Source organism: Carcharhinus amblyrhynchos, chromosome 10 (genome assembly GCF_965287045.1).
Source record: "Carcharhinus amblyrhynchos chromosome 10, sCarAmb.v2.hapA, whole genome shotgun sequence".
NCBI classification, from domain to species: Eukaryota; Metazoa; Chordata; class Chondrichthyes; order Carcharhiniformes; family Carcharhinidae; genus Carcharhinus; species Carcharhinus amblyrhynchos.
The window spans coordinates 14,358,714-14,430,802 of NC_137333.1; positions in this window are offsets into that span (position 1 = coordinate 14,358,714).

Genomic DNA, 72,089 nt, shown 5'->3' on the forward strand with positions numbered 1-72,089 from the left:
ATTGCAGGGCTTCAGAGTATGGTTTTGTGCCCATGACAACAGAGTTTCACTGTTCAAATTCTGGGAGAAGCAACGACAAAAGCGTGCAAATAATGGTGTTAATGTGGTCACTACGGAAATTTACAAGATGCATTGAATGAAGAAAGGTTAATAGAATGTTCGCCTTCAGCCTCTCACATTCAATTCTCTGTCAGGAATGTACACAGATGAGACATGTCCCCTCCATTCTCTAAAAATGAACAGCAACAGTGCATGATAAAGAGATAAAAGTCTGTTTTTGTGCCAGAGATCATTGTTAAGGCTGCCCGCAAAGTCATTTTCTCCGTGGTGTCAAGGAGCAGGAACTGATGGAAGGTTGGATTTTCCAGCCGTGCCGGTCTCAAGACCGGAAAATCACGCCCCAACGTTAATTTTGCACAGTCCTGTCTCCACGACAATGGTTCCCATGGCAGACAGAAGGGGATAATTTCGCCCTGTATTGAGGTTTTACCATGAGATTTAAAATGTCATAAACATTGACTGAAAAAAGGACTCTAGCTTTAGGTAAGAACAGGCGGTCATACAAACTCAAAATGAGACAGCAGAAGACTATGGGGAGAAGGGTCCATAATGGCTTTTTATTGAATACAGTAAGTTGTGGCACATAGGTTGACCCATCATATAAGACTACTCCATTTTTCTATCTCCAATAATCATGTTTTGGTACATGTATGGCATATACATTGACCTCCCCCATCCCCAACACTCTTTTCAATCAAGACCTGTTATACCATCATTAATAATCTGCCTAATTTTTCTTCTGGTAATTGTATGTTTAATTTACTGGTGCCTTCTAACTGGGCACAACAGATCAAGCAGATAATATGCGATGTGTTGCGAAGGCATATGGGACTTTAAGACTCATCCATTTTACATCAGAAGCAGATGATATTTTAAAATCATGACCATTCCCACTTACATTTCATATTTATACTTGGCATGCATAGTGGCTTGTTTGGCTTGGCTGGGTACTATATTGTGGCTCAAACTTTGAGCCATGGCTGCTGGGGGAATCTGAAGGCTGCCCATAATTTCCATACAATTGTTGCTCTCCGTAAGTATTATGAGAACTGCCACTTGAAGGCAGTTTTCAAGGTTTCAGAAATCAACTTATATGCCAGCATCTATTGCAAATTGTTAGTTGATAATCTAGTGTTACATTAAAAAGTTTGAATAGCTGTTCTGATAGAATTTGTTATTTTTTAAGGATGTGACAACTACACTGTCTAGAAGAAGCGGAACGGTGGCACAGTGATTAGCACTGCTGCCTTACAACTCCAAGCCACAGAGTTCAATTCCGGCCTTGAGTGACTGTCTGTGTAGAATCTGCATGTTCTCCCCGAATCTGTGTGGGTTTCCTCCGGGTACTCCAGTTTTCTCCCACAGTTCGAAAGCCATGCTGGTTCAGTGCATTGGCCATGCTAAATTCTCCCTCAGTGTACCTGAACAGGAGCTGGAGTGTGGTGACTAGGGGATTTTCACAGTAGCTTCATTGCAGTGTTAATGTAAGCTTAATGTTAGACATTAATATTAAACTTAGAATGTACAGTACCGATACAGATCATTTGGTCTTCGTGAGTCATGCCCGTGTTTCTGTTCCACAGGAGTCTAATTAGTTAGAGTGTGGAGTCTTCATTGTCCAAGTCAACTATTTAAATTAGCCATGCATGTGAAGGATGTGTGTTGGTACATGTGCCCAAGTAACTGAAATGTTTCCAGTCTGGCACACATAGATAATAGACCTACAGGGATTTGCAAATGTTAGAACAGAAGGAAAAGCATTTGGGAAGCTTTGTAGCTGAAATTGCCATTGATTTTACCGAGAAGTGAAACTACCGGTAAAATCCACAGAGCAAGTGTGATTTCTCTTTCTTGAATCAAACTCACAGAAGGAGAATACCAAGCATAAAGTCAGATACCATGATGGCAATAACTTACAAGACTGGTTCAATGTCACAAAATCATCACTGCCTTGTAAATTACATTGTTAAGATTTGGTGGCAATTACGTTGTTAAACAGATGATGGATATTTATTCACCAATGAATGGGGATAGTTGGGACACTGGTGTGGGGGTGGGGGACCGGAGTAGTGTTGATTGAACTAAGTCAATAAACTCTCTCCAGCAAAGAATATGCTTTAATTTTAACTTCATCGACCGGTATGGGTCTGTTTATCTAGAAAGTGCACTTCAAGACCAGATATCATGTTCTTAGTTTGACACATTAGTAGATTGGCTACTCCCTCAGTTACTAACTGTTATATATGATCCTATGGACTAAGGGCATAAAGAATCACAAGGTAGTTTTGAATACATCAATACTGGGAACTGCTTATTGAAGGTGTGCACTCATTTAGTCAGGTCGAAGGCTGCCCAACAGGATCCCACACTGAGTGGAACTAACAGTAAGAAGTCTCACGACACCAAGTTAAAGTCCAACGGTTTTATTTGGTAGCAAACACCACTAGCTTTCAGAGCGCTGCTTCTTCGTCAGTTGAGTGGAGAGTTCTGACCACAGACAGGGCCTACAAAGGCATACACTCAATTTACAGAATACGGAATAGAATGTGAGTCTTTACAGCTAATCAAGTCTTAAAGGTGCAGTCAATGTGAGTGAAGATTTCATTAAGCATAGGTTAAACATATTAACCATATAAAGAATTTACAGAATACTAATTAGAATGCGAGTCTTTACAGCTATTCAAGCCTTAAAGATGCAGACATTGACTGCACCTTTAAGACTTGATTAGCTGTAAAGACTCACATTCTAATCAGTATTCTGTAAACTGAGTGTGTGCTTTTATATGCCCTGTCTGTGATCAGAACTCCCCACTCACCTGACGAACAAGCAACACTCCAAAAGCTAGTGATGTTTGCTACTAAATAAGCCTGTTGGACTTTAACCTGGTGTTGTGAGACTTCTTACTGTATTTACCCCACTCCAACGCCTACATCTCCTCATCTGGAGCTAACAGTCCAGGAATCACCTGACCCATACTCTGCACTCCAAATCCCAACATAATTTTTTAATTCAGTCATGGGATATGTGCATCAGTGGGCTGGCCAGCATTTATTGCCCATCCCTAGTTGCCCAAGGGGACTTTAGAATCAACCAGATTGCTGTGGTTCTGGAGTCATGTGTCAGCCAGACCAGGTAACGGCAGCAGATTTCCTTCCCTAAAGGACATTAGAGAACCAGATGGGTTTTTCCGACAATCGACAGGAGTTTTATGGTCCGTCAGTAGATTCTTAATTCAAGGTACTTTTCACTGAATCCAAATTCCACCATCGATCATGTCAGGACTCAACCCCATGAACATTAGTTGAGTTCCTGAGTTTTTGGACCACGCAAACCAATAATGAATAGCAGTGCAAAGAATCCATTTCATGAAAGTGTAAGAAAGAAAAACATGCTTGAAGGGCGCAACTTTTGCGTCTTTGCTGGATTGGTGGAAGCAAACTGTGAAAGCCAAGGGAGGGAAAAAAACAAGATAATATAAATACACTTCAGGAACAGACTAGAAAAACCGATAGATTGTGTAACTGTGAGCTGATAACAAGAGCCAGTGTCACTCCCAATGAGAACAGAGAAGATGAAACTATGCCTTTCAAAGAAACATAGAACTAATCATAGTATTAGAGGGAAGAATTGCATAAGCTCTATTGTGACAACACAAACAAGACCTGATGAAGGACTTTGCTGCAGCTATGCTCAAAAAAGATAGCCATTTGTGACAAGGTTTATACATAAAGCAGAAAGCTAAATGGGAAAACATGTATACGGCTAGAAATTGAACACATTTTTCATCACAACCTGGAGTTTCCACTCAGTTTTTTTTGTGTCCAATTCACCTCAAACTAGACAGAACTAGTGCAAAAGATTGCAGAATATTAATCACTAATTATATTTAGCACAACTAGAGTCTTTGCGATCTTTTGCACTAATTTAAAGGCATCATACTGGGAGCAGACTCCCAACCATAAATCTGGACCAACACCCCCTCCTCCAGGTTGAAATAATCACCTCTGATTAATTTCTGCAAATCACAATCATCTTCATGTCTTTGAGGATGTTGCCCCAGTGCAGCTCCTCAATTGATGTCTGTCGAACAATTTGGCCCCCTCTGTAAGTGAATCAGCCCATGGGCTAGATTCCTGGAGGGAAGTGAACCAGGAAATGAATCCAGGCCCACAGTAATTTTTGTGGGACAGTCCATCTACAGTGGCTCCAGAGACACCTAGGTATAGGAAAGGCACTTTGCTTTTAGTGCCCGGTCTCCAGCAGTCCATGTGAGGCGTGATGTAACCATCAGCCGTCTACTGATGACTCAGCAAAGCTGAGTAAAACTTGTGCTGCATATGTTCCGTCCAATTGAAGACAAATTTTCAGCAAGGCAATAAAACAGCTGAATGGGCTGCTAGTTGTAATCTGCTTCTTGTCAGTCTTATGCAATAAGGCCCAAGGCCCCATTGTCAAGGAAACCTTGAGTCAATGTTTTCATGTGGACATTCCAAAGCTTTTGCTTTGGGAGCAAGTGGCAATTCTAACACAGATCTCACGCAAATCACGTCCATCATGGTTGAGTTTCCAGGCAAATTCATTTGCATATCACCAAATATAAAATTTGCCATGAACAAAGATAATTAGGGGCAGTATATGAAAATAATTCTTCCAAAACAAAAATTGAATTACACAAAATTGCATTGACACATTTAAGAGTGTTTTTATTTTACTTAGTGTCACAAGTAGGCTTACATTAATACTGCAATGAAGTTAGTGTGAAAATTCCTTAGTTGCCACACTCTCAGGTACACTGAGGGAGAATTTAGCATGGCCAATGCACATACTCAACCGCGCAACCTCAAACAGACCATTGTTCGCAGCAAACTACTCAGCCTTCAGAAGAACAATGACCACGACACCACACAACCCTGCCACAGCAGCCATTGTAAGACGTGCCAGATCATTGGTAAGGATGCCATCATCTCAAGTGAGAACACCATCCACCAGCTACACGGTACATACTCTTGCAACTCAGCCAACGTTTTCTACCTGATACGCTGCAGGAAAGGATGTCCCGAGGCTTGGTACGTTGGGGAGACCATGCAGACGTTATGACAACGGATGAATGAACACCGCTCGACAATCACCAGGCAAGCCTGTTCTCTTCCTGTTGGGGAACACTTTAGCAGTCATGGGCATTCGGCCTCTGATCTTCGGGTAAGCCTTCTCCAAGGCGGCCTTCACGACACACGACAGCGCAGAGTCGTTGAGCAGAGACTGATAGCCAAGTTCCGCACACATGAGAACAGCCTCAACTGGGATCTTGGGTTCATGTCACACTATCTGTAACCCCCACAACTTGCCTGGACTTGCATAATCTCACGAACTGTCCTGGCTGGAAACAATAAACATCTTTTTAACCTGTGCTTAAAGCCCTTTCCACTCACATTGTCTGTACCTTTAAGAATTGATTAGCTGTAAAGACTTACATTCTAATCATTATGCATGTAAATTGAGTTTGTGTCTTTGTGTCAATTTTACGACCAGACCTCCTAGCCACCTGATGAAGGGACAGGCTGTCCCGAAAGCTTGCGGTGTTTGTTACAAATAAACCTGTTTGGACTTTAAAATGGTGTTGTGGGATTTCTTTGTGAGGCAGCAGTAGTGTTAACCACTGTGCCACTTGGTAACTTGGCCCAGATTTTTACATTGAATGTGTCCGATCCAGGATTGCGTGAAATTGTGCAAGAGAATGTCGGATGAACATCCCCATCATAGCACTTGCGTGCAACATTACGGTCGGTGAGCATGCACAGGAGTTGGAAACGCACCCGCTGACAGTTAAGCAGGCAATTAAGCCCATTAAGGAAAAAATTGTGAGCGATTTTATGTCTGTCCACTTTTACAGTTGGCAGATTGGCCTATCGGCCAGGTAGCCATCAGGTTTTTCCTACCAATTCTGACTGAAAAAATTCCAGGCCTTTGGTGTTTCCAGGTTTTGGAATTCTGAACCGGAGAGGTTATAGTCAGTCTATTGTAGGTGGGCACATTGGTCAATTAGAAATGACTGATCTCTACGAAAGTGAAAACAGAAAATGCTGGAAAATTTTGAGCAGGTCTGACAGCATCAGTAGAGAGAGAATCAAGTGAACATTGAGTCTGATTGATGAAGGACCACCCAGATTTGAAATGTTTGCTCGATTCTCTCTCTCCACAGATGCTGTCAGACTTGCTGAGATTTTCCAGCATTTTTTTGTTTTTGTTTCAGATTGCAGCAACTGCAGTAATTTGCTTCAGCTAAATCAGCTTGCATACTTCCCAGGGCATATAGTGCATGGGAAAGTGCAACCCAATATTGGCTTTCACAGTGCTAATTCTTCAACCAAAATTGGGCATGGCATGGACCAATTTCCCTAGCAATGAGAACATAAAACCATGCCAATCAGTCATAGTCCATCACATTGGTGGCAGAAATGAACAAATGGCTGGTGTCAATGAAAGGTGCGGGAATTAGAGGGATTGATCTTTGGTTTGTGGATTAACATAATAGAATATTATGCCTCCTCTACCTTCTCAGGAGGCCATGTAAGTTTGGCATGTCCACTGCAACTCTCACCAACATTTACAGATGCAGCACAGAAAGCATTCTTTCTGGTTGTATCACTGCTTGGTATGGCTCCTGCTCTGCCAAAGACCGCAAGAAACTACAAAAAGTCATGAATGTGGTCCAATCCATCACACAAACCAGCCTCCCATCCATGTCTACACTTGCCGTTGCCTCAGAAAAGCAGCCAGCATAATCAAGGACCCCCATGCACCCCAGACATACCCTCTTCCATTTTCTTCCCTCGGAAAAAAGATACAAATGTCTGAGATTATATATCAACCAACAACAGCTTCTTCCCTGCTTTTGAACTTTAACTGGGCCTACCTCATAATAAGAACATATAAGAACATAAGAAATAGGAGCAGGAGTAGGCCATCTAGCCCTTTGAGCCTGCCCTGCCATTCAATAAGATCATGGCTGATCTGTCATGGCTCAGTTCCACATACCCACCCTCTCCCCATAACCCTTAATCCCCTCTCTTATCAAAAACCCATCAACCCGCGTCTTAAAAATGTTTAGCGAGGTAGCCCCCACCACGTCAACGGGCAGAGAATTCCAGAGATTCACCACCCTTTGAGTGAAGAAGTTCTTCCTCAACTCCGTTCTAAACCGACCCCCCTTTATCTTGAGGCTGTGCCCCCTAGTCCTACTGATCATTCTCTACACAGTACCTATTTCTGTAATACTACCCTCTGTGGTCTTTTCTATGTATGGTATGTTTTGTCTTTATAGCGCTCAAGAAACAATACATTTCACTGTGTACTAATACATGTGCAAAAATAAACCACATCAAAATCAAATCAAATCAAAACTATGCTGCCATCAATAAAGTCAAGGCTCCCACTACTTGTCTAAAGATCATGAATAATTTTGGAGCTGCACTCTGCGGCACTTGAAAAACAGCGAAATAACTTTAGACGAGAATTAATTAGAAGCTGGAAATTAACCGGCAGTTCACAGGATTGAATGCTAAAAGTTTCTGAAAGACAGAAACCTGAGTTTGCTGTTGTCCTTTAAAGCACAGAAGACTCTGTTATAAATTATTATTAGATGAAGGGATTTTGGAGCTCAGTTTGAGTGACTGCCAGAACCGCCAAGTTGCTTACAGTAAAAATAAGAAAGGTCACCCATTGCAAACCGTTCCAAAACAATAGGGACTTGGTGGAATACTAATGAAGATGCTTTATAATAAGTGTCAACTTTAGTGAACTGTGATTCTTTTTTTTAAATTAATTGAAAGTCAAATTTTAAGCTTTAAGTTGTTGAATAACTTATGCAGTGTTCTATATTTTAAGGGATGTGTGTGACTTATACTTCAAATTGGTTAAGTTTAAAGTTTATTTATTAGTGTCACAAGAAGGCTTCATTAACAGTGCAATGAAATTTCTGTGAAAATCCGCCAGTTGCCAAATTCCGGTTCCTGTTCGGGTACACTGAGGCAGAATTTAGCATGGCCAATGAATCTAACCAGCGTGTCTTTCAGACTGTGGGAGGAAACCAGAGCACCCAAAGGAAACTCACACAGACACAGGGAGAAAGTGTAGACTTCGCACAGACAGTGGCCCAAGCCAGGAATAGAACCCGAATCCTGGCTCTGTGAAGCAGCAGTGCTAACCACTGTGCCACTGTGCCACCCTAATAGCACATTTAGTGCAAGTACATTAGACATTTAGATGTGGAACATTTACTGTTTTGGTTTCCAGAAGACTCACATTACATTTCTATCTTATGGCACTCCAGCAATAATACTCCCAGAAGGGGAAAAGAAAACAGTAAAACAGGGAAATAAGAATACTGGTCAGAACTGTTTATTTCTTGTGGACTATCCCGCAGAATCCAAACATCGCAGGAGGCAACTCTGTTCTGCCGTTCACATATTCTGATCTCTTTCTTAGAACCTTTCTCAGCCTTCTCCATCATCATTTATATTACCTTTGTCTAATTACAGCTCCCCAAGTCCCCAACCAGCCCCTCCCCACACCCCCCCTCCCCCACCCCCATCCTCATACTGCAAATCTCTTCTGATTTTCTGTGCTCTTGGCTCTGACAAAGAGTCATCCAGACTCAAAATGTGGGCTCTATTCCCTCTCACAGATGTTGTCAGGCTTGCTGAGATTTTCCAGCATTTTCTGATTTTGTTTCAGATCCCAGCAAATGCAGTATTTTGCTTTTATCTCAGGAGACAAATTGGTTTTCTGCTGAAAATGGGCATGGGGGTCACAAAGCTTGATTAACGGCACAGTAGCACAGTGGTTAGCACTGCTGCTCCACAGTTCCAGGGTCGTGGGTCCAATTCCTGGCTCAGGTCTCTGTCTGTGTGGAGTTTGCACATTCTCCTCGTGTCTGTGTGGGGGTGCTCCGGTTTCCTTCCACAGTCCAAAGATGTGCGGGTTAGTTTGATTGGCCATGCTAAGAAATTGCCCTTTAGTGTCCAGAGATGTGTAGGTTAGAGGGATTAGTGGGTATAATACATAGGGATATGCGGGTAGGGCCTGGGTGGGATTGTGTTTGGTGCAGACTCGATGGGCCGAAAGGCCTCTTTCTGCACGGTAGGGTTCTAAGATTCTATGAACCCTTGCCCTTTTATGAGGCACACAATCTTTATGATGCCTTCTCACTTTGATCTTCGTGGGTAACAACTACTACTCACATTGGCCATGGTCGGTACGCATCAGAAGGGGGCACATGGATCATATGTTTGCTCCTGTTGAAGGAGAGGTCATTGAGGCTGTGTCTGCTGCTGGGACGCCTGCAACGGAAAAGAGAGATCAGTTGCTGACCATCGCTGACATCCAATCCAACATGGACTCCTTCCATAGCTGCAGGGAAGGTAAATGTAGGCATGGAGAACATAAGAACATAAGAACATAAGAAATAGGAGCAGGAGTAGGCCATCTAGCCCTTCGAGCCTGCCCGCCATTCAATAAGATCATGGCTGATCTGAGAGGAGGTCAAACAGACTGTAGGACACAGCCCTGTTTCACGCCATTCTCCAATCTGGAACTGTCAGAATTGGAGCCATGTCATCATGAGAAGGAGCGGATGTGACTGAGGAGAATTTGTGGACAGCCAGTTTGCCCAGGAATCTTGTTGAGTTCCTGCTCTGCTATAGTGTTGAATGTCCGAGTGAGATCCTCAAAGTAAAGTAACAAGCTATACCAAGTTCAACAGAAACAGGAACAGGCCGTTCAGTTACTTGAGCCTGTTCCACCATTCAATAGGATCACGACCAATCTGACATTCATCCCCACTTTTCTGCCCTTTCTCTGTACCCCTTGATTCTCTTTCTGATCAAAAATCTAAGTATATAATAAAAGGGGTAGGTCCATTCAAGAGTCAGATGGCAGCAGGGAAGAAGCTGTTGCAAAAACAGAAAATGCTGGAAAACCTCAGCAGGTCTGACAGCATCTGCCAATGTTCTGAGCCTAGGTGACACTTAGTCAGAGCTGAGAGCAAAGAGAATCAGCGGTGATGTATACTATGAAGGTGGAGGTGGAGGACAGAGCAAAAGAATAGTCAGTTTGTACGTGATCTCAGACTTTTGTATCTTTTTCTCAGCGAAAGAAGGTGGGAGAGAGTATGTTTGGGGTATTTGAGGTCCTTCATTATGCTGGCTGTTTTTCCAAGGGAAGAGTCAAATGACAGATAACTTACTACTTTAAAAAATGCCAAATGGATGGATAAACCCAAGAGATACTCACTGTTTACCTCATTTGGTTTTAGTATTTTGTTCTGTTATTGAAAACGTGGTAAAGAGTAAACATTTGTACCTCATCATGATTTATGCAAAGTAAATTGATTCTGATCTCTTACCATCGCTCCATACCTGTGGCAGTTCTCAGTCAAATAACATCAATATATAATTTAAAATTACACCAATTTCAAAACTATAATTCTACTTTAGTAATCAAAACAGAATAATCTGTCACAGCTGGGTGGCATGGTGCACAGTGGTTCGCACTGCTGCCTCACAGCACCAGGGTTTCAGGTTCAATTCCGGTCACTGTTTGTGTGGAGTTTGCACGTTCTCCCTGTATCTGCGTGGGCTTCCTCCAAGTGCTCCGGTTTCTTCCCACAGTCCAAAGGTGTGAGGTTAGAGTGATTGGCCATGCTAAGTTGCTCATAGTGTCAAGGGGAACTAGCAGGGTATATATGTGGGATTACAACAATAGGGCTTGAGTGAAATTGTTATCGGTGCAGGCTCAATGGGCCAAAAGGCCCCCTTCTGCACTGTAGGGATTCTATTCTATTAACTTGCATCACTCATGGACTATGAAATATTCTTCACTTTTGAAACTCATTTTCGATTTAATTGTTTCCCATCAAGTCTATCCTTTACCTCCTGCAACCAATATAATTGCATAAATAATTAGTATTCAATAGTTACCATTAGTCACTGTAAATTGAGAAATGTAAGCAGAATACCATGCCTAATGAACAAATACTGGATATCTGAATCATTTAGAGGCTCAAAGGTTAGCCATCACAATCATATCTGGAAGACTCACTCACTGGGACCAACAGAATATTCCAATACTTCAAAATGAATAAATGGAAGATGATTTATTTTGAAGGAAAAATTATAGTTGCACACCTCAGACCTTTCAGCTGTTGTAATTAATTCTGCGTGTCACCGGTAACTCAGTTGCATCATTTGAGAGAGTCGATTTGTTTACAAGGTAAATTAAGGTATTTGTTTGAAGCCATGTCGTGAGACATTTCTGTGGAATTGCAGAGACGTCGCAGATTTTTAAAATTGGTGGACGTGAGTGGATTTGGAAATCGCACCTTTATTTTTAACAAAGCCTATTTCTGCTAAATAGGGGAAAGGGGGCAAGGGGTGGGACTCACACATAAGGAAAGTGGAACTCAGCAGGGTTATTTGAACTTGGTGCCGAGTTATCAGATCCCATTTTTGCTGTAGCAAAGCCTTAGCCCACAGTGATCATTTTTTTGTAGAGTAGATGAAAATGCTTGCGGAGGACGGATAAGGTCTGTCAAATTGTGAAGTTACTTGCATCACAAGCCTGTTAAACATGAAAACAAGAACACCCAGCCTCTGTCAGCAAGAGGTTAAAAAAACACAAGCTGTGAAGATAATTAGATGTCTAGACCTTTAAGAATGCAAATAAAAAACCTGCCTCACCAGAATACTATCTGCCATGGAATTGGAATGGGTGAGGGGCAGAAATGTCTGTTGATCTCGGGCAGGATTTTCTGGTCTCACTTGAGCGAGGTCGTAAGATCCCACCCTCGTGTCAGAGGTGGAAAAAAACCTGTTCTTGTAGTTACGATAGCTACATGTTAACATTAACCCAAAGGATTTCATTGTGTCATCATGAACATGTGGCTGCATTTCTCATCCAAATTGGGTTCGAAATTGGTAGCTGACAGGTTAAAAAGGTTAAAATGATTAGCTGATATTTATGTGGGTTGTGAATAGGAATTTGTTTGTTTTGAGAGGTGATTAAGCACTTGAGGGGATTTAAAGTTTTAAACAGGATCCATGAATGGGAATGATTTTATTTGTTCTGTGTTAATAGATATTTAACCTTTATGTTGTTTCATCTCAGCATGATTTCTGAGGTTTGTCCACAGTGGGCACTGGGTAAGTTGGCATGGAGAGTGTAAGGGCAAAAGTGGTGGATGTGGGCATGGTGTTGGCATGGGGTCTTTAAGAGGCTCTGGGGTTGCTGGGGAGCATAGCTTGGCATGCATTAGCATGGAAGCACAAAGTTGACAAGAGGAATGGTTGGTACGGGGGGGCAATGGGGTATGAGTGATAGAGGGCTGGTGGGACTGAAATCTAAGGAAAATCTAACTGGGATGAATTCCAGGCAGATTGCTTTAACCTTTTCTTATGGTTGGAGAATTAAAAGTATTGGGGCACAGTATCAGGATAAGGTGAAGAATGGGGAGTTGGGAGGGGGATAATCAGTTTAGAGTGAGATGAGAAGTTGCTTCACTCAAAGGGTTGCGAATATTTGGAATGATCTACTCTACAGGGCTGTGAATGCTCTATTGTTGAACATGAGCGAGATTGGATTGGATAGGTTATAGTCACTCAGATAATCAAAATGTATGGAGAGTGGAAACGAAATTGGGGTTGAAACCTAAGATGACTGGCCATACAGTCTATCCTTGCTCCTATTCTTTATTTTCTTGTGATTACTTGGCAGCTCCTGTGATTTTCTCCAAACGGACAGAGGTGGTCGGCCCTCTACCACATTTGCCCTGCTGGAGTGAAAACCAGGTCTGATGGGGGCTTTCGAAGCAGCGTAGCATGCTGGGAAATGTCCCCATTTGCATACCTGCCTTGAGAATGAAAATCCAGCCCTTTGTAATGAAGAAATACTCCATATTTTTCAATACATCATTGCATATATAAATTAGACAACTTGAAGCAAATTTTGTTTCCATTCATACATGCTCAACAGAAAAATTCTTGAAGTGAATCTTACGGCACAGCTGAGGCAGGGCTTGCAGTGGTAATCAAATCTAGGATTAGTCTTCATTTAGCACTGTAGAATCAAAGAATCCGTACAATGATAGAAGGAGGCCACTCGGGCCATTGAGTCTACACCGACCACAATCCCACCCAAGTCCTATACCCTGCTTATTTACCCTACTAACTAAGGGGCAATTTACTATGGCCAATCAACCTAACCCGTACATCTTTCGAGTGAGGGAGGAAATCGGAGCACCCGGAGGAAACCCACACAGACACAGGGAGAATATGCAAACTCCACACAAACAGTGACCCAAGCTGGGAATCGAACCTGGTCTCTGGTGGCGTGAGGCAGCAGTGCTAACCATTGAGCCACCGAGCGGCCCACAGACATCATCTACTTTTGGAATTTGGGTTAGAAAGGTGAAGTCCCACGACTTAGTGAATTATTAAAGTAGCCCATCATACCTGTGCCAAGTATTCACCTTTCTCTTCAACTATAATATTACAAATATTTCCTTTCCAAATCCACACCCAAATTCCTTCTTAAACATTTCGATTGTGATCTGCCACCACCACACTGGAGTCATGGCACTCCTTTGATTCTACACTGAACTTGGCTCCTTTACATGGGTCAGGGACCATTTGTAGATTGAGCTACCTGGGAGGAGCTGCAAGTGCCTAAGAGGAGAATAAAGTTGATCCATCGCTGCAGCATTAGAAAAGGCAGCAAGGGAATTTAAAGAGGCAGTAAACCACAAAGCGAAAGCAAGAGTTGTGAAAGTTTTATTGTTAAATATATGTAAGACTGGGTTGGATAGATGGTTGGTCTCTCAGTGAATCTAAAGGTATGGAGTGTGGATAGGAAAATGGGGTTAAATCTCAAGATGAACCACAATCATGATGAATGGTAGGGCAGACTGGATTGGCCATATAGTTTACCCCTGTCCTATTCCTTACTTCGCTATGATCACTTGGCAATAGTATCTGTATCTGGCAGAAGGGATCCGATCCTATCGCACACTTGCCCCTGTGATAGTGAAAATCAGATTTGATGGGATACTTATTCTCGAAGCCATATACCATGCTAGAAAATGTCCTCCCTTGCACTACCTGCTGCGAGATTCAAAATCCTGCCCTTTATCTAATCCACTGCATTGAAGAAATACTCCGAGGAATTTTACAGCCTCGCTCAAAGCGAAGCCAGAAATTCCTGCCCAAGGACAACAAACTTTTCCATTGTCTGTCCCTCGCTCACTCCGATTCCATGGTGGACGGGGCAGTAGAATTCCAGCACATCAATTTTCATTTATTTATTTTTTCATTGTCACAAATAGGCTTACACTAACACTACAGTGAAGATACTGTGAAAATCCCCTAGTGGCCACACTCTGGTGCTCTGGTGCTGAAGGAGAATTTAGCATGGCCAATGCACCTAACCAGCGCATCTTTGGACTATGGGAGGAAACTGAAGCACCTGGAGGAAACTCACACAGACACGGGAAAACGTGCAGATTCTGCACAGACAGCGACCCAAGACGGAATCAAACTCGGGTCCCTGGCGCTGTGAGGCAGCAGTGCTAACCACTGTGCCACCCAGGCATCTATAAATTAGACAACTTGAATCAAATTTTGCTTTTATTCACACACACTCAACAGGAAGATTCTTGAAGTGAATTTTGTGGTATAGCTGAGACAGGGCTTGCAGTGGTGATCAAATCCAGTATTATTCTTCATTTCAAAATAGAGGTCATCTACTTTTGGAACTTAGGTTAAAAAGATGAAGTCCCACAATTATTTCACTAGCCCATCATACATATGCTAAGTATTGTCACTGCTCTATTTTTCCTCACAATATTACAAACATTTCGTTTCAAATCCACATCTAAATTCCATCTTGAACATTTCAATTGCATCTGCCACCATCATATTAGAGTTATGGCACTTCTTTGATTCACATTGAACTTGATTCCTTTATATGGGTCAGGAATCATTTGTAGATTGACCTGCTGCTGTGATTTCTGCAGCCCAGAGGGAGCTGCAAGTGCGTGAAAGGCAAATGAAGTTTATCCGTCACTGCAACACTGGAAAAGGCAGGAAACTTGAAGAGGTGGTGAATCCCCCAAAGCAAGTGTTTGTGGGATTCAGAAACCTAGAGTTACAGAGATAAATATCAAAGGGCCCATTTGAAAGAAGGGGAGTAAGTTCCTTCCATTAACAAAATTAGAATGACAAATCAACACTGTTGCACCAGATAACACAGGGGCAGTTGGTGACTTGCCTGGCAGGGATGGGAGAAGGGGATTACAGAGGAGGCAGTAAAAGCCAACACTGAGTTGAAGTAAGATCTATGGGCAGAATCTTAAATGGCGAGGAAAGACTGGATCCCAACTTCATCATGTCCACTTTTAGGTTTCACCCGAGTAGATTCACAGGGGAGAGGGGAACTCTGTTGGAACTGTCAGGTAAGTAACTGGAATGTACAAATTGGTAATTAACAGCTACAAAGAGCAGTCGGAGTGCTGCGCGATTGACATAAAAATGTGTATTGACTTTCAAATATCGTCAGTTACCCATGTTAGCCCACTGAACTCTTCTAACACTGTGTGACAATTTTTGGTGTTTGTTATACCAATTGCCTCTGTTATTTCTCTCCACATGTATCCCTTCTTTTGATGTTTCCCACTCTTTGTCCCTGTACAATGCTGAGCTTCAGATTGATATTTACAAAGATGAGTTGCCTGCAATGTCAAATATTTTGTGTTCCGCTGTTCTGCACATGCACTGATTTAAATGGCTGCAGTGTTTAAAATCCTGAAGCTCTATATTTCTCTTCCATTATCTCTTTGGTAATAAAGCTATGAAATGCAATACAACTACTTCAAACCCACCCTAAATATATAATGAGAGCTTGATGGAAAATTGCAGTGAGTCAGCTGCAGAGTCAGATGAACAGACATTAATGTGGCTTCAAACTACATCAGTAGCAGGAAAATAATCCAGTCCTAAGGTAATGTGTTTGACACAATGGGAGTTTTTTTTTGTGCAGATTGCTACCCTTTCATGTTCTTATCTTCAAAGATGCTTATAGTATTGTTTGCATTTTAACCAATTTATGCTAAGTTGGATGTTCCCTCCAAGTGCTGGTGACGAGGAATCCACCCAAGGAATATTACATTCAGTGCAATATAGCCAACAAGAGGGAGGTGAAGAATGTGCTAGGCATCAAAGAAACCAAACTCCATTATCAGCCAAAGGAATCAAATTATATGGAGATAGGGCATAGAATGAAGTTGAAGGAATATCAGCCATAACATTATTGAATGATGGAGGAACTCGAGGAGGTACAAGCTCTTATCTTTCTTTATTCGTATCACTCATGAGTCAGTTGTGGAGGAGATACGGCTTAACAAGCTGTCTCAGAAGGTGAATGAACCATCTTATTTGCAGGGAACTTCATAGTTAGGCTTTCTGATAATGAACACATTGGAAAGAAAGACTTTTTACAATCTTCAATGCTATTATGCTGTATTTGCCAGGGGCTAGGTTAACTGAGATAGTCAGCAGGTTTGACATTAGGGGAGTGTTTCATGGAGATTTTGATTAGCTATTCATATAGGAATGAATTATATAATGAAAAAAAGGTGTGGATGTGAGGCAAAGCAATATAAAATCAAACAGCAATGTGTTTCAGGTCTGTTATTGATCATTGAAAGTGCTGCTGACTGCAATAGCAAAATAGTGGGCTTTAAGAGAACTTTATTGTTTATTCAACAAGTTAGTGAGAAGATTGAGATTTTATTTGATTTATTATTGTCACGTATTAGCATACAATGGAAAATAGTGTTTCTTGCTCACTTTATAGAAAAAGCATACTGTTCATAGAGAAGGAAGAAGGGAGTGCAGAATGTAGAATTACAGTCATAGCTAGGGGATAGAGAAAAATCAACTTAATGCAAGATAGGTCTATTCAAAAGTCTGATGGAAGCAGAGAAAAAGCTGTCCTTGTGTCGGTTAATGGCAGAGTTCAGGCTTTTGTATCTTTTTCCTGATGGAAGAAGGTAGAAGAGAGAATATCTAGGGTGCATGGGCTACTCAATTATGCTGGCTGCTTTGCTGAGGCAGTGGGAAATGTAGACAGATTCAATGGACGGGAGGCTGATTTGCATGATGGATTGGGCTGTATTCATGACTTCGATGATGCAACAAGGAGGAAATTCCGATGAGCAAGGCAGAAAGTGTGAGGTTATCCACTTTGGAAGGAATAATAGTAAAATGGACTATTACTGAAACAGTATGCTACAACATGCTACTGTGCAGAGGGACCTAGGGGTCCTTGTGCATGAATCACAAAAACTCAGTTTGCAGGTGCAGCAGGTAATCAAAAAGGCAAATGGAATGTTGGCCTTTATCGTGAGAGGGATGGAGTATAAAAGCAGGGAGGTCTTGCTGCAATTGTACAAGGTCCTGATGAGGCCGCAACTAGAGTACTGTATGCAATTTTGGTCCCCTTATTTGCAAAAGGATATATTGGCCTTGGAAGGAGTGCAGAGAAGGTTCACCAGGTTGATACCGGAGATGAGGGGGTTAGCTTATGAGGAGAGATCAAGTAGATTGGGCCTGTACTCATTGGAGTTTAGAAGGCTGAGGGAGGATCTTATAGAGACATATAAGATAATGAAGGAGCTAGATAGGGTAGAGGCAGAGAGATTATTTCCACTTAGAAAACAAGCAGAAACTAGAGGGCACAGCCTCAAAATAACGGGGAGTCAATTTAGAACAGAGTTGAGGAGGAACTACTTCTCTCAGACGGTAGTGAATCTTTGGAATTCTTTGCCCATTGAAGCAGTGGAGGATACCTCATTAGATGTGTTTATGTTACAGGTAGATAGATTTCTGATCAATAAGGAAATTCAGGGTTATGGGGAGCAGGCAGGTAAGTGGAACTGAACCATTATCAGATCAGCCATGATGTTATTGAACGGCGGGGCAGGCTCGAGGGGTTAGATGGCCTACTCCTGCTCCTATTTCTTATGTTCTTAATTGTATTAGGTACTGGTGAGGCCACATCTAGAGTACTATGTACAATTTTGGTCCCCTTATTTAAGAAAGGATATATTAGCTTTGGAGGGGGTACAGAGAAGGTTGACCAGGTTGATTCCTGAGATGAGGGGCTTAGCTTATGAGGAGAGATTGAGTAGACTGGGCCTGTACTCATTGGGGTATATAGAAGGTTGAGGGGAGATCATATAGAGACATGTAAGATAATGAAAAGGCTAGACACGGTAGAAGCAGCGAGGTTATTTCCACTCAGAATGGAAACAAGAACTAGAGGGCACAGCCTGAAAATAAGGGGGAGTCAATTTAGAACAGAGTTGAGGAGGAAATTCTTCTCCCAGAGGGTAGTGAATCTTTGGAATTCTCTGCCCATTGAAGCAGTGGAGGCTGCCTCATTAAATGTGTTTAAGTCACAGATCGATAGATTTTTAACCAATAAGGGAATTAAGGGTAGCAGGCGGGTAAGTGGAACTGAACCACTATCAGATCAACCATGATCTTATTGAACGGCAGAGCAGGCTCAAGGGGCTAGATGGCCTACTCCTGCTCCCATTTCTTATGTTCTTATGTTCTTAGAAGCAAGAAGCACTTAGCATCTCTTTAAACTCATCAGTCCACCAGACAAAATGCGCAGCCTAGGAAGTAACAGCATGAGTTCAAACGCAGATTCATTTCAGACACTAAGTAGTAACTCACGAATCAGTTAGGCAAACTACAAAAGAATGGAACCAGATAAAAAATTAGACTGAAGTGTCTGGGGATTTTACTAAGTGCTTTGATATAAATGTTAGAATTATTAGCAATAAACCAACATGAGCATCAATGAATGACATAACTGGAAACTCAGAGCTGCTAGTCCTCAATGGATTTGTTCTCAGTTTCAAGGTGGATGTCTATTACAAAGGTTAATGTACATTGTTTAGGAATAATGGGCTCAGGAGGAATAGAGTAACCATTATCTATTTGGAAAGAAATCAAAGTAATGTGGAGAAGGGATATTGCAAATGGAGATAATAATAGAAAAATAATTCCCTTCTAACAACAGATTATCAGACCTTTTTATTTGTTCTTGAGAAGTGGGCATCTATTTCTGGCATTTATTATCCATCTCTAATTTAAGAATCATCCACTTGTTGTGGGACTGGAGTCACATGTAGGCCAGACCAATTTTCTTACCCAAAACAACATTAGTGATCAGATGGGCTTTTACAACAATCAATAATGGTTTAATGGTCAGCATTAGACTACTTAAAGAACAAAAAACAAGGAACAGGCCCTTCAGTCTCCCAAGCCTATGCTGATCATGATGCTCCAACAAAACTGAAAAAAAAAGACCTTCTGCCCTTTCTCTGTCCATATCCCTCTATTCCTTCCATATTCATGTACCCATCCAGATGCCTCTTAAATGTTGTTAATATGCCTGCTTCCACCACCTCCTATGGCAGCGCGTTCCAGTCACCCACTACTCTCTACATAAAAAATACTCCTCTGCACATCTCCCTTAAACTTTACCTTGAACCTGTGCCTTCTTGTAATTGACACTTCCATTCTTGGATAAAGACTCTGCCTATCTACTCTGTCTATCCCTCTCATAATTTTGTAGACCTCTATTTATTTTTATTGAATTCAAATGTCCAGATGCTGGACATTTGATGGGGGAATCAAACCAAGGTCCCCAGAGCAGTACCTTGGGTTTCTGGATTATTAGTCCAGCGACAAAACCATAATGCCACTGCTTCCCCTAGCCTGTGTCAAAGACCACTGAGCAAAGAGAGAAAGACGGATTTGCAACTCTGTAGATTGGCCGATCAAATGACAAATGGAGAATAGGCACAAGAATTATGAGGCCTGAAGGATGATTGCTTCCTAATTCATTACATGAGGTCTAGAGCTGAGGAAATGATGAGCCATCATACACCGTTACAAGATACTTAGCACAATCCGCCAAGAGTTAGACTTAACAAAGCTATGAGGTTGGCATCTTGGAGTATGAGCTCCCCTGATTAAGGTAATGATTGCCTGCCCAATCAGGGAGTCTCACCTCAGTAATATTGAGGAGTGTCAGGGCTACTGAAAGTACAGATTTTGACTTTGTGTCTGAAGCACTCTTAGGAATGGAATCGAGTTTGTAAACAAAGGGAATTTGGTGAAGGGACTCTGAGGAGTTATTTCACTTATTGGGTCAGATTCTCCAGCCATTCACGCCCGCCACTGCTGACAGCGAGAATGGAGAATGTGGCACTCAGCCAAATCTCCGTTTCTTGCAGCAAGACTGGAGAATTCCAGCTACAGGCAAGATTGGAGAATCTGGTCCATTGTTGTATGTGTGTGGTTTTACATTTTGTGCATGATGAGATGTTGAGAGTGCAAGTCGATAATGTCATAGTGAAGGGAACAGAGCACCTGCGTCCTGAATAAGTAATGATGAAATTCCATCACCATAAGTTGTGAAAGCAACAATGGAGAGATAGCAACAGAAGCGTCAATAAGATTGGATAATCTCACTGTTAAAATCAGATACAGAAATAAAGAGGGAGACAAAAAGATTGAGACCGTAAAAACAGGATAGGAAAAATTAAAATTTTACATTTTTAAAACTTCTGGTGTAAAATAAAACGTGAAGGAATATGACTCCACATTTCTAATAGTTTCCAGTCTCAAAGAAATTAATTGTCAATTATGAATATCTATCATATCATAATAAAATTGCCCCTTAGTGGCCCAAGATGTATAGGTTAGATGGATTAGCCATGGTAAATGTATGGCCTGGGATAGGGCAGGGAAGACTATCTTGGTGAAATGCTCTGTAAGAGAGTTGTTGTAGACTAGATATGTTGAATGGCCTCCTTCTGCACTGTAGGAATTCTATGGATTCCATGACATGTTGCTAAATAGACATGTCGACTGGTATTGACAGGATTTAAACATCTGTGGAAGGTTTAATTTACACAACTTCACACCATTCATTCAACTTTCATGATATGGTGGACAACAACGCACCATTTTGTCAAAAGTGGTACACCTTGAAGAGCAACTTTTGGGCATTCGAGTTTAATTCCACATCTGTCTGAAGTTACTGTGACACTTCTGCACAAATAAAGGCGAGCGCCATTAACCTCACTGTTATTTTGACAGCAAATGACGGGCCATTACCATGGCGCTCGCTAATGAGCCAGTGATGTGAGATGACTTTAGGGATGGGAAAGCACCTTAGTGATTGTACACACTTCATTCAAAGAGCTAATTGATGGGGTCGTAACAATTACATGGATAATTATATGTTGATGACGTTTGTTGAGAAAAAAAGATTTGGCCGATGGAAATGAAGAGAAATTTAATGACAGCAAAATAGCAGATAGAGAGAGAGAGAGAGAAATGGGTGAAAGTTATTGCAACCCAAAGGATATGGGGCACTGAAAGCTTGCAAAGACATAGATTATCAGGAGCAGGAAACGAGGTTGATCAGAGGAAGTAACTATGGTTTCATGAGAACTTGGAAAGGCCACTTAATCTCTACTTCACTGATTTCCATGGTAACCTGATTGACAGAGTTGAAGACAAAGGTCTACATCATAAATAATGCTCTCTTGGAGAGGATGCGGATTAAAATGCAGTTAATATTTATTAAAGTAAGCAACCTGAATAAATCTAAAAAAAACACTGTTGAATGTGGCCTGCCAAGGGGAGAGTATTTGTTTAAATTACGGATCAGTTCAAAAACAAATGGAACAATTCCAGGCTAACAGACGGAATTAGAGATGATAGCTGAGGTCAGATGGAGGAGTTCAGCAAACATTTGGAGGGTTGAATTCTGATTTTTTAGTGCTGAGGGAGATGGTGCTACAGAAGACAAAGGGACATTAAATGGATCTCACAGTGCCTTCAACTGTTTATAATGCCCTATGTGTAACACGTTGGGAGGGACACAGGCACAGGGAGACTCCCAACTTACACTGTTCAGCAGTCGGATAAAAGTACCAGCTAACTTGGTGTAATATTTACAGACCTGGACCACCAAGACCCATCAAAGAACTTCCCTCACGAGGGAAGGACCGTCTGTGCCCTGCTCATGTAGATTCAAGTTCGGAGAATGACGTTCGTTCTAATGTTCCCGAAGATGTCTTTAAAATAATTTCCAAGATGGAGGATCTTGAAACGAGGATGAAGCAGTTGGAAGAGTATTTCCAGATAATAAGGAAAAGTCATGCTTTTCCCAATAAGAAACCAAACCGTACTCCGAAGTATATTTAACAAAACTTCATATAGTGTTAATGTTAGCCTTGCTTAATAAATAAACTTTAACTTTCTTTTAAAGGGGGATTAGCAGGGTAAATATATGGGGTTAGAGGGATAGGGCCTGGGTGGGATTGTTGCCTGTGCAGACTCGATGGGCCGAATAGCCTCCTTCTGCACTGTAGGGATTTTATTCTATTCTATATTCTATGTATTCGGTGGCCAGAGGCAGCCAACACTCACCTTATTTAAAGAGCCAACTTGCAGGTAAGGTCATTTCAATTACCATCTGCTATTGCAAAATCTCTGAAAGTACTCATGGAGCATTTCTGGAGATGTTGGGGTGAGTTCCTTGATTTAGCAGGCAGCAGTGCTGCATCCTCAAAGGGAGGGCAGAGGATTTGGTGACCTGTACTCACAAAGCTGGCGCTAGGTGCAGGAACTGCAGTTGTTGTGGAGCAGGGTATGGACGCAACAGGCAGGTGGAGCAGAGACAGGGGATGGGGGAAATACTGCATGATGCCCCCTGCCCACTCGGAACAAGACCCCTCTGAAATACCTCTACAAAGGCTGGTGTCCCTTCACCAGTTTCCCTTCATTTAGAAACTCAATTCCACTCGTAACATGCTTCAGATAGAAAGTTAGAATCCAGAATGCCAGAAGACCTGACTATCATATATTTATATACAGGTGAGGCTCCCTGATTGGGCAGGCAATTATGACCTCAATCAGGGAATCTTTTAATGTCAAAACCAAATAAACAAAATCGACTTAACTTAGGGACAACTCAAAAAAGGCATCTCCCTCAAAGGAGGGGAACCGCCCGAAACAAAAAACAAAGCGGAAAGGAAACTTAAAACGCCAAATTAAAATGTGATTAGATAGATCAATAATGCTCCCCCAGTCCCTACAGTGCCCAACGGGCACGGAAGGCATCAGCTGTGCCCTCAGACACCGCATGCTCCCTTTCCAGGGACACCTGACCACAAATGTAGCTGCAGTAGAGGGGCAGACAGTCTGGGTGGACGACCCCCTTGATCGTCTGCTGCCTGGAACTGTTGATGGAATGCCTTGGGGCCTCCATCAGGGAGCTCATATTTCAAGAGGCTAACCTTATGGGCCTCACTGAAGTCATGACACTTTCCATGATCTGTGAAAATGACAGAAAGCTGAATAGCATAACAGCAAAAGCACCCACCACATCATTGTGCAGCCTGATCAGTGTTTTCCTCTATGTCGCTACATTAATGCCCTCTTCTGAGTGAGAAGTTTAGCAGAAGTGATCTGTGGCCTTACCTTTTGGTGAATGTGATTACTCACCAGGTACTGTTCCCAACTCTATAGTAACTTCCAAGGTCTGTGTGGTGCTGGTGTCTGAACTGGCAGTAGAAAAATGTCAGATCAAATAACAGGGCCTCTTTATCTTCAGAGCTGGGGTGCCATCCCTTCTGGGACCTTTGAGCTCCGAGCCTCCTTGCCCACTTGACATAGCGATTGCTACCAGTCTCTCCCCACCCCAACCCCAACAGTATCCCATCAGGATTGTTGTGAACCTAGCTAAACTATGTGCTCCCGGAGTCTGTCTTTGGCTATGGCTCTCGGAGGAATTTGGATGGAGTGGATATGCTGATGCAGGTGACTCAAGGCCCATGTCCATTCAGTGGGAAGAGTGAGAGATCCTACGTACCAGAGACCAAGTTGCAAAGCATGTGGGAATGCACATGTTGCCATATTTCTGCAGGGAATTTCCAAGTGCTTATAATTTCATGACACATAGTTTTGTACATCATTTTGTTAAAGTGAACTTCATCTTTTAGAATGCAATATCATTGGTTGGTTAATTCACCTTTAATTTATGTTCTTATTTGTGTTTAAGTAAAATGCTGGTTTAGGAGTAGTTTGGCAAATTTAACTATTTCCTTTAATGAATTTCTATGGAACTCGTCGTAAAGGCATTGAAAAATTGCAACATAATTAGTCAACTCACTTTCCTGAATGGAAAATCCTGTTTGACAAATACATTAAGGGATTTTTGAAAGTGTCACTAACAAGGTAGGTAAGGAACCAATTAATATAGTATATTTGGATTTTCAGGAAGCCTTAGCAAATTGTCACATATGAGGTTGCTATGGAAAATAAGAGTTCAAGAGAAAGGTGGGTAAGGTATTAGTATGGACTGAGAATTTGTTAATGGACAGAAAAGAAAACAGGAATAGATGGATCAATTTTGAGATGGCAGAGTGTAACTTGTGCAGTGCAAGAATCAGTGCTTAGTTCTGATTTACAATCTATACTAATTATTTGGTTGAAAAGAATGCATTTAATATATCCACGTTTGCTGACAGTACAAAAGTAGTTGTAAAGTAAATTCTGAGGAGGACTCAAGGCTGCAAAGGCATATGAACAAGTTGAATGGGCAGTGGTCTGGCAGATGGATTACAGTAAGGAGAAGTGCAGGATCATCTCCAGCTTGATTGGGAGAATGCAAAAGCTGAATATTTTGGACGAAGTGAGAGGTTAGTAACTTAGTTCAAAGGTTTTGGCTGTCCATTTCACAAATCAGAAAGTTAAATTGATTTTGTGCAGGTTACATTGAATGTGTGAACTTGAAATGTCATATCGCCATCAAAAAGGATTATTTTCAGACATTGTGATTGATGCTTATCGATGGGAAAGACTAGCAAGAATTTTGCATAACAATAAAGTTGTGTCACACTTTACTGAGGAGTATTTGATGTTGACCTGACGTTTGCAAGTCCCTATATTTCCAAATTTTATCAGCAATATTTATAACCTTATGGAGCACCAGGGACATTTGTTTGATAAAGCTGCATTTCAGATTGGTTAAGTCAGCTTCCTATACCCATGCCCCAACTTCCGTTTCCTTTACTTAACACAGACTTCCATTGTTACGCTTTGTCTAGATATTTCAGCATCTTAACTCCACCTTAAGATATTCGCCGTCTACCATCCTCTCTTCAGCCATCATCACCACCTTGCCTAGTAGTCAGTAATAAACTGGGTGAAAAGGATAGGAGGGTCAAACACTTCTGAAATGTTTCAAAGAGTAAGGACAAATAGTGCGAGATTTTAGAAATAAATAGAGGATGTAGGAACTCAGGAGCACAGGGAGCAGGTGGAATGGACTAGAGGCCAACGGTGGACTTTTACTGTCCACTAGCGGGCGTGTTTCCCATGAAGGGGGCGCATAAAATAAGATGGAGGTCCCACCTTCCTGCTCGTCCTGAGTTCATTCCCTTAATAATGGGGGGAGGGATGAGGGAGAAATGTGGCGAGGGGAGATGGCTATTAAAATTGGCAGACTGTCCACCATATTTAAATGAAAAATCAAGAATCAATTAGGCATCTTATCAAGTTAAAGTCCAACAGGTTTATTTGGAATCATGAGATTTCTGAGCGCTGCTCTGCCATGGAGAGGTAGGTCTCACAAAAACGGCATATATAGACAAAGGCACAATTGCAATATAATGGTTGGAATGTGTTTTTTTTTGGGTGTTCAATTCTTTACAGGAACAGACAGTGCGAGTGGAGAGAGGGATAATCACAGGTTAAAGAGGTGTGAATTGTCTCAAACCAGAACAGTTAGCAGGATTGAAACAATTCACTCCTCTTAAACTCATGGTTATCACTGTCTCCACTTGCACTGTCCGTACCTGTAAAGTCTTGGTTACCTGAAAAGGCTTGCATTCCAACCATTATCTTGCAATTGTGTTTTTCTCTATACCTGCCGTGTTTGTGAAACCTACCACTCCGCTCACCTGATGAAGGAGTAGCGCCCTAAAAGCTCGAGATTCCAAGTAAACCTGTTGTACTATAACTTGGTGTCGTGAGTCTTTTTACTGTGCCCACCCCAGTCCAACACTGGCATCGTGACATCATGGCTCCTTATCAAGCCCTGATAATATGCTACCCGTGCCATAAGATGTTTGACGTGGGCACCCATTTTTAAAAATTCAATGCTCAAAGTATGGGAAGGAAGGGGGTGGGGTGCAGGGTCATTCTCCGTTGGGGCTGCCCTTTTCCGATTATGAGTTGGCCCAATATAAGTCAAAACCCCTTATTCCTTCTTACCCACTTCCTCCCTTAAGTTCTCTCACTGCTCTCACTCTCTCCTTCCACACACACACCCCCCCCCCCCCCCCCCCCCCCCACCACCCGGGATTTCTCTTGACTAGAGCGGCGCTAAAGGCAGATGGAAGACTTTGCAGGGAAGGTAAAAATGTTTTTTTCTTGCAAACATTGCCTTGGACTGTCTGAATCATTCAGCGAGGTAGGCCTCTGAGATACGCTGCACCAGATTGGTATACATCAGCTGCACAGAGAGGAAAGTCTATACAAAATGTATAATCAATTCCTTGGCACAGATTCAAATCCAAAAACCGTATATACAACATATGGTACGAGTATACCAAAAACTAACAGTTCAATTTAAAATAGTAATTACTGCTCCTTTAGCCTAATTGCTCCACATGGACATCAAATTGAATTTTTAATGAAAAATAAGAAATTTTGTTTGAGTAATTAAAATGCAGGAATCTGTATGGCTTTGAAGCCTGTGATGGATAAAAGTGTGATTAACTAATAACTTCTCGACTTGGAGGAATTAGAAGAGAAACAGATATTTGCCATTTTTGCCCTACAGTGTATTGGTGATCGGCCCGCTCTGATTAATATTATAAGAATTCAATGGGCAGGGTTTTCCAGCCCACCACCACCCATATTTCGCAGTCAATGACTGGCCACCTCTGGCGCTAACGGCAGGATCTTCTGGTCCTACCATAGCCAATCGGGTTTCCCAATGTTCGCAGCCTCCACCAGCAGGCAGCTCATGGCAGGGAGTCACTGTCGGCAGGACTGGAAAATCAGGCCAGCAGGAAGGGCAGGGAAATCTTGCCCAATATCATATTTTTTTCTTGGAGTGTCTTAAGCTATACTAGTATTTTTAACAAGGCTGAATTGGCTATTTCTCACTGGGGAAAAAAACAGGGGGAAAAGCTCTGGCTATTCTAACTGATCTATTTCCACTGGAACCAGCAGAAACTAGGCTGAGGTTTGCTTATGCTTGATCCTGAATTAACAATGAGGTTTTTGAATGACCTTGTATATAAACTTAAAGAGGCCCAAAATCTCCAGCTGTTCATGCTAGCTGGATTCTTCAGTCTCACAGGTTTCCCACTGGCATGGGATGACATCAGTGAGAATTCCCATTGATAGCAGTGGGACCAGAGAATCCTGCTGCTACAGACAACATGCCACCTCCCGCCTGGCAGGGAGGACAGAGAATCTCACCTGGATTTTTTTTCCCTGTTCAGGCGTAGGTGGATTAAAGACTTTGCTTGTGTTCAATATGGTATTGACTTCCTCATCAAAAAGGAATAGTCCAAACGACAAGTAAGAACGACCAAGAATTTCTTGAGTTTCAAGTCGTTTATTGTTTTGAATGAAGCGCAGAAGTAAAATGATCTTGAGTTAAAGTTTCCAGTGTGTGGAATTTAAAAAATATTCTTATTCCTTAATATATTTGACATGGTATCTATCGCATGGTAGGTTGTTGCATGAAGTTAAATCTCATGGGACCCAGCTTGAGGTAGCCAATTGGATACAAAATTGCCTTGATGACAGAAGGTGGTTGTAGAGAGTTGTTTTTCAAACTGCAGGCCTGCGACCAGCGGTGTGCTTCAGGGATCAGTGCTGGGTCCATTGTTACTTGTCATTTACATTAATGATTTAGATGAGAATTTAGGAGGTAAATTTGCAGATGACACCACAATTGATGGCATAGTGGGCAGTGAAAAAGGTTATCTCGGATTGCAACAGAGTCTTAATCAATTGGGCAGTCAGCTGATGAATGGAAGATAATGTTTAATTTAGATAAATGAGAGGTGATGTATTTTGGTAGATCACACCAGTGCAGGACTTACTCTGTTAGTGGTAGAGCACTGGGGACAGTTATAAAACAAAGAAATCTTGGGGTACAGTTTCATAGCTCTTTGAAAGTGGAATCAGAGGTGGACAGGATGATGAAGAAGCCATTTGGCAAACTTGTTTTCATTGGTCAGAACATTGAATACAGGAGTTGGCTTGTCTTGTGGAAGTTGTACAAGACATTAGTATTGCCACACTTGGAATATAGTGTACAGTTCAGGTCACCTTATGATAGAAAGGACATTATTAAACTAGAAAGAGTACAGAAAAAACTTACTAGGATGGTCCCAGGACTTGATGGTTTGAGTTATAAGAAAAGGCTGGATAGACTGGGACTCTTCTCCCTGGAGCATCTTAGAGAGGTTGATAGAATAGTGAGGGGCACAGATAAGGTAGATCATCAACTTTTCCTGAAGGTAGGGGAGTCTAGAACTAGAGAGCATATACTTAAGGTGAGGGGGAGAGATGCAAAAGGGTCTAAAGGGTCAATGTTTTCATACACAGAGTGGTGAATGTCTGGAATAAGCTGCCAGAAGTAGTGTAAAATATTGCCTTTTAAAAAGCATTTAAACAGTTATATGGGTAAGATGGGCATAGAGGGGTATGAGCTAAATGGGGGCTATTGGGAGAATTTAATGGTAAAATCTGGGTGGCATGGACAAGTTGGGCTGAAGGACCTGTTTCCATGCTATAACTTCAATGACTCTAAATTTGATTTGTTGTTAGGTAAAGGAATTCATTATTTTTCCTACAGCCTGCCATCCCAACTTATTTCAAGCGCAGCCATATTTTCCCTCAGAGGGAGAATAGAAGTGCGCTTTTGAATGGGGTGTGGATTAAGTTTCTGGAGGGAACACAGACTCTAAATGAACTATCTTAACCCTTTAACTGATATCTCCTGTTATGAGTTTCATTTGCAGAATCAGACATGGTCACAGGAGTGGTCACACACTGAAGTAATATAATAAATTACTCAATGATTGCAATGAGTTTGATGTGGAAATAATGGGTGCTGCTGGCAGGATTGCCATGATTTTGTATACATTAAGATATTCCATTGGAGTCACTGCTGCACATTAAATTTAACATTCTTTTCCCCCGATTCTCATTGAAGTATCTCAAAAGAGTGAAATCTGATGTACGGCACCAACTGTCACAGGATGTTAGTCTGAATATTAAACTAATCGCCGACTTCTTTCTGCCGCAATTTTGGGAGCCAATGTTCTTCTGAGTAAAATACTGAGGAAACTTCCGATCATCAAACAGAATTTTCAACATGTTCTCGTTCTGTTAGTGATGGAATAATTACATTAATCAGACACCTGCTGGCTAAAATAAATGTGAAATAGATTTCTCATTTATCAGTCAAGAAATTAGTTTTCAAATATTTGACAAGGAATTATGGTTTGTGCATAGTTCTTTCATTTTTTTTGTTCCAAATATGAAAAACATTCTCTTACATCTGGATGATAGGAATCACAGTGCATTCCTTCAATGATTGTTGATGGCATGAGTTGGATTTGCAAGTCATAATGCATCCTGAAGGATTGTAGCAAATAACACAGCAGGTAGGTGTTGCAGGCCGTCCATCTTAAAGTATGGTGGATTCAGGACAGCAATCAGAATCTGACCTGTGCTGTTGTACTCCTATCTCTTTGCCTCACACTTATGTTGGGTGGAATTTTCCCATCCCATGGGAATCATAATGGGCGGGACATTTGGCGGTTGGTGACTAGTGGAGTGCCCCAGGGGTCGGTGCTGGGGCCTCAGCTATTCACCATTTGTATAGATGATCTGGAGGAGGGAATCGAGTGTAGGGTGTCGAAATTTGCTGATGACACCAAGATTGGTGGAACGGCAAATTGCGCGGAGGGTGTGGAGAGTCTGCAGAAGGATCTAGGTAGGCTGGGCGAATGGGCCAGGAAATGGCAAATGGAATTTAATGTTGGCAAGTACGAGGTAGTCCACTTTTCTAGGAATAATGGTAGGAAGGACTATTACTTACGGGGTGAAAAACTGCAACAGGCGACGGTGCAGAGGGACCTCGGGGTCCTTGTGCATGAGTCGCAAAAACCCAGCCTGCAGGTGGTCAGGAAGGCGAATGGGATGCTGGCCTTCATAGCGAGGGGGATTGAAAATAAAAGTAGGGAGGTCTTGCTGCAGCTGTATAGGGCATTGGTGAGGCCGCAGCTGGAGTACTGTGTGCAGTTTTGGTCGCCGCACTTACGCAAGGATATTTTGGCCTTGGAGGGAGTGCAGAGGAGGTTTACTAGGCTGATACCGGAGTTGAGGGGGTTGAGCTATGAGGAGAGGCTGAATAAACTGGGCTTGTACTCCTTAGAGTTTAGAAGAATGAGGGGAGATCTCATTGAGACGTATAAGATGATGAATGGGATGGATAGGATAGAGGTGGAGAGACTCTTCCCGCTCAGAAAGGATAGTAGGACTAGGGGGCACAGCCTCAAGATAAAGGGGGGGCGGTTTAGAACAGAGTTGAGGAGGAACTTCTTCACTCAAAGGGTGGTGAATCTCTGGAATTCTCTGCCCGTTGAGGTGGTGGAGGCTGCCTCGCTAAATATTTTTAAGACATGGGTTGATGGGTTTTTGATAAGCGAGGGGATTAAGGGTTATGGGGAGAGGGCGGGAATGTGGAACTGAGACACGACAGATCAGCCATGATCTTATTGAATGGCGGGGCAGGCTCGAAGGGCTAGATGGCCTACTCCTGCTCCTATTTCTTATGTTCTTATGTTCTTATGACATGGACCGTGCAAAGGTCAACTGATGTCAGGCAGGATTTTCTGGTCCTGGGGCGAGTAAAGCCGGAATATCTCACACGTTAATTGAGGACCACATCAACAATCTGCGGTGTAAGATTTTGATAACTATTATATTTAATATAGGAAAAAAAGTTTTAAAAAATTAAAAAGCAGCACCCATTAAAAAAAAATTTCTAGGGTTTTGTACAGCGTGAATTAATGTATATTAATTTTTAAGTTAGCCACTTTTAAAACAACTCGGTTTGAATTTCTGTTAGAGAATTAACATTCAAGGTAATTGGGGGAGGGAGACAGGAAGGTCGTTGCTTGTAAGGAACCACACTTAATTGCAGTATCCCACATGCTGCCAGACCTGCTAGATTTTCCAGCATTTTCTCTTTTTTGGTCTTAAATGTAGTTTGTAAGTTTGATAGTGCCTCTGAGTGTGAATTCAAGATGTTCAATAGTTTAAGTTTTTTTTAAACTTTATTTTATTCGTATGACGTGTCGGTTTACATTAACGTTGTAGTGAAGTTACTGTGAAAATCCCCTAGTCACCACATGCTGGTGCCTGTTCAGGTACACTGAGGGAAAATTATGCATGACCAATGCACCGACCCAGCACGTCTTTCGGACTATGGGAGAAAATTGAAGATCCTGGATTAATCCCTTGCAGGCACAGGGAGAAAATGCAAACTCCACACAGTCACCCAATGCTGGAATTGAACCCTGGTCCCTGGTGCTGTGAGGCAACAGTGCTAACCATTGTGTTACCATGCTGCTTGCAGTTAAAAGGTTCAATAGTTTGAACTGAGAGAGATTGATATCTTATTTTTTAACAAACCATGCATTGCTTTAATTGATCTGTACTGGAGGAGAACATTTATTTTCTACAATGTGACAGGAAATGTTTTTAACATTTGTTCTCATTGGCTTTAGTAAGTAGGAAATGGTTTAGATTAGGTTCATGTGGATGTTTAACATAGGTTTACTATTGACAAGAGGATATAATGAACATTTATTTGCAATGAAAGGTAAACCTCTGAACCTAAGTGAGTTAGAGATTGAGCTCTGCCTCAGTTTACAACCCATGAAGCAGGGGCCAAAAAAGTGGGGTAACCTCACTTCCAAATAAGGAAGAAGGGATAATGAAAAGGAGAGATAAAAGTTAGAAAATCATAATATTTGTTGGCACAGTTTTACCATTACTTCAATGTTATACTTCTTCCAAGACATCATTCTTCATTTCTCATGAAACAGAAGGAAATGGACAATAGCTGTGCTGTTAACATTCAAGGAATCCTAAACCCTTGAAGAATTGAATATTAGTAGGTTCTCTTCACTGCGTCTTGTTAAGTGGGAGGCATGGTGGCACAGTAGTTAGCACTGCTGCCTCACAGTGCCAGGAATCCAGATTTAATTCCTCACTTGGGTGACTGTGTGGATTTGAACATTCTCCTGTGTCTGCATGGGTTTCCTTCGAATACTCCAGTTTTCTTTCCTTGATTGGCTATGCTAAATTGCCCCTTAGTGTCAGGGGGACTAGCTTGAGCAAATGCATAGGGTTATGGGGATAGGATCTGATTCGATAGTGGTCAGTGCAGACTTGATGGGCTGAATGGTCTCCTTCTGCACTGTAAGATTCTATGATATTTTACTTAATAAATTCTCCTCAACTCATTTACCTTGTCAGGTAGAGCACAGTTGAAAACTACTTTGCTAAAGATTAAACATTTGGAACTTGTGATTTTGTTTAAAATGGTTTTACACATTGAAACGTGCAAAAACCTTCCAGAGACTTCTGCTCTGTTATTTCTTTGCAATATTTTAGGTATATTCTGTAAATTTTACTGCAAGTCTGCAGTTGTTGGCATTTAGCACCTATGGAAAGGCTGAAGTTAGCTTGTAATTGTTCTCTGAATTAAGCATGGCTTGTATCCATCATGATCACACTAACTTTTTTGTTTGAGAGTTTACTGATTTTAATAAGACCTGCAGAAAAGACAAGAACTTAATTTGCTTCAACAACACCTTCAGATATGGATGTGACCATTATTACTAAATGTGAATAAATCTCAAAGTAATCCTTTTTGTATCAGAATTATTGAATTTTGCAATTTTTCTTCATTCTGAAACAGCTAACATCTTAGGTGAGATGCTGTGAGGTTGTTAGCGTGAATCTTTGCTGGGTGTAAGTCCATATTTGGAGCAAACATTTGTTTGTATGGGTGATATGGTGGCCTGGTGGTTAGTAATGTTGCCTCACAGTGTCAGGGACCTGGGTTCAATTCCAACCTTGGTGAGTCTGTGATGAATTTGCATGTTCTCCCCATGTCTGCGTGTGTTTCCTTTGGGTGCTCTGGTTTCCTCCCACACCCCAAAGATGTACGGGTTAGGTTGATAGGCCATGCTACATTGCTCCTTAATGTCCCAAGGTATATAGATTAATGGGGTAAATACATGGGCTAATGGGGTAAGCCTGGGTAAGAGTCAACATAGACTTGAAGGGCCAAATGGCCTCCTTCTACATTGTAGAAAATCTATGACTCTTGGGTATAGAATATTAAGGGGTGGTCAAATGTAGGTGTTTATGATGATTGAAGGAGTTAATAAGCTACAAAGGGAGAAATGATTTCCTCTGGCATGGGGAGTCAAGAAAATTGGTGAATTATCTTAAACTTCAAGTAGTGTTATTCAGCTGTGATGTTAGGGAGCGGTTCTCCACACAAAGGATAGTGGAAAGCTATTAGTTATCTCCCAGAAAAATCTATTGAGGGCTAACTCAATTGAATATGTCAAAACTAAGACTGACATCTTTTTGTGAGTCATGAGTTACAGAACACAGACAGATAAAATAGAATTAAGAATATAGCAACCAGGTGAGGAGGAGTGAAATGAATTCCATATTCTCTTGCTTCTTGTTTGACCACACAAGGTTTTTATTAAGAATTTAGAGAGGATGTGCTTTGCAAATTCTATAAGTGGCCCACTATTTATGAGCCAATGTTGCAGAGAATTACTCAGACAGACCTTCTTAGCTTAAACAAAGAATTATATGAATTTATTTAAACTATTCCTGAACTTAAAAAAGGGAAAAACACAAATCATATGGTCACACACATTCAGCTGGGTCCATGTTTACCCAAGTGCTGATGACAGATTGAAAGGATAGTTAAAAAGAATTTAAAATCCATGATAAAAAGAAATGAAATACATGTGACGCTGCAGGAATAGGGCCTGGGTGGGATTGTGGTCAGTGCAGACTCAATGGGCCAAATGGTCTTATGAATATGGTTAGCTGTTCTTTGATTGGTCTCAATGGGTGATTCAACATTGTGGATGTTTAATTTAGCTGCTTCCCTGGACAGAGGCAGCAGATGTTCCTAATTTAAAGTTGCTGGTTTGCAGTTGTTTCCTTCTTAGGGTGGTCACTTTACAAACAGTAAAGAGAGAGAGAGAGAAGTCACACAATTAAAATCGCATGAGATTCGAGGTGGGCTGGCTCGATAGATATAGAACTGGCTTGGCCCCAGGAGACAGAGAGTAGCAGTGGGAGGGAGTTTTTCAGAATAGAGATGTTCCATATGGATCAATGCTGGGACCTCTATATATTAATGATCTGAAAGAAAATGTGGGGGATCTGGTTAGTAAGTTTGCCGACGACAGGAAGATTAGTGGAGTTGATGATTGCGCCAGGGATTGTCAAGGGAGATTGATTGGAGACTTGGGTATAGAAAAGGCAGATGGCATTTAATCCGAACAAATGTGAGGTGATGCATTTAAGAGGATCAAATTTAGATGTGAATTATACTGTAAATGGTAGAACCCTTAGGAACATTAACATCAAGAGAGATCTGGGCATGCAGGTCCACAGTTCCCTAAAAGTGGTGACATATGTGGCCATGGTGATTAATGAGGCATATGGCATGCTTGCCTTCATCAGGGGCATTGAGTACAAGAGTTGGGAAATCATGCTGCAGCTATATAAAACCTTGGTTAGGCCGCATTTGGACTATTGCGTGTCGTTCTGTTCACCACACTACCAGAAGGATGTGGAGGCTTTGGAGAGAGTGCATCAAAGGTTCGCCAGAATGTTGCCTGGTCTTGAGGGTTGTCTTAGCTATGAGGAGAGGTTGAATAAACTAGGATTGTTTTCACTGAAAAGTTGGAGGCTGAGGGGAGACCTGATAGAGGTCTACAAAATTATGAGAGGTATAGATAGGGTGAATATTCAGAGGCTTTCTCCAAGTATGGAAGTGTGAGTTACAAAGGGGCGTAGGTTCAAGTGAGGCAGGCAAAGTTTAAGGGAGATGTGCTGGGAGATTTTTTCACACAGAGAGTGGTGGATGCCTGGAATGTGCTCCCAGAGGAGGTGGTGGAAGTGGACACATTAGCAACATTTAAGGGGCATCTGGATAGATACATGAATAGGGAGGGAATAGTGAGATATGGACAGAGTAAGGGCAGAACTTTTTTTTAGTTTAGTTTAGTGGGCGGCATGGTGGCGCAGTGGTTAACACTGCTTGCTCATGTGCCAGAAACCCAAGTTCAATTTCGGCCTCAGGTCATTGTCTGTATGGAGTTCGCACATTCTCCCTCTGTGTGCGTGGGTTTCCTCCGGATGCTCTGGTTTTCTCCCACACTCAACAGATGTGTAGGTAGGTTGATTGGCCCTGGTAAATTGCCCGTTCGTATCAGAGGGATTAGTAAGGTAAATACTAAGGTTATGGGGATAGGGCCAGGGTCGGATTTTTGTCGGTGTAGGCTCGATGGACCGAATGGTCTCCTTCTGTGCTGTAGGGGTTCTACAATTCTAGTTAGGGCATCATGATCGGCACAGGATTGGTGAGCTGAAAGGCCTGTTCCTGTGCTATACTTCTCTTTTGTTCTTTTCTTTGTTCTAACTCCAACAGTCTTTCATTCCAGCATTTCTCTTTTCACGTCTTTCTCTCTTCTGCTTTATAGCAGTTATCTTGAAGTACCTTGCTGATCGTGTATTCCAGAAGGGTTTGATTACTTCATGTTTGCTGCAGTTATTGTTTCAGAACTGGTAATTGAATTTTGGCTCATTTCAGAAACTCTTACAGAGTCTCAGTGTATAACAAAGAGTCAAGAGCTGGTTTCTGCATTCTCCTTGGGGAGTTGATTGTACATCTTCATTCCAACTTTGTGGAATGCAAAATTGTGCTTTACAGCAATTCAGTCTGTCTGGGCTGTTCTTTTTAAAAAAAAAGCAGAATTGTTTGTATAAGGTTCCAGTTTAAAATAAAGCCAGTGAAACCAAATCAGAAATTATGTTTTTAAAAAGAACATTCTCATGACAAGATAACCATTAAGATCCAAATGAATCGTAAAGCCAGCTCATGAGGTGAATAGCAAATTATTTTGCCCATTTTCCTATGCAAAATCCATAATGTTAGGAATTTCCAAGATAAAATGGTTAGCAAATGGCTCAGGGGCAGAATCCTGAGCCAACTCTCATTGTCCGTGGGAATGGAGGCAAGGGCTCATTACTCGACCAAACCCAGAAATCGCTAATGTCAGCAGCGAGATTGCAATTTCCCATTTTCATCACCCTTCGCTGGTGATGTAATCAGGTTCATGCTCATAATGGCACTGCCCCCCTGGCATAGGTTGGCATTGCCAGGTTGGCATCAATGGCAGTGCCAACTCTAATGGAAAGACTCATTCATTTGCAGTGGTGGGAGGGAAATGGATGCAGAAGCTGGTTATGCCAGCGATGGCTGCTTGGGTGGGGGATGGGGGAAGGTTCTAATGTCATCAATGGTCAGAGGGTGCTAGCATTAACTGTTCTGGGGGTGGCGGCTCTAATTGCGGGGGTGAGTGGGCGGGGGTTGGCAGAGTCCCTGAGATCTCTGTGATGAATGTGTGTGGGGGAGGAGGTTACCTTTTCCTCTGGGCCACCCTTTGAAAAGGATATCCCGATCTCAGTGTAGTCAGGTGTAGCATGTGTGTTTAGGAGCCAGTGTACTCAGTGTAGCCTATGTGTTTAGGCCCCGTTCCTCTACATGATGGTATGAAACAATGCCCACCTGTTTTCATTATGACAGAGTGTCAGGAGATGGGGAATGAAAATTGGCCTACCACTCTGGAGAGAAACTTATCAGTTTTCAGTGAGACCCTGACACTTGGTCAAATTCTGGTCAGATCGCTCCCAAACTTTCTGCTCTACAGTGGCAAAAGATGAGGGGCTCAGAATTGGGATGCCTTGATTTTTAGTGCTTTTTATGGTGTGCCTGTGTCTTTTCAGAATGAGGTGGGGCATCATATAAAATTGTAGCATCTACCTCAGTTTACTGACTGGCTGTGTGTGTCCTGCACTGCTGTCTGCTTTCCAATGCACCACTTGTCTCAGCACTCAGCAAGGAAGCCAATTGCATTGCACACACCTGACACAGTGTAGTCAGCCTGCCCTTCTAATGACAACTGTCCTTCTTAAAGGGTAAATGCACTGAAGGATATGGCTGCAATTAAAATGGTGGCTAAGTTTAAAGTTTATTTATTAGTGTCACACGTGGCCTGACTTTAACAAAGTAACAAAGTTACTGTGAAATTCCCCTAGTCACCAGAGAAACCCTGTGAGAATGGGTGGGTGTTAGGATACAGGCGGCTAAGTTTTAGATGGATTGTCATTAACTGAGAGTGGAAGCTGGGCAGGCACCTGAAGCAAAAGAATCTATAAGTGACAAAAGATTGGCTGACAGTTTAATGTTTAATTTTTAGTGTCTCAAGTAGGCTTACATTAACATTATAATGAAGTTACTTTGAAAATCCCCGAGTTGCCACACCCGGTGCCTGTTCGGGTACACTAGGGAATAATTTAGCATGGCCAATACACGTAACCTTGTAACAGTGGGAGGAAACTGGAGCATCCGGAGGAAACCCACGCAGACACGGGGAGAATATGCAAACTCCTCGCTAACAGTGACCTAAGCCAAATTCAAATCTGGATCCCTGGCGCTTAATGCCCAGCCTGACGAAGGGGAAAACCCCAAAAGTTTGTGAGTTTACTATCAAATAAATAGGTTGGACTTTAACCTGATGTTGTGAGACTTCTTACTGTGTTTACCCCAGTCCAACGCCGGCATCTCCACATCATGGCTGTAATGCAGCAGTGCTAACCACAGTGCCAACGTGGACAACAGCACAAAGGAACAATTTGAGCATGTAGAGTGTGATGTAGAATGGGCAGGAGATGGATGTCATGGTTTCATGTCAGTCAGTAGGCCCTCCGGAGTCATGTTTAGAAAAGTGTGGGAGCAAACAGCCTGGTAATCTCCTGGGGTTTGGACCTGACATCATGGCAACAGTGCCATATGATTATGTACCTATGGTCAAGATTGGTAACTGAATTTTTGCATTATGTCACCTACACATCAGCCCACCAATCTTTCACACTGCTCAATGCACTGCAACCCCATCACTCATCCAGTAGCTGTCCTTAGTGCTTGGGGGCTTGGAGCACTTCCCGATGTTACCAGCTTCACGCCCATCTATTATTGCCTATGCATACCTCAAGCTAAGTAGGCTGTGGCAGGCGCATCAACCAATAAACAGTGCAACACAATCACTGACACCCTGCCCCTCTCAAAAATGCCTTGTTAAATTGGCTGCTTTTAAAATGTAAATACATTAGGACTAAGAAAAAGTACCTACGAGGGAAGGGATCCTTTTTAAATAGAACAATGTGCAGCTGTAGCTCATGTTTGCCTATTAGTAGAAGAAGGTTTTTATACCATTGATCATAGGTGTAGCTATTGCTTGATGATATAACATGCACAATGGACGCTATACTCTTAAGTATGCATGATGTAAACTTAATCGATAACTATGAGTGGATAGAGATAAATCTTATACTTTTATTAATGTTGTGATGCCAGTGTTGGCCTGAGGTGGACAAAATGAGAGGTCACAAAAGGTTCGACAAGTTTATTTGAAATCATAAGCTTTTGTAGTGTTGCTCCTTTGTCATTTCACTTGATAGGTCATAGAGGTTTACAACATGGAAATAGGCCCTTTGGCCCAACTAGTCTATGCCACCTGTTTTTAGCACTAAACTATTCCCAATTCCCCAGATTTGGCCCATATCCTTCTATACCTATCTTACCCATACAGCTGTCTAAATGCTTACTTTTTAAAGGACAAAATTGTCTTTTAGAAGATAACTACTACTCTACCATTACTTTTGGCAGCTCATTCCAGAAATACGCATGAAAAGGGGATTCTGGTTTACCAGAATTCAAATTCAAATCATGGTAAACAGCAATTAGGACTAAAATCATTTGCTAAATCCCAATTTTCAAACACTGTATTCTTAAAGTGTAGTAAGAATTTAGAACTTGCTACCACACTGGGCAGTTGAGGTGAATAAGATAGAAATATTTAAGGTGAAGCTGATAAGGATATGAAGGATAAAGGAATAGAAGGTTATCCTGAAAGGGTTAGATAAAGAGGAGTGGGAAGTGGTTCACTGACATTGGCCAGTCAGAAAGAATAATCTGTTCCTGTATGGTAAATTCCATGTAATTTGATAATGAGCTGAAAAGTTTTATCAAATCTGGCTATCAAATATTAGATCTGGCTAATTTTTAATTTTTCTTCTGATAATTTCTCCCACCTTGATATTAGACTGATGGGTTACATCCATTCTCTTTTTCAATAAGGGTGTGACACTATCTAGCTTGAAATTCAATGTAACCTCCTCAAAATTCAAACTCACCATCATCTCTTCCCTACTCCGTTTTTATGCTCCAATAAATAAAACCCATCTCAAGGATTTTTTCTTTTTGGCTCCAATTATTAATGCATTTCAAAATCTTTCTCTTAAAATCCCATTATTTTGCTTGGATTATCTCTGCTAATTGAGGGCATGGTACTATTGTGAAGACTTCAAAAATTGTTAATTACACAAAGCATTCTCTGTTCATCCTTCATTTTATGCTCGTTAACATCCATTAAGGTCTCACTTCTTCTCTGGCAACCCTCTTACCGTTACAGTATTGCATGAGTGTCTTGCTATGATGATTTACATCTGCCGCTGTACTTCATTTCAGATTTTTCTTTGCGCCTCTGCTTTTTTGATATGTTTCTGAAGTTTCTGTTGTAGCCTTCCCAGTGGACATCTGACCTTTTCTCTCTGGAACATCTGGATATAGTAAGCCTCTGTGCATTGACTCATTCATCTGTTATGAATGAAGATTTACAGTCTGACACGAGATTCAGCTGTTGAAGCAGATTTGCGAATCTGCTGGATAAACACCAGTTAAGCTTATTAAACAGAGCTTATCGCATTCGAACAGGCTATTTTGCCATCCCTGATCAAAGTTACTAATGGAGATTTTGCACATTAATTTAACTTATAACTGCTTATACATGGGGCAAGTGTATTGCTACACATTTCAAAAAGGCAAAACAAAAGATTTGCTTTGTTCTTGATGTTGCAGAAATGATCACTTCAGAAATACTGGAAGAGTAGGAGATTGAAGCACAGGAAGAGGTTCTATAAGGCTGCAATGCAACTGTGATGTCGGGTGAAAGTGAAAGTTTATTTATTAGTCACAATTAGGGTTACATTAACTCTGCAATGAAGTCACTGTGAAAATCCCCTCATTGCCATGCTCCAGTGCTTGTTTGGATTACACTGAGGGTGAATTTAGCATGAACAATGAAGCTAACCAACACTTCTTTCGGACTGTGGGAGGAAACTGGAGAACCGGAGGAAACCTGCACAGACACGGGGGAATTGTGCAAACTCCGCATAGACGGTGAACCAAGCTGGGAATTGAACCCGGATCCCTGGCGCTGTGAGGCAACAGTGCTAACCACTGTGCCACCATGAAACAATGGTCAGAAATGTCCTCAATTTGATTGATACGCTGTTGAACCTTTTAAGAAAATTGTTGCACCTGACAGTCAGCTGTTGAGGGAGCTACACACGAGTTTCCTGGATACGCTCACACGCATACCAAGTAACCAGGAAACTGTAGGGAGATGGTAGTGTCATTGTAATGTCATGGTTCTAATAATCAAGACACCCAGCCTAATGGGTTCAAATTCCACATAGCAGCTGGTGGAATTTAAATTTAATCAAAGCATCTAGAATTGGAAACTAGTCTCAGTAAATGTGACCAGGAAACTACCATTGATAGTTGTAAAGACCCACCTTGTTCACCAATATCCCATTAGTGAATGAAATCTGCCATCCTTACCTGGTCTGGCCTACATGTCTGGCCTACTTGAGGAGACAGAGGACAAGTTGACCTCTGAAATGGCAGAGCAAGTCATTTAGTTCAAGAGCAATTAGGGCTAGATAACAAATGCTGGCCTTCCCAGCGATGCATAAAGAAAAAATAATGTGTAGACTTTAAAAGTCCTTTTAAGTCCGTGCTCTTCAACAAGACCACTGCGGGACAAGTACAGAGGAGCACTTGGCCCATTGGGCCTGCACCGACGACAGTCCCACTCAGACACTATCCCCCAAACCCATTCATGTATCCTGCTAATCCCGCGACACTAAGGGACAAAGTAACTGTTGATTAACATCTCTGGAGTGTGGGAGAAACCCAGAGCACCTAGAAAAAACCCACACAGACACAGGGAGAACATCCAAAGTCCGCAAAGACTGACACCCGAGCCAGAATAGAACCCATGTCACTGGCGTTGTGAGGCAGCAGTACTAACCACTGTGACACCATGCCGCAGCACAGTGCCATAAGAAGTTAAATGGCCTGACTTGGCAGAAAGGTAACACATTCATCATTTCTTAGAAGCAAAATACTGCTGATGTTGGAGATCCAAACTAAAAACAACATTCCTGAATAACTCAGAAGGCCTACCTGCCTCTGCGGAGGAAGAAAAAGAGATAATATTTTGACTGCAAAAGAGTCATATTGAACTCAAAATGTTGACTCACCTTTTGTTACTTGTCCAACTTGAACACAGCGCACCCTTCACCTCCTTAAAACAGCACTGAAATTACACAAGTAAGTCTCCTGCTATACAACGTTGATGGGAAACTACACCTCCCTATCTTTCACTCTGGCTATAAGTTGCTATGACAACTAAGAATTGTCTTTCACAGAATCCATTCCCTTCTTTCACATTCTTACCCTAGAACTCCACAATTCCTACATAAGACAGGTAGTGCTGTGGGGATTCCCCTTCCAGACAAGCTTCCAAATGAATATTGCTGTGGTAGATGGGAAGGTCAGTGAAAGCTTGCCAGCCCTAGATGAGTAGCTGAGCAGTCTATATAGCTGCATAGTGAAGCTTCTGTGCTGCTGTGGCACAGTGGTTAGCACTACTGCCTCACAGCACTAGGGACCTGGGTTCAATTCCCAGCTTGGTCACTGTCTGTCACTCTCCTGTGTTTGCATGGGTTTCCTCTGGGTGCTCCGGTTTCATCCCACAGTCTGAAAGACATACTGGTTAAGTACATTGGCCGTGCTAAATTCTCCCTCAGTGTACTTGAACCGGTGTCGGAGTGTGACAACTGGAGGATTTTCACAGAAGCTTCCCATTGCAGTGTTAATGTAAGCCTACTTGTGCCAGTAATAATTAAATAAGTAAAATCGAAAATCCATTGAGATTTATCAGATTAGCCATCCCATTGATGAGTGGAACTACTGAATTAGAGTTCAGGGGAATGGCCATACCAGGTGTAAAGATGCACTTTCACAGACTTCATTAATGAACACAAAAGGTATTTATTAAGATAAATTATACAGCAGCCTCATGTCTGTAGCTTTCTCCAAAAATGTTTCTTGGCATAGAAGCCTCTTTCACCATGAGGTGACTCCTGATTAGTCACCCAGATCGGGTCACTCTTACTCTGCTGTGTTGCCCTTAAAGGGGCAGTTACCACAACCTGAGGACCATTTATCTGACAGTGCTGCCTTTCAGGACAGGAGAAGATGTCGGGCCTCCCTCCCTCTCACCCAGCAAATCCCACCTGACTTTCCACATTCTTTAATTAAATTTTCCAAATTCTCCAAAGGTGACGAATGCATCACTTGTATATTGATCAGGTGATACAGATAGTTGAATATACCTCTCTTGTATATCAGTCTAAATTAATCCTGAGTGCACTGGGGAGTGCAGAGGCAGGAAACCTGCGTGTACTTACCCGATGCTAAGAGGGGCTCAATGGATAGAGTGCAGAAAGGCTGAAACAGCACAAACAAGCTTAAGGAGGAACCTTATGAAAGGACTTTCATTAATATTACACTTTTCGTGACCTCAGGACATCCCAAAGCACTTTATAGCCAATTAAGTTCCTTTTGCAAAGGCACCCAGCGTTGAAAATTATTTACACCTAAATTTCTTTGCTTAAGAATTGCCACTCCAACATACCTAATGTGCTGAAAGCTTTGTGGAAATAATTGGCTAAAAATTTCCTTGGAGACAATTAGTGAAAACTATTGAAGTAGTAATCGGCTTCTTGGAGAACTGAACATTTGATTGCATAATCCTTTCTGTGACTCAGTGTTGTGGTTTCTCTGAAAGCCTTCACTACTTAATGTATAACCATAGATTCCCCATAGTGCATAGGAAGCCATCTGGCCCACTGAGTCTGCATCAACTCTCTGAAAGAGCATCTCATCCAGGCTGTCCCTTATCCCTGCAATCCTGCACATTTACCATGGCTAATCCACCTCACCTACACATCTTTGGACACTAAAGAACAATTTAACCCAGCCAATCCACCTAACGTGCTCATGTTTGGAGTGTGGGAGGAAACTAGAGAACCTAGATGAAACCCACGCAAACACGGGGAGAACATGCAAAATCTACACAGACATGCCGCAATCAAACCTGAATCTCTGCCGCCGTGAGGCAGCAGTGCTAACCATTGTGCCACCATGGTTTTAAATGGGGAAGCTGGAGAAAGGAATAGAAGGATAATTTCTCTGAAAAGAAACAAGGACAACAGTATCTCAGTGTTCTATGTATGTAGTCAGTGGAGAAGACAGTAGCAATATCACTGTTTATCTCCTATGTGAAGAGTGGCCGCATGTGATAGCTATCAGTGGGCTGCTAGCACTCATGGGACAGCAACCCACAAATGTTCAGGGCCTCGGGAAGGATAAAAGGATTAGATCTGTCTTTCATGCAGCATTTTCATGAACGGTTAATATAATGTAAAACTTTACCTTTGAGGAAAGGGGCTTTACTGTATTTCCGAGATCATTAGGGACTGGGCCATAGCACATTATAATTAGCCTCCTGGGATCTGGAACTAAGTATGTTACACTTGAATGGACTCTGAAATAAGGGATTCACCCTTGTTAGATATTTTTAAATAAATCTGCAACATGACTAAAATGATGAACTATGGCCCTGATTTTACTGGCATGGCTGGGGTAACCGTGGGGGGGCGTGGCTCACAGAACAGCATTCCCTGCTGGCCTTGAGCATGATCCTACGAGCTTCAGGAGGTCGTGCCAGTAAAATCACGGCCTATGTTAATATTAAAATGAAAGCAAAATGCTGCAATTGCCGGAAATCAGAAATAAATCTGGAAATGCTGGAAACAGTCAGCAGATTAAGAATCACCTTTACAGAGAGGAAGAGTTTAAGGGTGGAATTTAATAGCCATGGCAGTAATGCTGCCCACTGGCTGGGGAGAGCAGCAAACCCACTGTGGCCAATTTTCTGAAGCCTTGATGGGATTAATCAGGTGCTTAGCTGCCCGTTGCTGGTATTCTGAGAGCTTTCAGTTTGAAGATCCTGCCTCTGGGTGCAATGGCCATTGCTGGGAGATCGGGGGTGAGGAGTAGCCATGGAGGCCTCAGAGGAGAAGTAGATGGGACGGGCTTGCGAGGTCTACTTAGACTGGCCTTGCTGGATGGCATTGGTGGATGGGGGTTTGATCAGTGTAGAGGGGAGGGTAAGCACATTTCCCACATGGATAACCCATGCTGCCAGAGGGGATCTTTCATTGGGTACAAGGTACTCACTGATCAAAATGGCCGTGCCCAATCCACAGGCAAGTCACCAGGGTGTGCCTGGAGGCCTGCTCATGTGACATGGGCACTTCCACCACTAGTAGAATGCCATCGGGGAGGGACTGATGCTCTGAAATGAGCTATAATTTGGCTTATCTTGCGTAGGGAGTCAGGAAGGCGATGGACTCTGCACCCTGTGCCTTTCCATCCAATTAAACTCGCCCCATCTCCCAACCCTCTCCCATTTTATTGCATCCAAAAGTTGAAAGTTGAATTACGGGTAGTAGCAACAGTATTGGGTGGCACGATGGTTAACACTGCTGCCTCACAGCGTCGCCTGGGTCCTGGGTTCAATTCCGGTCTCGCTGCCTCCACACCTCCCCATGTCTGCATGGGTTTCCTCCGGGTGCTCCAGTTTTCTCCCACAGTCCAAAGATGTGCAGGTTAGGTTAATTGGACATGTTAAATTGCCCTTCAGTATCAGGGGGATTAGCAAGGAAAATATGTGGTGTTATGGGGATAGGGCCTGGGTGGGATTGTTGTCAGTGCAGGCTCAATGGGCCAAATGGCCTCCTTCTGCACTGTAGGGATTCTATGATTTTATATTGTAATGAAGGATTACAGTAGAAAGCTAATGCTGACAAAAGCAGCAAAGACGAGGCAGTGTATAAATGCTATTACAATTATTTCTAAAGTGATCATTTTAACATTCTAAACTGCAGAGATGAGAAGACTGCAACAGAAGTGGCCCCTGGACTTTAGGAAGCAGAAAGGCTTTTAACATAATTGGTAACCGTCTTTTAGTTCTCAGAACACTACACCATTACTGAAAAGATGCTGCTTGCAGCTGTACAATTAATCCCATCTCTCTCCGGATTTTTCTGTGAGTGCAGAGGGATACAATGAAGAAAATAAATAAACGAGTAAAAATGTTTTTACAAAGACTCCAAAACGCACGACTGAACAGAGATGATTCAATGATATGGCAGCACAGTGGCACAGTGGTTAGCACTGTTGCCTCACAACGCCAAGGACCCGGCTCAATTCCTGGTTTGAATCGCTGTCTGTGTGGAATCTGCACACCCTCTCTGTGTCTGTGTGGGTTTCCTCTGGGTGCTTCGGTTTCCTCCCACAGTCCGAAAGATGTGCTGGTTAGATGTATAGCCCTGGCTAAATTCTCCCACAGTGTACCCGAACAGGTGCCGGAATGTGGCAATTAGGGGATTTTCACAGTAACATTCTTTTAGTGTTAATGTAAGCCTAGTTGTGACAATAAATAAAACTTTACTTATCTGATGCACCTAGTAGGAAGTGATGGTTGGAGGACTGAACTCCAGTGTTGCATCCTTCCATGAAATTACAGAGATTCAACAATACAGACCTTTTTGATCAAACGTGCCTGTGTTTATGCACTGTATGAAACTCCTACTGCCCTAACTCATTCCCGCATGTACTTATTTTGCTTCCACTTAAATTGATCTTATACATTCATCTGAGCTACTCCATGTCATTACAAATTCCACGCTCCAACCACTGCCTGAGAGATGTTTCACCTGAATCCTCTCGTCTATTCTCCCTGAAAGCGTGTTTGGATCATAAAATCAGCTCTAAAGTCAGTAACTGGAAGTATTCCAAACATTTCCCACTGAAAGAAAATGTAATCAGTCCTTCAGTACGAACATGCTTAACATAAAGTGAGCTGATATTATAAGGTCATTCAGTGCAGTGAAGGCAAATTTGTAAATTGACAATTGTCAAAATTCACCAAGTTTTGTATCTCAGGAATGTATTTATTTATTAATATCACAAGTAGAGCTTACGCTAACATTGCAATAAGGTCATTGCGAAAATCCTCTAATCACCACAATACAGAGTCTATTTGGGTACACTGAGGGATAATTTTGCATGACCAACACATTTAGCCACCATGTCTTTCAGACTGTGGAAGGAAACTGCAACACCCGGAGGAAATCCACGCAGGCATAGAGAGAACATGCAGACTCCGCACAGTAGTGACCCAAGCAAAGAATCGAACCCAGATCCCTGGCGCCGTGAGGCAGCAGTGCTAACCACTGTGCCACCATGAGCTGGGAGCTGAAAATGAATTATTTAAACAGAGACACAAACGCAACTAACATGTTAACCAAGGAATAACTGGTGAAATTATACCACAGGATGGTATCATTTTCATGCCAACCATATCATCACATACACATTGTAGGATCGTGGCGAAGTTTCCTAGACTTCCAACTCTTTGCCACCTCATCTTAATAATGGACAAATCAAATCTCAGAATGAAAGATGACTTCACAGATCCTAGCCTTGTTTTTTTTTTAGAAACTGTGGAGGTTATTTACTGAACAAATTCACAGGAGTCTGCTGGTGAACATTAAACACAACAAAAGAAACATTTATTAAACAAGAAAAATGAACTATATTATAGCAGACAAATTAATGTTGGATGGGTCTCAATACAAAGGCAAGAAAATCATTTAAGCATTCACTATATTTTCACCCCAGCCATCTCTTTACAGCCATACGGGAGGGAGGGGGGGCGTGGTTGGTTGGGGGGTGGGGGGGGGCATGTCATTCTGGAGTGCCATGTGTTCATCAGGAACTCCTCACCCATGATGTCTTCCCAATTTGCTCACCCTCCAAACTGCATGCTCTCGCCCCTCTTCTGAGGATGATTGATCCCTACCCACTTCAAAGCCATGGTCTTACCTTGGTCTACAAGCCAGTGATGCCCTTTGCAGTCTGCTTACTATCACAGCAGTGCCCACTATTAAGTTCCGGCACTGCTGGAACTGGCAATCAGAGTGATCGGCTACCTCTAACTCTTTGGTGTAAAGGTAACATAGAACATTAGAACATAAGAACATAAGAAATAGGAGCAGGCGTAGGCCATCTGGCCCTTCGAGCCTGCCCCGCCATTCAATAAGATCATGGCTGATCTGTCGTGGCTCAGTTCCACTTTCCCGCCCTCTCCCCATAACCCTTAATCCCCTCTCTTATCAAAAACCCATCAACCCGCTTCTTAAAAATATTTAGCGAGGCAGCCTCCACCACTTCAACGGGCAGAGAATTCCAGATATTCACCACCCTTTGAGTGAAGAAGTTCCTCCTCAACTCCGTTCTAAACCGCCCCCCCTTTATCTTGAGGCTGTGCCCCCTAGTCCTACTGTCTTTTTTGAGCGGGAAGAGTCTCTCCACCTCTGTCCTATCCATCCCATTCATCATCTTATACGTCTCAATGAGATCGCCCCTCATTCTTCTAAACTCTAACGAGTACAAGCCTAGTTTATTCAGCCTCTCCTCATAGCTCAACCCCCTCAACTCCGGTATCAGCCTAGTAAACCTCCTCTGCACTCCCTCCAAGGCCAAAATATCCTTGCGCAGGTGCGGCGCCCAAAACTGCACACAGTACTCCAGCTGCGGCCTCACCAATGCCCTATACAGCTGCAGCAAGACCTCCCTACTTTTATATTCAATCCCCCTCGCTATGAAGGCCAGCATCCCATTCGCCTTCCTGACCACCTGCTGCACCTGCAGGCTGGGTTTTTGCGACTCATGCACAAGGACCCCGAGGTCCCTCTGCACCGTCGCCTGCTGCAGTTTTTCGCCACGTAAGTAATAGTCCTTCCTACCATTCTTCCTACCAAAGTGGACCACCTCACACTTGCCAACATTAAATTCCATTTGCCATTTCCTGGCCCATTCGCCCAGCCTATCCAGATCCTTCTGCAGACTCTCCACACCCTCCGCACAATTTGCCTTTCCCCCAATCTTGGTGTCATCAGCAAATTTCGACACCCTACACTCGGTTCCCTCCTCCAGATCATCTATATAAATGGTAAATAGCTGAGGCCCCAGCACCGACCCCTGGGGCACCCCACTAGTCACCAACCGCCAATCCGAATAGCACCCATTGACCCCCACTCTCTGCCTCCTATTTGACAACCAATCCTCTATCCACGCTAACACCCTACCCCCAACTCCATGTCCTCTGACCTTCTGCAGTAACCTCTTGTGAGGTACCTTATCAAACGCCTTCTGAAAATCCAGAAAGACCACATCCACCGGCTCTCCTCTATCCACCGCCCTAGACACATCCTCATAGAACTCCAGTAAATTTGTCAGACACGACTTCCCTTTCATGAAACCGTATTGCGTCTGCCCTATCAAGCAATTCCCTTCAAGATGCCTCGCAATTTCCTCCTTAATGACGGATTCTAACATTTTACCTACCACAGACGTTAAACTAACCGGCCTATAATTCCCCGCCTTTTGCCTGGCACCCTTCTTAAACAACGGCGTAACATTAGCCGTTTTCCAATCTTCCGGCACTTCCCCGGAATCCAGCGACGTCTGGAAAATAACCACCAAGGCATCCACTATAACCTCCGCCATTTCTTTCAGAACCCTCGGATGCATTCCATCCGGTCCTGGGGACTTGTCCACAATCAGCCCCTCCAGTCTGTCGCGCACCACCTCTCTAGTAACAGTAATGTCATTAAGACCCTCCAGTCCTACCACCTTTCCATCGCTAACACCCGGCAAATTATTCACGTCCTCCTCCGTGAAGACAGAAACAAAAAAGTTATTCAAGACCTTAGCCATATCCCCATCCCCTGCCACTAGGTCCCCTTTCTCATCCTCTAAGGGACCAACGTTCACCCTAGCCAGCCTCTTCCTTTTTATATATTTATAAAAACTCTTGCTATCCTTTTTTATATTAAGCGCTAGCCCAGCTTCATAGCTTCTTCTACCCTCCTTTATCAACTTTTAGAGGGGTAATTCGAAACGTTTGCTCACTACCTCCCCCACCCGCACCCTCCACGGCCCTCCCCAACTACCCTGACCCTCACCAACTTTAAAAATCCCTGCCCACAGCGGTAATGCATTGGGATAACCAAAAAAGGCTGAGGCTTAACATTGCACCATTGCCCTCAATATACAAGAATTCTTGTCATTGAGAGGGTGGCACAGTGGTTAGCACTGCAGCCTCACAGCACCAGAGACTCAGGTTCAATTCTGGCCTTGGGTCACTGTATGTATGGAGTTGGCACATTCTCCCCATGTCTCCATGGGCTTCCTCCGGGTGCTCTGGTTTCCTCCCACACTCCAAAGATGTGCAGGTTAGGTTGATCGGTCATGCTAAATTGACCCTTAGCGTCAGGGGATTAGCAGGGTAAATACATGAGGTTATGGGAATAGGGCCTGGGTGAGACTCGATGGGTCAAATGGCTCCTTTCTGCACTGTAGGAATTCTAATCTACGAGAGCTACCGATCACTTTGATTGTCAGTTCCAGCAATGCTGGAACTCAATAGTTGATATGGCTGTGACGGTAAGCAGGCTACAGGGTTCATCACTGGCTTCCAGACCAAGGTAAGACCATGGCTTTAAAGAGATCAGTCACCCTCGGGAGATGGGTAAGGGCACGGGTTTTGGAGGGTGACTAGGGAGGAACAAATTGAGATGACATCATGGGAGGAGGAGTCCCTGACTCACACATGGCACTCCTGAATGACATGCTCCCACATTCTCTTTCACAGAATTAAAAAAAACTAAACAGTCTTGCCACTTTGACTGGCCTGTCACTGCCTAACATTTTACAGTGGTGGAGGTGGATTGAAGGTCTTAATTAGCCACTTAAGGGCCTCACTAGGCCAAAAGGCAGACCAGTGGGCACTTTTCCCACCCCCTCCATATTGTAGGGACCAGACTAAGAGTGGAATGGAAGGTGGGAAGATGGTTGGTTTATCACCTGATCTATTTCACCAACCCAACCTGTCAAAAACAGGGACAGATAAAATCTAACCCTATGATCTAAACCAGGAATGTACTGTTTTTATTATGTTTATAAGAAGACATGTAGCAGCATAACCTTAGTTCTTTCACTTCAGCAAGTTCTTCAAAGACATTATCCTCCGCTAACAATTGTCAGATTTTGGAAAATCTTGCATCCTAATGAACAGAAAGACATTATGGGTCATGGATTGTGGTTAATGTAATAACTGCAATCCGTAAGCAACAGACCATACAAATTAACCACCCTGCCAATTACTCTTGGACAAACAATTGTTGGGCCTGGAGATGCAGGCAGCAGGGCCACCAGCCGCAATGCTTCCACTGTTCAAAAGGCTCAACAGAAATACCTCTGAAAGAACACATTATCTCAGCAACTGTGATCCTGTCAGTGCAACCATTCCCCTGTGGCAAAATGGCAGTTTGCAACTACAAACTGGTAATTACTGCATCAGTAATCTGAACTTTAATAGCTAGCATAAGACAACTAATCTATCAGTGAGTGACGGTGCAGTTTATATGCGTATGTAAACCAAGTGACATCAGACAATATGCTTGCAAGATATCACAGGTTCAGATACATCCTGTAACTTGCGAGCTCCCCGGTGTCGGATTGGGGGGGTGGGGGGGTTGGGGGGCTCAAAGATGCACTAGTAAATGCACCCCCTCCCCATCCTCCTCACTCCTGGACCTTCACAGGTAAGAGTTTGTGAGGAAAATGCCCAGAAACACAAACTTACTCTGGGTGATTGCCTTGCAATGGCTACCATTGACATCACAAACTCAAAGAGTTCCATCACCATTATATTAACGATTGCCCAGAAAAACAGTTAGAAGAAATAAAGCTGCTTCTAACTTCTAGGTGCCTGAAGCATAGACCCAGAATGACCCTCTTTACCCTCTTCCCTTGGGACTCTTCTCATACTCCCAATACCGTCCCCACCCCCACACAAGGGACTCAGTCACATCCTCAATCCCCCAGGGTATTTGCCCACTCCCCCTCTCCAGGACTAATCGTCCCCACATTCCCCACCTCAGCCAGTGTGTGAGGGAGTCTTCCCACCTAGTTAGGACTCCTCCCCCCACCCTGCAGGACAGACTCCCAATCCACACCCTCCCACCCCCACAATCCACCCCAAAGCCCTGCCTCAAACTCCCCCCACCCTCAATATTCACACAAACCCAACCCCCTCTACCCTCAGTCTCTTTCTCTGACACCCCCTTTCTCACCCTGGTGTTCCAACCTTCCCCTATAACCCACACAACTGAGGACTGATCCCTCCAGCAACCCCCATGGAGTTTGATACATCTACATGCACCCCACTGAGATCCAAAATCAACTCCCCAAAAACCCTCCACCGAGGTCTTCCCCCAGCTCCCCAACCCTCAGAGTCCGACACCACCACTTCCCACTCTCGAGGTTGCATCCCCCAATACCCCTGATCTACACCCCAGCCAACCTCCAACACCCACCATCCCCTCCAATCTCACCTCTCCCAGACCCCTGACTTCCCCTTCATACATCCCACATCACAGCCACTTGCTTTGGATGATAAACTTCTCCCTGGCCCGTCAAGGAGTTTTTACATTTTAATCGACTTTTAAACTTAATCAGTTGACACCAGTTGGACTAATAAAAAAAAGTGCCTCCTCCTTCATTCTGACTCCCTTAAACTTCAACACTGGACCTCGAGGACAATATGTGCTACCTGGGTCTCAGATGTGCGAGTCGGAAGGTCATGCTAGACAGCAGTGAAAGAAAAAACACTTAATTAATCAGGAACGAAGCATCAATCTGACTCTGTCATTGTGAAGAAGTTACGGCCAATCCAGTTGAATAATACATTTATTCATCTCAGTGTATTTAATGTGATCGAGTCCTCACATTGCAGAAGGAGGCCATTCAATGTCCCCAGTTAGTGTGAAAATGGGAGTAAGTCCTGCTGGTTTATTTCAGTGGGATTTTCTGATTGAATCTCCCACAGTCTGAGTTCTGCAGAATGCCATCATTTGATTCACTCTGAATATCGGACTAGGCCAATTCCTAACCAAAAGGTTGGCAGTAGAACGCTGAGCGGGCCACTGTACATGCGCCAATCTGTCAGAGTGGAGATTGGCACGTGCGCAGTGACCCTGCATTGCCTCCTCCCGATCGCTGCCTAGCCCAATCGCTGACGAGCCATGCCACCCTCCATCATTGCCCTCCCCCACTGATTGTCCCTAAAAAGCCCTGTCCCAATAGGCCCCATCTCCTTGGCACTGCCCAATGCCCAGTTTGCCCCTTAGGCAGTGCTGGGGGCAGGCTGGCACTGCCAGGCTGGCATTCCCAGGTGGCACCTCCTCTTCCCCCTACCCTCCTGGAGGGGCCTCAATGGCCTCTCTTCAGTCCAGTGAGGTACGGCCGCTGCTCGCCATTAGTCGGGAACAGTAGTAAACGCTCATTTCCATATTGTAATCAGTTCGGCACCGACTTCTAGCATGTCAGCAGTCTTTGCCATGGAAAAGTACTGAGGCCAGGGTGCCCAGCAGTAAGCTTGGGAAATGGTCTCCATTGATATCACCTAGCCAGTTGCACTATTGGAGCAGTGCAGCAGGCTGGGAGAATCGTCTCCCTCAATGTCTAATGACCAGACTGAGGAATAAATATTAGAGAAGACATTGAGCATAACAATCCTGCTATTCTTCAAAATCGTGGCTGGGATTTTTTACTTTCACTCACCCAAACAGACAGAGGAAATCTTTGTTTAACATCTCATCCAAATAACAATGCAGTACTCCCCCAGTGCTCCACTCGAGTGTCAGCTTTGATTATTGTGCTCTCATCCTGGTATGGAACCTGAACCTACAACCTTGTGCTGAATTTCATGAGGCACCACGATCCCTGATCCCCTGGCTGAAACATCAGTGGGGACACTGCCCATAGGAAGAACGGCTGACCTGCTGTCATCTAATTGAGGGCCTGTAGGTGGGATTTCCTCCCCTTCAGGAACAAGGAGTCTTGCCTCAGGGAGCTGGCGGTCAATCGGAATGACCATTGGCCCTGTAGTCTCAGCTAGTTAATTTCATCGTATGAATAAATAACCCTCTTTATTTAAACCCATGAAAAGCATATTGTTGATTCTTCAAATTGGGAAAGGAATAGAAGGATCTGTTGATGGAGTGAGATGAAATAAGGTGGAATAAGGCTCGTTTGGAACATAATCTTCGACACACTTAACAAAATGGCCAGTTTCTGCACTGTGGAATAATATGTGCCGTGAAAAATCCTACAACAGACTTTTAACACTGATCTATTGTACCTTGCTTTTGGGATGATGATAAAATGTTGCTATTTGCTGCAATGACACTCAAGTAATTTGAATGGTGCACTTCACACTCATGGCATTCTATGTTGTTGCAGTAGATGTTTAATCCTAAATGGAATTGCTTTATTAAAGGTCTAAGTAATTTGACAAACTGGCACTGTCATTGATAAATGCTAATGCTGCTGGGCTTATCATATTGTGGAATATTTCATTTCTGGGAGGCTCCATTGCCATGTGGAGCTCTATTTAAGGAAAGGTCCCGCATTGGAATAATAATAACAAGAACTGCACTAATACATTGCAGTAAATCATCCCGAGGTACTTCATTGAAGGCTTAATCAGGCAAAAGCTAATACAGAGCCAAAGGTGGAGAACAAAATCTCATTCACAGAGATAATATTTAAGGAGGGTTATAAAGGGGCAAAGGAAAATGGTGAGATGAAGAGATACATAGGGAGAATTTCAGAACTAGCTGAAGTCATTGTATGACAGAATGAGAGAGAACTGTGTTGCCCTCCCTTACTCTCTGTAATTAGTGTGTATTTGAAAAGGAAAATGTGTGTCTTTCTTCATCCCTAAGTAGAAGGTCAATTTGAATAACCAGCAATATGCTTTTCTTGGGTTTAAGTAAAGAGGATTATTTATTTGTGCATTCATCCAGAAAATATAACATTACATCGCTCACTCAATACACCCACACACACACACATGTGCACACATACACATACACACGTACATTCCAGAAAAATACAGTAAAGAAGATAGTGCACTTTTACAAGTTATGAACAAAGGAATCGCTACAAAGCCACATGACTGGTTCACCTTGCTGCAGGCCTGGTGAAAATGAGAATCCATTCCATTCTTGAAGCATAGCTAGGTGAAATCAATAACAAGGGACTACTTCAAAGTCATTGCCGGATTCCCTCAACGAGGTGAGTTTTCAGAAGATAACAAAGTTAATTCTGTATATAGGCTTACCATGAGAAAGTCAGTTTTCTGTACTGGTGGACTTGAGAAGAAACAGGCTTGGAGGCCTTTTAATGTTGCAGATTCCCGTTTTAAGGCAGGGATATTGCTGCCTTTGCCGCTCCTGCTCTTTCCTGCTTTGTCATTTGCAAGCTGCTTGGTCTATCCCTGGTTCTTGGGGTTATAAGATACATTATCTGTGGTCAGTTTCAATCATGTGATCACCCAATCTTACTTTGACATTAGAAGCCATTATTAAACAACTGGTGGTGGGGTGGGTGCATGGCTGGTGACCATTCATGCTTATGTATTCTAAGGAAATCTATATTTTTGGATTTTTCTCTGTGGGCTTTTATAAGTTAGCGCCTATGAACAGTTGCGAGGTGATGAAAAGGGGATGTGGGCCAGAGCAGGTAAGAGATTTCCTTCCCTAAAGGACAACAGTGAACCAGATGTGTTTTCCATGACAATCGATGATGGTTTCATGCTCATCATAAGATTTTTAACTCCAGATTTTTATTGTATTAAATTTTCATCATCTGCCATGATAGATCTGCATCTGGGAGTATAGCGCATTACCCTATACCATATAGCGTATTGAATTACTAGTCCAACAACGAGTCCACAATGTCATTCCCTTCCCCTGTGTTGTGTTTTTTGGTTGAGTGGAGGTTCTAACATTCAGGGTCCAGAATGTTCCCAGCTTGGGTACATCAAATTCTGCCTCAGGTCAGGAGATATTAACAGATTGCATCAGTTCAATGAATAGAGTGTATAGAAGCCCATAGACAAAGAGGAGGGTTGGCTCCTGCTGAAATGCTGCTGCTGGATGTTATGAAGAATCAACAGCCCATGGTGAGCAGTGTTGCACAGATGAGTCCAGAGATGGAAGAGCTAGCAAAAGATTTCTAGATTTATGTTGCTGAGGAGATAGCATTAAAAGAAGCTTTGAATGGTTATTAGTCCAGTGAAATTGAAGTGAACAGCAGCCATTGGTTCTGTGAAGCTGGAACTTGGAGCAAAGGAAATCCCATGAGCAGTGGGGTTCTGTACAGAAATGGAATCACATGATGCTGGGGTGAAATTTTACCAATCCAGTGGGATGCAGTCTCAGGAGAAGAGATTAAGCAACCAGGTTGCTAGTAGCCATTGAGATAGTCTGAGTCGAATGACCTTTGAGGGAAATCAGACACAAGAAAGGAGATGAAATCATTCAGGAGGATGACAGAGTTTTAAAGACTATTTGTGACTCACTGATGTTGAGGTGAGTTGCTGAGAAAATTTGGGGGACTGGTCTTAGTTGTGACTGCCAATTAATCTGCAGTTTGTGGTGTATTTGAAAGCAGTTTCTGTTCATTCATGTTTTCCCCAAAATAATTCAGGATGGTGGATTATAAGATATTTACTTTGTTGACTTTTGTGTCGTAAAAATGCTTTTGTTGTTTAAAACTATGGAATATTGTGGTTTTGTTTGTTTTGTAAGTAACTCCAATTTCAATTATTTCAACTCTGAAGTTACTGATCCTTAACCAATTGTAACAAGTTTTGTTTTGCCCGAAACTGTAACAATTTTTATTTTTCTCGGGTATTATAACATTACGGTGCATTATTTTTGTGCAGCGTGGTCTATTTAGCAAACAGCATGACAGGAAACAGCACAATTAGCAATGTTAATGAATTGTTGCAGTTAGATTCAGCAGGACCTTCAAGCACTTGGCCTTTTTGAGTGTTTTAGTCATCTTCCGCCTGCCCCATGCCCTGTTTCACTGGTTATTGATGTAGCAGATTCTTCAAATAGTGTTGATGAAGAAAGAATGAAAAGATATCTTGCACTGTTATATCTAAGCGATGCTAACACCCATCAAAAACAGCCTATTTGTCACTTTCCTGAAGTCAGTCGTTGTGTCAGCAAGTATGGCAGTTCCTTTGAGCGCTCCAAGTCCCACAATATAATGAATCACCAGTCAGCTTACGTTTTGTGATGTTAGATGAGCGATGAATGTTCGCCAGGCCATTAGAAGACTTGGTGCTCTTTAGTATGGATTACACATCCATCCAAACAGCCTGATAAAGCTTGGGTTCTGTATCTCATAGAATCATACAGTGCAGAAGGAGGCCATTCAGCCCTTCGAGCCTGCACTGACCACAATCCTGCCCAGGGCCCATCCCCACAACCCCATTCATTTACCCTAGCTAGTCCCCCTGACACTAAGGGAGAATTTAGCACGGCCAATCCACCTAACCCGCACCTTTGGACTGTGGGAGGAAACCAGGTCACCCAAAGGAAACACAGTTTGTTGCAGTTAGATTCAGCAGGAACTTCAAGCCCCTGGCTTTTTGGAATTTTTTTAGTCATTTTCCACCTGCCCCACATCCTGCTTCGCTAGTTATTGGGGTGACAGATTCTTCAAATAATACTGATGAAGAATGAATGAAAAAATATCTTGCACTGTTATATTTAAGTGATGCTGATAACCATCAAAAATTGTTTTGCAGCCAATTTATCACTTTCCTGAAGTCAGTCATCGTGTCAGCAAGTATGGCAGCTAAACACCGACATGGGGAGAAGGTGCAAACGCCACACAGACAGAGACCCAAGCTGGGAATCAAACCCAGGTCCCTGGCATTATAAGACAACAGTGCTAACCACTGTGCCACCATGCTGCCCATCTCAATGGAACAATGAAAAAATACCGAGACGTTGTGATCCCCTGGCGTAGAAATGCGGGAAAATTACCACATTGCCCTACACCAGTCCACTACCACTGCTCCAACAGACACAATCATTCTCCGTGTATTTAAAACTCTGCAGGGAATCATGAATGAACCATGCCTGCTTCCAGCTGAACTATTAAAAAAGGTATTTTCAGCATTTCTGAATGACAATTATTTTCTGATGTTAAATTAAATGACATTATGTAAATTTACCACTTCAACAGCTAGAAATAAACCACTTGACCTTTTTAACACGTGTGACTTATACCACACAAGTGGCAAAGTGGGAAATAATATCCGTACTCAAATCTGCAGGAGCGTAGAGAAAAAAAAGAAGCCTCACAAAATGCCAATAGCTTCCTTGTGCTCAAGTGGCTGGGAGAGGATCCACAAGTTAACAATATATCCTGAATAATGCCACCAGAACCTTAGAAGGAAGTAGAATGAACTTAATTATCCAGAAATTACGTTTCTGATGAAAACTCAAAAGGGTCAGCGATTTACAAGTGTTGTTGCTGAAAAATGAAAGAAAGCATGAAAGGGTACAATGTGAGGTGGTGGGTGTGGGTATGGAGATTAATACATTGAGAGCATTTTCCAAACTGGGCACAATCTGCTGGAAGCAGTGGTATAGATGTGTTGGAATCTGGTCAGCACACAATGTCTACCACATCTTAGATATTCCAGCCTTGAATCTTTGTGACCTATTGTAAGGCACTCCTGTGGCAAGCAGCAACATCAGTCAATCTGCAGTGCCACAAATGCATCAAGTGGATTGCAGATGATGGAGCGTTTGGATGTGGCTGGAATTTAAAACTTGAGGAAATTGGCAGCCCATTCGGAATGCGACTCCAAGCCATTGACTTCAGCATTTAAATGTTTTTTTAATTCATTTACAGGTCAAAAGCAATGCTGGCTGGGTCAGCATTTATTGCCCATCCCGAACTGCCCGCCATTTCCGAAATATTTGAGAGTCAACCACATTGCTGTGATTCTGGAGTCACATGTAGGCCAGACCAGGTAAGGGTGGCAGATTTCCTTCCCTAAAGGACATTAGTGAAGCAGATGGGTTTTTCCAACAATCGACAATGGTTTCATGGTCACCAGTAGGTTCTTAATTCCAGATTTTTTATTTTAATTCAGTTCTCAGCTGACTTTTTTAATCATTTGTGGGACATGGGTGTCACTGGCTGGCCAGAGTTTTATTGCCCATCCCTAGTTACTCTTGTTTAGAGGGTTTTCATGGTTTCATGATCATCAACAGACTTCTTTAATTCCAGACTTTTATTGAATTCAAATTTCACCATCTGCCATGGTGGGATTTGAATCCAGGTCCCCAGATCTTGCTTTGGCTGTCTGGACTATGAGTCCAGTGACAATGAAATGTGTACGTCAAAGTGAGTAGAAGCAAAGGAGACTTCATCGTCTTCTCAGTGAGTAGAGAAAAACAACAGCAGGGAGAGTGTGGATAAGAACATGCAGATTTACTAGGCAGGAATAATTTTAAACAGTGCAGGGTTCAGCACCCTGTGGCTCTACAGACCTTACATGCCCATGAGGATATATTTCATAACAGCAAGGGTCATCATTCCATCAATATCCTGCTGGCCTGTGACCATGAGTGACAGTCATGTCTGACTGTCCAGCATCCTGGCAACAGTCATGATGCCTTCATCCTGTAGAAATCATCCTTACCCATCACCTTTGGACCACCATACAAATGCAGAGGCTGGCTGTTAGGTGACCTGGGAAATTCACACTACTAAATAGAAATGCAACTTGCTGGAAATAGTTGATTTGAATTGAGTTATTATTGTCACACATATTAGCATACAATTGTTTCCTGTGCGCTATACAAAGCATACCGCTCATAGAGAAGGAAACAAGAGAGTGCAGAATGTAGTGTTACAGTTATAGCTAGGGTGTAGACGAAGATCCATTTAACGCAAGGTAGGTCCATTTAAAAGTCTGATGGCAGCAGGGAAGAAGCTGTTCTTGAGTCAGTTGGTAAGTGGCCTCAGACTTTTGTATCTTTTCCCGACGAAAGAAGATGGGAAAGAAAATGTCCGGGGTGCGTGGGGTCCTTAATTATGCTGGCTGCTTTGTTGAGGCAACAGGAAGTGTAGACAGAGTCAATGGATGGGAGGCTGATTTGTGTGATGGATTGGGCTACATTCATGACCTTTTGTAGTTTTGTGTGGCCTTGGGCAGAGCAGGAGCCATACCAAGCTGTGATACAACCAGAAAGAATGCTTTCTATAATGCATCTATAAAAATTGGTGAGAGTTGTAGCTAACATATCAAATTTCCTTAGTCTTCTGAGAAAGTAGAGGCGTTGGTGGGCTTCCTTAACTATAGTGTTGGTGTGGGAGGACGAGGACAGGTTGTTAATGATCTGAACACTGAAAACTTGAAGATCTTGACCCCTCTACTTCATCCTCATTGAGGTAGATAGGGGTATGTTCTCCTGTACACTTCTGGAAATTGATGGCAATATTTTGTTCACATTGAGGGAGAGATTATTGTCGCTGCGCCAATTCACCAGATTCTCTATCTCATTCTTGTGCTCTGTATAATGATTGGTTGAGATACAACCCCATGTGGTGGTATCATCAATAAACTTGAAAATCAAATTGGAGGGGAATTTTGCCGCACTGTTATAGGTGTATAGAAGTATAGTAATGGGGCGCCAGTGTTGAGGATATATGTGGAGGAGATGTGATGCCTATCCTTACTGATTGTGGTCTGTGGGTTAGGAAGTTCAGGATCAGCAGATCTGGCAGAGAGAGAAACTTAATACCTCAGCACTGACTTTGTTTATCGCTCCACACATTCTGCTGAGTATTTCCAGCCCTTTCTGCTTTTGCTTCAGATTTCCAGTGTCCAAGATATTTGGCTTTTGAATATTTGCTTGGCTATTGATACCCATCTCCAGCACTTCATCCACCCCACCCCACTCCACTCAGCCATCCGACCATAACAGGGAGCATCAAGGAGGAAATTAGTATCCTGAAGCAACAGTTCTATCGCCTGAACTTCTCAAGCTGTCATTAAGAGGTGAATGTTGGCCATGCACACTGCTGGGCCCCCTGCCAATCATTCCACACTGGGCTACATGTGAAAACCATTTAGATGAGAGGCAGTATGATATTTGCTTGCATTTGACAGCGTTTTCCCTCTCTGAATTTAAACACTCCTTTGAAAAAAATCACTTCTTGAATGGCAGCAATGTGCCTGACATTTAATACCCATTCCACATGGGTGGGTTAATGCACAGGACATTCCATGCAAGAAAATCAGGAAATTGGAGTAGCACTCAGTGCTCATGCATGCCATTTCCATGAATGCCACTTAGATTAATATTTGAATTAAACTTCCACGGGTTCAGCAGTTCCTATCAGGGATGCAACCGCCCATGGCGAGCATAGCTTAGAGGAAAGATCACATATTGTGGATCCAACTGGCAAGTCTAACAACCCTGCTTATCCATATCCCCAGCATGAGTATCGGATTGTCAAATTATCCCCATTTTGTGTGACAGCTTCTCAGATGGTCTTAAAAGGTTGGTCACACTGCACAAACTGGGAAACCATGTCTGGTTTCTTTGGATTATGGGACTAAGCCTTTGGCCGGAAAATATGCCCTTTAGTCACCTTATTAATTGATTTGACAAGCGATGCTTTTGCGGCTCAGATTTCTTAAGCAAGAACCGTGACTCCTGTCTGACGAGGTGAACAAGGATTTAACATATCCTGCTCACAGTGATGACTTCTTATTTGTACTGGAAAGGGTGACGGCACGATTTACCCTTGACACCACAGGCATTATCATACATCCCAACTGAACAAAATCCCGGAATCAGCCATTTAGCAAAGCCATTCCTCAAGGCTCTTTTCTTTTCCTCTCAGGGATGCCGTCTTTTATTAATTTTCCAAAGCCCCTGAAGCAGACTGTGGAGTTCTCCGCAGCATCCTTCGTGATTGCTGTATCCCCCACTGTCCTTGGCGCCCGCAGTCGCTCACACGTATTATACAAGCATCCGCAGAGAAAGTATTGATCGGCTCAGCAGCAAGAGCTTTCAGTTTGCTAATGAGCAGTTTGCCAAGATGCCAACAATACTTCAAATCCGTCTGTTGCCAGATTTCTTCTTATTAGTCGATGATGGTTGATAAAGGACAAAGTCCTGAGGAATTTCCACAAAGCAAATATCAACGGAACACTGTTCTCTTTCCATCAATGATAATGGCTACTTTCTAATGTGCAGCATCTTGTAATTTTTGAGTAAATAATTGACTAAAATATTGGACAAAATTGGCTGATCTTATTTAAGGTTAAGTAGATGCAATAAATATGTTTATCTGACTGGCCACCTTGTTAATTGGGCCATATTGTTCAGGTCTGTTTACATCAAAATATGTGAGTATCTATTTTTCATTCTTTGTAAAACTTTGGACAATACTCTCAACTTTGCTTTTTGATTAACCCTTTACTCTGCTGAATATCTCAGTACCTTTTTTTTTCTAATTCGACATTGGATGTGAATAGATGTCCATTCACACTGCATGTGAACAGTACGTATGAAACAGCGAGCAGTTAAGCAACCCAGTTGAATGTTGGTCTTCAGTGCACAAGGACTTGAGTTCGGGGACAAGATGTCTTCCTGTAGCTGTATAAGGTCTTGGTGAGAGCACACCTGGAGTATTGTGCGCAGTTTTGGTCTCATTATCTAAGGAAGGATATATTTGCCATTGAGGAGGGTTCACCAGTCTGATTAATGGGATTGTCGCATGAGAAGAGAATGGACGAGGCTTGCAATCTTCGGAATTTAGAAGAATGTGTTCCCCCCTGCCATCAGACTTTTGAATGGACATATTAAGTTGATCTTTCTCTATGGCCTAGCTATGACTGTAGCACTACATTCTCCACCCTTCACATTCTTTCTCCCCTGTGTACTATATGAACAGTATGCTTTGTCCATACAGTGCACAAGAGACAATACTTTTCACTGTATACCAATACGTGACAATAATAAATCAAGTTTTAAAAAAGATGTCACAGAATGAGAAGGAATCAAATTAAAATGTATAAACTTCTGACAAGGTTGGACAGATTGGATGCAAGGATGTGGCTTCCTTTGGCTGGTGGGGAGTGGATCGAGAACATAGTCTCAAGCTATGGGGTAGGCCATTTAAGACTGAGATGAGGAGAAATCTCTTATTCAGAGTGTGGTGAACCTGTGAAATTCTCCAGCACAGAAAGTTGTGGAGGCCAAATAACTGAATATATTTATGAAGAATATAGATAGATTTCTAGACTCTAACTGAGTCAAGGGACATGAGAAGAGTATGAGAGGATGGTGCTGTGATATAAGAATCAGCCACGAGATCATATTTAATTTCAGAGCAGGCTTGAAGGGTCAAATGACATACTTGTGCTCCTGTTTTCTACATTTCTATGAACAAAGAGTTACAAAAAATTGGCTCTTCCAAAATATGACAAATGGAAAGTACACCAGTTCTTCTGGCGACAACCAAGTTAGTTTCTTTTCATCATTGGAGTAATAAATACTTTCTTTGATTCTTCTCCTTACCATTAAGAATCAGGTTAATGTCCAACACATTTACTTGGAATTATGAGCTTTTGGAGCGCTGCTCCTTCATCAGGTGAGTGGAGAGGTAGGTTTCACAAACACAGCATAGATAAGCAAAGATTCAATTGCAAGGTAATGGTTGGAATGTAAGTCTTTACAGGTAATCAAGTCATTACATGTACAGACAATGCGAGTGGAGAGAGTGATAATCACAGGTTAAAGAAGTTTGAATGTCTCAAGCCAGGAGTAGGATTTTGCAAGTCCAGGCCAAATGGTGGGGGTTACATGTAGTGTGACATGAACCTAAGACCCCTCATGTCTGCGGAACTTGGCCATCAGTTTCTGCTCAGCGATTCTGCATTGTCGTATGTCTTGAAGGCTGCCTTGGAGAACGCTTATCCAAAGATCAGAGGCTAAATGTCCTTGACTGCTGAAGTGTTCCTCGACTAGAGGGGAACATCCCGGCCTGGCGATTATGAAAGCTTGTGAATCCAAATAAACTGTTGGATTTTAACCTCGTGTTGAGAGATTTCTTATTGTGCCCACCCCAGTCCAACACCGGCATCTCCGTCCACATCATTGAGAAACACATTGAGATACAGTGCTGGAGACGTCTGGATCACATCCAAATGCTTACTCTTTCTATCGAATACACATATGCAAATTACTGCAAATACTGAAAATCTGGAACAAAAACAGAAAAGACTTTCCTCCTTAAAACATATCTCTTTGATTAAGCTTTTGCTCATCTAACTAATATCTCCAAATGTAGCTTGTGTCATACTTTGTTTTATAATGTGAAGTTACTTGGGACTTTTTATTATGTTGAAGGTGCTCCATAAGTGTAAGTTGTTGTTGTTGAGATAGGCCAGCAGATCTGGCAGTATTGGTACAGAGAGAAATAGAGTTAATAAACTCTAGCTCAGGGAGGTTGAAGGGACCATTTCGAAACACTAGCACATTCAACCCAGCAGAGCGATACAAACTCAACACTGTGTGGCAACGGAAATAGATGTTAAGAGTACAGTACTTTTCCCAGTGTATTACCCAGCGAGATATTAAAGGTTTTCTGTCCAGAACAGGAATGAACAGTGCAGTTTTCGTTTCCATTATCACATTTTATTATCAAGTTAAACACAATGATAAACCGTGAGGTTGCATTTGGTGAGGTTTCAGTTTTAAGTTCAAGTTTATTTATTACTGTCACAATTAGGCCTACGTTAACACTGCGATGAATTTGCTGTGATAAACCCCACACTCTGGTGCCTGTTTGGGTACACTGATTGAGAATTTAGTATGGTGAATGCACCTAATCATCATGTCTTTCGGATTGTGGGAGGGAAACAGAGAACCTGGAGGAAACCCATGCAGACACAGGAAGAATATGCAAACACTCCACAGACAGTTACCCGAGACCAGAATCGAACCCGGGTCCCTGGCACTGTGAGGCAGCAGCACTAACATTGTGCCATCCATGTTGTGTTCCTACTCTATCTCAGTGCAGCATTATTTCTAAGCTTTATTCTTCTAACTAATCTTTTGACAAGCATCACACAGGGGATTACAAGAACAGTAAGGTTTATTTATTAGTACCGGAATTAGGTTTACATTAACACTGCAATGAAGTTGCTGTGAAAATCCCTACAATCTGGCACCTGTTTGGGTACACTGGGGAAGAATTTAGCGTGGTCAATGCACATCTTTCGGACCCATGCAGACACGAGGAGAATGTGCAAGCTCTGCACATATGGTGACCCAAGCCAGGAATTAATCCCGGGTCCCTGACACTGTGAGGTAGCAGTGCTAACCACTATGCCACCTTTAGACATTGGTACCAAAGGTGAACAAGTAAGAAAGTAATCCTTCCCTCAGAGTATAAACAAATTCTTATTTGTGTAACTCGCTGCCAGAAACCGTGTTCTATTAAGATGTGTCAAAAATTAAATAGCTGTGTTTAAAAATGCATGCTAACTTGGATTTCTGTAGCATCCATCACACAGGAGGTGCCTCTCATATAAACTCAGGCTGACAGCTTACATTCTAGAGAGAAAGTAGGGGTTGGCCTGAGTTGAAATTGAACTCATGGCAAATCCTTTGAGCTTAAACTGCTGGGACCATCAGGCAAATATATCTGTCAAGTTAATTTCATCCTGACTGGGGAACTGATTCATTTATTAATTTAAGTGCACAACAGTAGGAAGATCAGACAAGTGTACCTTTATTCAAATTTTTTTTCTGTCGTAGTTTGCCCCCTGAACATCAACTGCTGATTAATGCTCTTGTGGACCAATGATCTTTCTTGAGTATCTTAAAGAAATGAGGGCAATGTTACCCCATTAAAAAACATTCGACCATCCCGCCCGCCATGGGAATCACAGCGGGTGAGGGGCGGACAATGGGAAGGTCCGTTGAACTCATAGAACATAGAACATAGAACATTACAGCGCAGAACAGGCCCTTTGGCCCACGATGTTGCGCCGACCAGTTAAAAAGCAATGACCCTCTAACCTAAACCAAACCCTTTCCATCCATAAACCTATCCACGGATCTCTTAAATGCCCCCAAACTAGGCGCATTTACAACTGCAGCTCGGACAGGATTTTCTGGTCTCGGGTCAAGTTTAAATCCCCCCCTGCCATAGGGCTTGAAAACCTGTGACTTGAAGAAAGGTGGAGTTCTCCCATAGCCCTGCTGATGGGTTCAACTGGTGATGGGTGGGGGGGACAAGATTCAGCAGAAGTCCAGAAATGGATTTTATGCTTGCATTAATTTGCCACGAGCTATTCCACTTGTACCCACCATGGCAGATCAGGAAGCCTGCTGGAGGCCAGCATGAAAACTACTTTACATTCTGCTAATGGGATGCAGGTGAAGGCATGATCAGAATCTTCAACCCACACCTCCACCTCCTCACCAATGCCTGATTCTCCACAACACCAGCAGAAAATCACACTGGCCCACGGCACATCTTGAAGAGCATGGCTTTCAGGAGGTAGGACTCAGCTGAACAATGCCTGGGGCTGTGTCCAGAGTTCAGGATGAAAGCCGCCAGAAACCTTGAACACCACAACAGTGGGTGGGATGAGGGGGGGGCGGTGGCTGCATTTACAGATGGGTCTTCCAGATTCAGCCCCCAGAATTCTCAATGACAATGAAAGAGCGAATCTGCAAACCGCCAGCCAGTATGTCTTGTGGTGACATTCTAGTGAAGAAAGCAGACTATTTGGGGAAGGAAATTGACCCTCTCTTGGACCAGTTGTCTCTCGCCTTTTGGATGGATTCACATACGTAGTCAGCCAACATGGTTTCCTCTGAGGTCTATCGAGAGCATGAGGGATCCCAGATCCCAGGTCTTGTGGTATCCCAGGCAAACTCCCTTGAAATGGATGGCGTGTCACCCATGGCCCACCTAACACATTTTAAGGACCCAATATCATGAGGCTGGTGTCCTTGTAACTAGGATTGACTCCAAATCCTTGATCCCCTGGACACAAAATGGGCAGCATGGTGACACAGCGGTTAGCGCTGCTGCCTCACAGTGCCAGGGACCTGGGTTCAATTCTCAGTTTGGGTCACTGTCTATGTGGAGTTTGCATGTTCTCCCCATGAAGGCATGGGTTTCCTCTGGGTGTTCTGATTTCCAAAAATGTGCGAGTTAGGTGGATAAATTGTCCATTAGTGCTAGGGGGGTTAGCAGGGAAAATATATGGGGCCTGGATGGGATCACTCTTGGTGTAGGCTGATGGGTCAAATGGCCTCTTTCTACACTGCAGGGTTTCTATGATTCTAAAAGAGATATTCCATCCTTTTCAGTCCCAGAAATATTTTCTACTAACTTGTTAAAGTATCATGGTATAATATTTATGGGTGAATTTATGTTATTTATAGTAAAGGAACAACATAGGGCATATCTGCTGTCCGTTTATCAGTAATTTACCACCATTGCTACTTTTACGTTCAACAGCAGCGACAATTTATGGTTAAATAGCAAATTAACATAAAGAAATGTCCCAAAGTGCTTCAGAGGAACATTATTAAATGACACTGAATCACATGAGGAGATGTAAGGGGCCATCTTGAGCCAGTACTCTGTCTGCAGAATTGGTGGCAAAGTCCCCTGATTCAGCAAAACCCGCAAACTGCAAATCTCACCACTGAGATCACGATTTCCAATTATCTCTGTTCCTCTCCGGCGATGTAATCCGATTCACACCGTAACTTTAATCAGTTTGAAATATGATCAACCACACCCCCACTGCATGATTTTCCTCACCGTATTTTCAAACCTTGTCGATGTGAAGTGACGTCGTAAGGTTTACAGCAAGTTCACCCAGGTGTAAACCTGTCATGGGGTTCCCTCATGGGTCCATAAAAGTCAGTATGGTTTCCTCCTGGGGAGAGGGACATGGCAGGCAGTGTCCTGGCACTCTGTCCACGACATTGCCCCCAACACAAGTTGGCAGTGCTGGGTTGGCACAGTGCCAACCTGTGCCGGGGGCATGGGTGGGGTGGACTGTAGTGGGAGCCTCTTTGGCCAGGTGGGGTGGGGGGGGGACACATATGTGTAGTAGGAAGGGAGAGAGCATTCAATGGAGGGAGGGGGAGGAAATTCTGGCAATCACTGCTCAGTGAGGCAGGTGGAGACCCAAGACCTCTGTGGTAGGGTGGGGTGGGAAGGTTTTAAAATGTAGCCAGCCTTACCACAAGGTTTAGGCCCCACCCCTCAAAATGACGGTTGTTTTTTGACAAAGTGTGAGAAGATCCAAAGACCTGAAGTGAAAACCCATCTCTTTCTTTGGCGAGAAACACGCCAGTTTTCAGTCAGAGCCTGACACTGCTACTTTTTGGTAATATTCTGTCCGTTCTGTCAGGTAACCAAGAAAAGGAATCTGCCAACCCCTACTTTTCTCAAGTCAGGTGATCTACTTGTGGAGATGCAACCAGCTTTGGTAGCTCACCCTGAGGTGAGGCCCAGGATCTAGTTTCCATCCATCCGTAGACCACAGCCTTCCCTAGACTAATTTTTACCCTTCAGTCTTACATTTTTCATATTTATATGCACTGTCACACCTCTCCACTATTGTTTCAAATCTTTCTTTCACAGTAAAAACATCCACTCGAAAAGAAGAAAGTCATTATTTCCCAGATTTAGGTTTAGCTCCACATTAAGCATTGTTTCCCAATCCAGAGTTTGTGCCAACAACTTGCTGTCAACCCACTCACTGTTTTAAATATATGTTGATAATGATATCTAGCAATTTACTGATCCATTAGGGTAAATTTAATGTAATTTTTGTCAGGGCACAATCAGAACAATTTTCTGTCAAACATAGTAGTACTGTTATTAGATAACCAAAAAAGAAAATGCTGGAAAATCTCAGCAAGTCTGGCAGCACCTGTAAGGAGAGAAAAGAGCTGACGTTTCGAGTCCAGATGACCCTTTGTCAAGGCTAGAAGGCATAGAAAGTGGGAGATATTTATACTGCGGGGTGAGGGAATGAAAGATGATTAGATAATACAGATGTTATTAGATAATACTGGTGCCACTGGAAAAGGGGCTCATGCAATTCCTTCGATAGTTTGAGCTCTTTCACATCAGGAGGAGGATATAGATTTTCACCTTTACTGCCTGACCATCAAGCACATGCGGGGCAAAGTGCAGGATGGAAAAATTTGGCGGGAAAGATGGTATATCATGGACAAAGCCCGCTAAGTTTCCAGCTAATTTGGTGAAGGAAGATTACATTCTTCCCACCACTGGCATGAAATCTTGCCCGTAGAATTTCCCTTGCTGCAATCCAGGCTAGAGAGATTTAGAGTAGAATTTTCCTGTCCTACCTGGAATCGTCGCGAGTGGGGCACGGATCATATAAAGGTCTGTTGACCTTGGGCAGGATTTTTTCAGTCTGGGGCAAGTGTGGCTGGAAGACCTTTAGTGTTCGAATGATACAGTCGAATATCTAATCTGGAGTCTGCTACGGTTTATTCAAAGTTGTTTCTGGCACTAAACAGGAAAAATTTAGAGTCAAGTCATTTGACTTAAGCAATGCCCACTACTCGAATGGAGTGGAAATTTGTGCTTAAGGAATTTGAATGAACCGATAATTTGAATTAGGAGCCGACTGCCGCACCAGATTTTTATTATGCATTGGTGACAGGGACCATAATAATAAACATTTATGGGGACATTGTAAGTGATTTAAAATGAATGTGCCCCAGGCTTGGTTCCTTTTCTCAGCCCCAGCTGCTACCACTTAGGGAGCTTGGTGCCAGTGACATTACATTTCCAGGCTCAGTAATTATCTGGAAATGACTTTAGTGCTGTTATATGGAATAGGATCATTTATCATAATGCCAGCCCTGGGGAGAAACAGACCTTTAAATTTCCTGCACCATGTGAGGTCATTTTTTCTTGGCAATCTACTGTCATTTATTCTGCAATCCAAACTGTTGCATAAAATCAATCTTTAGGAGCATAATAACAGTCAAGAATTAATTTAACATCAGTATTTCAGGCAATCAAAGATTGCAAATAATTGCTCATACTCTCCTCAGTGTCGATCCTATCCTTCTGCTATCTTTGTCAGTGACATTTAGTCCCTCTCTACTTGCTTTAATATTACTCCTATCTTCCTAAGGTCACCATCTTGCTTTCTCCCTTCTTTTTGCTGCGGACATGGTTTTAAATGTTTTCCGTCAACTCAGTTCTTTTCCTCGGTGTCACTCCCATGTTTCCAAACATAGTCCTATCCTTCCTTCATGACATTTCTTTTATTCACTTGTGGGACATTGGCATCACTGGCTGGCCAGCATTTATTGCCCATCCCTAGTTGCCCCTGTTCAGAGGGCAGTTGTGAGTCAACCACATTGGTGGTGTGGGTCTGGTGTCAAATACAGGCCAGACTAGACAAGGATGACAGATTTCCTTCTCTGAAGGACATTAGTGAACCAGATGGGTTTTTCTGACAATTGACAATGGTTTCATGATAATTTCTGGATTAATTGTCTAGCGATAATACCACTAGGCCATTGCTTCCCTTGTTCTATCCTTTCTTTAATGACTCGCGTCCTTAGGGCCAGCCCTATACTGTCCAGAATCATGCCATCCTTAGTTCTACTTTCATTCTGCCAAACATCATTGCTTCTCTCCTCCCCAATGTCACTGCCTCCAAACTGTTTTGTTCTTGGAGCAGTGTATTCAGCCAGTAAAGTAGAATTTCTCAAAGGCCAGAAGTTTATGTCACTAGCCACCCCCCCTTTCTCCAGCTGCCCTTTCCCCCAGAGGCAGGTTGGCAGGCAGCATGTTCCGTAATATTGAGCCATAAATGCCATTCTGGGCATTTACTCACCCATACCCACTCCATTTGTGCCCCATGGTTATGGCAGAGGTGACAGGAGGTTTTCCCAGTCACAGGCCAATTGAACTTCTGAAGCGGTGAACTAATGGGCACTTGAGAGCTACCCCTGGTGGAGAGAGGTAGGCACTACGTGCGCTGTCCACCAGCTTTCACTGCTTGGACTGGTGGCTGGGCGAGGATGGGGTGCCTCCGTGGCTGGCCCTAGTGCCATTCAAAGGCCACACCCCCATTTCTACCCCTGCATTTCCACTCCATCCTGTCCATTCCACCCCAGCAGCCACCTCCTTCCCCAGCCTTCGTCAGGAACACTATCTGTAATGTACCAAAACATCAATTGTTTGAAGTGGATGAAATAAAAAGTAAAAGGTGAAGGAAAGTACTGAGATGGAGGATGAAGAGTTCGATTAGGTACCAAAAGAGAAATAAAGGCAGGGGAAATAATTGCAATCAGAGAGAGAGAGAGAGAGAGAGAGTGCTAAAAGATACAGGAAAGAAAAACAAAAAAAAATTAAGAAGTTTTATTTTAATCTTAAGTAAAGATTCACAAACTGAAGGAAATGATATCACAAAAAAAATCATTCGCTTCACGGGTAGGAAAGATTGATTGGCAGTCATTGACCTTATTGCCTCATTCAAGGGCTGTTATGTCATAGATTGCTGGGCTTATCTTTCAGTGGCAACATTAATGGGCAATTAGTGTCAATGTTCAGGAAAAGCATGAGGAGATAAAGGTGAGTTGTTTTTACCAAGGCAGAATGGTGCAAATTGGCCACCGGCTTTGGTGAATTCATTATTCAATTGTTACAAGTCAGGCTGGATACGTCAAGGTGTTCTATGAAGCTCGCCCAACCTGTAACATTTTATGTTGAGTTTGGCCAGGATGAGCATGAGAGGATCCACATCACGGGTGATTTAACTGACCCATGAGAAGATTTCACCAGAAACAAAGTTTAATTAAGAATATTGTTGACATGTATAGTAAGACAATTAGTAAGAACTTATAACAATTACAAACAAGAAACACAACAACCATGACAATGTATAATTCTTCATAGAATCATAGAATCCCTACAATGCAGAAGGAGGCCTTTTGGCCTATCAAGTCTGCATTGACCACAATCCCACCCAGGCCCTATCCCCATAACCCCACCCATTTACCCTAGCTGCTACCTCTTAACACAAATGGATGAGTTAGCATAGCCAATTCACCTAACCCACACATCTTTGGACTGTGGGAGGAAACTGGAGCACCCAGGGGAAACCCACGCAGACACGGGGAGACTG